At 40.9% G+C, this 59,812-nt stretch overlaps 1 long non-coding RNA gene across 1 annotated transcript; it reads right to left on the bottom strand.

Moving 5' to 3' along the window:
* Positions 1-19,979: 19,979 nt before the first annotated feature.
* LOC122460409 lies at positions 19,980-53,311 on the bottom strand. Its single transcript, XR_006281690.1, has 3 exons — positions 53,218-53,311; positions 50,582-50,652; positions 19,980-21,213 (listed from the first exon to the last, which is right to left on the bottom strand). It is a non-coding gene; the product is annotated as an uncharacterized LOC122460409 (long non-coding RNA).
* Between the last annotated feature and the right edge of the window lie 6,501 nt (positions 53,312-59,812).

Below are 59,812 nucleotides of genomic sequence, written 5' to 3'. Positions count from 1 at the left end.
AGATTTGACTAATTTACAGATGGATTTTAAATCTGCTTCATTCTGGATGTGTTGAATTTTAAGGAAAGTGAATTAATGGGCATATGCAAAGGCTGCTCTACTCTGGGTTTTGCCTAGAATAGTAACTATCTCAGGCGGACTCTTTCTGACTACCTGTGCTCTTTTGTTTCTGTTCTGCCTAGCTGAGTATTGGCTTTGCTATGTTTTTCTACTTATCCACCTGTCTTGCAAGGTTGTTTCATGTATGTATCTAATTTGCTCTCACTTTGCTGGATTAAAAACTGCTCCAATTTTGCTTTTGCCAGCTGGAAGATTGAGGGGAACGTTCAAAGCAGTGCATGGGAGTAGAGCAAACAGATTTTGTGAATAAATAATAGGATTTGTGCTTTTACAGTCAAAGAACAATTCTGAAAATGGATCCCCAACTGCCTGATTAAGTAAAACACACTCTGAAGAATCATGAAAGCCATGCAATATTACAATGTATTATATGCATGCAAGGTCAGGCTGAAACTCAATGGAGGCCTTAACTAGGCAAGCTATAGGCTGTGAAAGCTATCTATAATGTGAAGCAGTGCATGCATGTGTGCATGGATGTTAAGTGCCTTTAGCCTATGAATAAGTCTGTCTTTGGTTCAGGAACTAATACATTCATTTTAAACAACTAGAGAGAGGTTTGCATTGAATTTTACTTAAGAAGTATTATTTTATAGCAGGTTTCAGAGTAGCAGCCGTGTTAGTCTGTATTCGCAAAAAGAAAAGGAGTACTTGTGGCACCTTAGAGACTAAAAAATTTATTTGAGCATAAGCTTTCAGGAGGTCACGAAAACTTATGCTCAAATAAATTTGTTAGTCTCTAAGGTGCCACAAATATTCCTTTTCTTTTATAGCAATTTTTCCCCCTCTCTCAAAAGAAGCTTAGGAGAGAAAGCTATAATAGCTGCAGAGACAGTGAATGGAAAGAGAAAGTGAAGATGACTGGATATAGAAGCTTGCTCAGGCGGAATGTACATTATTCTGGACAAGGTACCTGAAAGGTCCTTTATTTGTAGGAAGTGCCGCCTGATAGAATGGATAAAAGAGAAGATCCAAGGTTTGGAGATGCAGCTAGAAACTAGAGTTGAATTTAGAAGGGGATTTGAACAGATGATGGAGAAAAGGCAAGAGGAGACTGAAGGGAAACCTCAAGACTTGCAGCTGTGTGCTGGACAAGAGAACTGTAAGAGTAGACTGCTGGTTGAAGAAAGTGGCCCATGGCAATATTTGACTAGGAGAACAAGGCAGAAGAAAAAAAGACTGTCTAGCAAAGGAGAAATAGAGCTGAAGAACAGGTTTGCTAAGTTGGAAAATGAAGGGGAGAGTAACGGAAGATTGGGAAGAGATAATGGATATAGCCAGAGATTGCGGCCCCAGGAGGGGAGTGAATAACTCACAGAAGATTGCAAGTAAGAACAGAAGACAAGATGACTTGCATCCAGAAAGAAGAACAGAAGGGCGAAGGCCGGACAATTGCACCAACACCAGGAATAGGCAGGTCTACTCCTTACTAAAAAGGACAGACAGGTCTGTCAACAGAGCTGATCTGGAGAACAGAAAGGTTTGTTGTCTGAGCTAAGATATGGACATGGACAGGAGGCTGAAGAGAATCCTAATGGGAGTGGGAAAGAATCCACTCATTTTCCTTCATATAGGAACAAATGATACTGCAACATATCAAGGAAGACTGTGCCAGGCTGGGAAAGATGCTTAAAGAAATGGAGGCTCAGATGCTCTTCAGTGGGATTCTACCTGTCTCTAGAGGAGGGGAATGAAGGTGAGACAAATTATGATCAGCAGATGGCTCATGTAGTGGTACTGTACAGGAGACTTTGGGGATGTTTGACCACTGGGAGGCATTCACAGACAGAGTACTGTTCTCATGGGATGGACTCCACCTGAGTAAGGTTAGTAATAGACTTATGGAATGGAGGCTGGCACAAGTGATTAAAACAACTTTAACCTAGCAATTCAGGAGAGAAAGTTGGGAGATGCTCATGTAATCTCCACAACTGATTCTAATACTGAGAAGGAGGAAAATCAAGTAAAAGAAGATACAGCAATGGAGAAAGGATCAACAGAGGGTAGGAGAATGGACAAGAGGAAAGGTAATACTAATACCAATGATAGGTGATACTGACTGTACCTAATCTGACAATGAATCTGGGAGAAGCCAAGCAGAAACAAATAAGATGCCTGTATACCAGTGTGAGGTAACAAAATGGAAGAACTAGAGCTATTGGTGGAGGAAGTAAAACCAGATATTATAGGGATAAAAGAAACATGGTGGAATACTAATCATGACAGGAATACAGGTATTGAAGGATATGTGCTATTCAGGAATGAGAGAAATAAAGATAAAAAGTGGTGGAATAGCATTGTATATTAATAAAAGGTAGACCGTGAAGAAATGAGAAGTGGTGGAATGGATAAAATGGAATCTATTTGGGTCAAAATCACTTTGGGGAAGAATGGTAACAAGCTCCACTGGTATAGTGCCTGGGATCTGCTACAGATCCCCAGGATTTGATATGAATATGGATAGAGACATCTAATATTTGTAATGCTACTGGGAATTGTGTGATTATGGGAGACTTTAATTTCCTAGAACTAGATTTGAAGATAAATCCTGCTAATAATGGTAGGATTCCTGGATGTAATAGCTGACAATTTTTTTCACCAAATAGTCTCCTAACCAACAAGAGGTGATACAGGCAAGTAGTGAGGATCTCATAGAGTTGGGGTTCCCAAACTTGGTTCACAGCTTATTCAGGGTAAGTTTCTGGCAGGCTGTGAGACGCTTTCTTTACCTGAGCATCTGCAGGTATGGCCGCTCGCAGCAGCTGCGGTTCACCATTCCCAGCAAATTGGAGCTGCAGGAAGTGGTGCGGGCCGGGCCATCGCTTCCCGCAGCTCACATTGGCTGGGAACAGCGAACTGTGGCCACTGGGAGCTGCGAGCAGCCATACCTGTGGACGCTCAGGTAAATAAAGCATCTTGCAGCCCACCAGAGGCTTACCCTGAACAAGCCATGAACCAAGTTTGGGAACCCCTGTCATAGAACAACTGATTTTAGAAGATAACCTTGGTTTGAGTAATCATGAGTTTATTTGGTTTAACTAACTGTAAGGATAAACAAAAATAGATCTGCAAATATTGTCCTTGATTTCAAAAGGGCAAATTTAAAAAAAAGTAAGGGAATTAGTTAAGGAAGAACTGGACTGAAGAACTCAAGGATCTGAATGTGGAGGAGGCTTGGAATTACTTTAAGTCAAAGTTGCAGAAACTATCTGGAGCCTGCTTCCCAAGAAAGAGAGACAAATATGTAGGAAAGGGTTGAAGACCAACCTGGATAAACAAGCATCTCAAATAGGTTATTAAGAGAAAACAGAAAGCCTACCAGTAATGGAAGAAGGGATCGCTCAGCAAGGAAACCTACCTCTTAGAGGACAGAAAGTGTAGGAATAAAGTGAACTTCCAAAAGCGAAGCAGAGCTGGACCTTGCAAAGGAAATTAAAATCAACAGTAAAGGTTCTTTAGCCATATAAATGAAAAGGAAAGAAGTGGGACAGCTAAACACAGAGGACAGAGTGCAGATTATCTTTAATCTAGGTATGGCCCAACACCTAAACAAGTACTTTGCCTCAGTTTTTAAATAATGGTAATTAGAAAGTTGGGGGGAGTAGCAGGTTAGCTAATGGAAACAAGGATATGAAAGTAGAAATAAGCACATCTGAAGCCAAACACAAACATCTTAATGGCACCAAATTGTGGGGCCCAGATAATCTCCATCCAAGAATATTAAAGGAATGGTCACATTAAATTGCAAAGGATTTTTAGTGAATCCATAAACTTGAGGGGTCATACCCTATAACTGGATAATTGCAAATACAGTATTTATATTTAATAAAGGAGAAAAATTACCTGGGAAACTATGGGCCTGTTAGTTTGATTTTAATTATATGCATGGACCACCGGTATTAGAACAAAATTTGAAAGTCAGAGTAATAAAGACAGAGGTAAACAAACTAGGATAAAATACAACATGGTTTTACGAAAGGGAGATCATGCCACACCAACCTGTTCTTTTGCTTTGAGATGATAACCCATTTTCTAGACAAAGGAAATCTACCTAGATTCCAGTAAAACATTTGATACATTTCCACATAGGAAATTTAGATAAACTGTAGAAGATGGGAATTAATATGAGAATTGAAACCTGGATAAGGAACTGGTTAAAGGGGAGACTACTAAAGGTCATACTGAAAGGTGAACAGTCATGCTGGAGGGATGTTACTAGTGTAGTTCCTCAAGAATCAATCTTGGCACCAATATTATTTAACATTTTCATTAGTGACTTTGGCACAAAAAGTAGGAGTGTGCTAATAAAATTTGTGGCTGACACAAAGTTGGGAGGTATTGCTAATATAAGGAGGACCAGAATATCATACAAGATGACTGGATGACCTTGAAAATTGGAGTAATAGAAATGGTATGCAATTTAACAATGCAAAGTACAAGGTCACGCACTTAGGGACTAACAATAACAATTTTTGCTATATGCTGGGGATTTACCAGTTGGAGGTGACAGAAGAGGAAAAAGACCTGGGTGGTACTGGTCAATCACAGGATGACTATGAGCTGCCAATGTGATGTGGCCATGAAAAAGGCTAATGAAATCCTCAGAGGCATCAGGTGAGATATTTCCAGTAGAGATAGGGAAGTGTTATTACAATTATACAAGGTACTGTGAGACCTCACTGAAATACTGTGTGCAGTTCTGGTCTCCCATGTTTAAGGAAGATGAATCTGGGACAGGTGCAGAGAAGGGCTACTAGGGTGATCCAAGGAATTGAAAACCTACCTTACAAGAGGAGATTTAAGGAGCTTGGCTTGTTTAGCCTGACAAAATGAAGGCTGAAGGGAAATAGGATTGCTCTTTATAAATACATCAGAGGAATAAACACTAGAGAGGGAGAGGAGTTATTTAAGTTAAGGGCCAATGTTCACACTAGAAGGGTTATAAAAGGTCATCAACAAGTTTAGGCTTTAAAATTAGGCAAGGGTTTCTAACCATCAGAGGAGGGAAACTCAAGAACAGCCTTCCAAGGGGAATAGTGGGGTCAAAAAACCTAACTAGTTTCACAACTAAGTTTGATAAGTTTATGAAGAGGATGGTATGATGAGGTTGTCTATAATGTCACATGGAGTACCTGCGACTGCTATTAGCAAATATCTCCAAGAGCTAGACAAGGACACTAGATGGGTCAGGCTCTGAGATAATACAGAGAATTCTTTCCCAGGTGTCCCACTGATCAGTCTTGTCAACATGTTCAGGGCCTAACTGATAGCCATATTTGTGGTTGGAAAGAAGTTTCCCTCCAGGTCAGATTGGCAGAGACCCTGCAGTTTTTGTTTGTTTGGCCTTCCTCTGCAGCAAGGGAGATGGGTGACTTGTTGGTTTGAACTAGAGTAAATGGTAGGTTCTCCAGAACTTGAAGTCTTAAATCAGGTTTGAGGACTTCAGTAACTCAGGCAGAGGTTATGCGTCTATTACAGGCCTGTGATATGCAGGGGGTCAGACTAGATAATCATGATGGTCCCTTCTGACCTTAAAGTCAATGAGAACATTTTAAGACAGTAATACATTCTGATTTTAAGTTCTAAGTATCCAGTACACACACTGTAAGAAAATAGCGTTAACTGCTCAAACAGGGAAAGTAACTGAGAAATCTTAAATGGAATCTGCCATATATTTGATTGCATAAATTACATTTATGCAGTTAGGAGGCTGCTGTGGGTCTTGTTTTAATATTCCAAAACTTCTGAACAGCCTCCTTTCCAAAACAATTCTGAGGTGTGTGTCCAGGTATATTTACCTTAATCCCTTAGAATAAGTGGGAAGGATGACATGCCTCCTGGTGCACCCACTCCTTCCCCAGCTCACCCAGTCCCCATTCTGACCCCTCCCCAGGCATATACCTACAGAAAGAACTACAGTGGGTCCTAGTAAAGGGGATTAGTGTCACATAGGTAGCTGACCTCTTTTTATACATGGGAGAGATGAGATCTGTGCACAGTCTTCTCTGAATGTTTTTCAGAAGTCTCTTAGTAGGCTCATTTTATTTTGTATTACACAAAACACCCAGGAAAGATACTGTTTTAGCTCTAACACTTTAATTACACATTCTGCATAGCAGAGAGAGAGGAGAAACAAAATACAAAGATTACACTGTTGAGTGGAGACTAACAGTGAAATCCTGGCTTTACTGAAGTCAATAATCAAACTCCCATTGAACTTCACTGGGGCCAGGATTTCACCCCAAATTCCTACTATTTGTCCTGATTATTCAGTCCTTGTCAAGGACTGAATAATCAGGACAAATAGTAGGAATTTGGGGTAAAATCCTGGCCATAATCCAATAGAAAGATTTCCATAATCCAATGGAAAGGTTTCCTCAATGATACCTGCAAGAGCAGCCTCCTTACGGTGAACAGGGAGCTGAAGTAACATCAACTGCATCCATCCTCTTCCTACTATTTCCTTCTATATCACCTCATGTCTTGGTACCTCTCTCAATTTATTCTAGCTACAGATTAGAAATTCTAATAGTGTGAAAAATACTCATCATAAATCATGCAGGCTACTTAATTAGTACCCATTGTAGATAAGTCAAAGTGACACAACCTTTCCACAATGTATCATATTAACCTAAGAAAGATGTTTGGCTTTTGATTTAGTGAGCTAGTGGAATGCATTAAATAGTGCAAGGTATCAGTTTGCTTCAGTTAGTAGAAGGTAAACTTGATTGCCATATTTTGCTTACATGGCTTTCCTCTGTCACAAAGAATGGAGAAAAGAAAGAAGTGATACTACATAACAAGGAACAAATCTACGGATTTTGGTGAAGTTATGAACTTAATGATAGTGCCACTGGGTGGAAAGAGTTTGAGCATAACTGGAGAATGTAAAAATAATGAAATAAAGGTCCCAAAATAAGTAAAAGGGTCTTGAGTTTATTATTTCAGGGTAGTGGTAGATTTTAGAGGTAGACATTGACATAAATAGATACCATACCATTTGTCCAACAATGAAAAAATACAAAATTCGGATCCACTCTCTCAAGCACTTACTACTGAGGACAGAAGTTAATATTGCGAGTAGTACCTTTTTAGGATCAGACCCTGAAAAAGTAATTAAATATCTGATGAGAACTTGATTACATGCTCTTGCATCTATGTATGGATAATATTTGGAAAATGTGGTATTTTTTCTTGCTCTATCTAAACTCAATGAGTTCCCACTTCACTTTGCAAATAAAATATTCAAGGGTGAGATAAGCTTATTCAGGTAGAAATAATTGTGGTCTCCTGAGATACATCAGCTACTGAAAGCCATGTGAAACCATGGCTTCATAAAGGCCATAAATAAATAAATAATTTTTTAAAAAGACCTTTCTTTGCTGGGTGATGCAGAGCTGCTCTTAGAAGAGACTTTCTAGAAGAGAGCTGGTGCCTCCTGCGCAAGACATCTAGCCAGCCAATCTGGTTTCTGCCCTCTACCTTCTTGCTGCAGCAGTAAAGCAGCATGATCTCTGTGTAGGAGCTCCACAGCCTACAGAAGTTACCATAGCCCAAAGAAATATTTTTTGAATACATTTTTGAACAGTAACCATACTGTAGATGGCTAAAAATCTTCCTTGAAGTACCAGAGTAAGAAAAATGCAGATTAATCCATCGCACTGTTTCATGACTCATTCTTTGGGTTTTTTTGTACCTCCCATGTAATTTTTTTTCTTTATGTGAATTTCAAGGTACAGCTTAACAACAAGGTAGCTAATTCAGCAAAAGAACTGTCTGTTACTGTATGCTTGATCACCACCTAACACTATAGGGTGTGGATTCTGATAGGACCACTAAGAGCTTCAGCATTCTCTTTCTTTAGTTCTTTGTTTAAGAAGCTGCACACTATGCACAATCCTACACTTGCATTTTTCTTTTCCTGAAATTTAGTGTTTCACGGATGCGAATTATGTAGGTGAATTCATAGTGTTCATACAAATAGCAGTAAAACAGAAAATTAGTGGACTTGGAATACTAAGCTGACATCAGCAAAGCCTTCAGTGACTGTCACACAGTATCCCCACTGACCACTATCATGATTTATTGAGCAATGAAATGGTTTCTCAGTGGCAAATACCATCACTTAACTGCTTACTATGTTAAAAATACAACAGCTGGACTCCAGATTAGATATGATGCAAGTCTGTTTGTCTCAGCTTTTTTTGCCTGCAATGCTGTGTGATTCTTTTTAGTGAAAAGTTTGGGGGGCAGGGGGAAAGAGCACTTTACAAAACTATCAGTCAATTCTTGATAATGAAGTGATTGTGTTGGGTTGTTGGCAAATACAGAAGGGTTTCTATTGAAAACAAAACAAGCCCCAAATATTCACTGATTTCCAAATCAAATTTGCTGAATTTTTAAATAAAAAAGCATTTTTTTCCAGACAGTCCTGGAAACAAACACTAGGGCCTGGTCTACACTTCGAGTTTATGTCGGATTTAGCAGCGTTAAATCCAAATTAACCCTGCACCCATCCACACAACGAAGCCATTTTTTCAACATAAAGGGCTCTTAAAACCGATTTCTATACTCCTCCCCAATGAGGAGATTAGTGCTGAAATCGACATTGCTGTTTCGAATTAGAGTTAGTGTGGACCCTAATTTGAAGGTATTGGCCTCCAGGAGCTATCCCACAGTGCACCAGTGTGACCGCTCTGGACAGCACTCTGAACTCTAATGCACTGGCCAGGTGTACAGGAAAAGCCCCGGGAACTTTTGAACCTTATTTCCTGTTTGGCCAGGCAAGCTCATCAGCAAAGGTGACCATCAGTCCCAGAATCAAAAAAGAGCTCCAGCATGGACTGAACGGGAGGTACTGGATCTGATCACTGTATGGGGAGAGTAATCTGTGCTATCAGAACTACGTTCAATAGAAGAAATGCCAAAATATTTCAAAAAAATCTCTGAGGCTGTGAGGGACAGAGGCTAAATCAGGGACGCAACACAGTGCCACATGAAACTTAAGGAGCTCAGACAAGTATACCAGAAAACCAAAGAATCAAAACAGACGCTCTGAGACAGAGCCCCAGACATGCCGCTTCTACGCTGAGCTGCATGCAATTCTAGGGGGGGCTGCCACCACTACCCCACCCCTGCCCATGGACTCTGAGGATGGGATATTCTCCACCATGGCTGAGGATTTTGCAGATGGGGAAGATGATGAAGATGATAAGAACGAGCTTGGGGAGAGTACACAGCACACCGTTCTTCCCGACAGCGAGGATCTTTTTATCACCCTAACTGAAATACCCTCCCAACCCAACGAAGCCAGAGAAGGGACCTCTGGTGAGTGTACCTTTTTAAATATAATACATGTTATAAAAGCAAGCATTTCTTAATGATTAAGTAGCCCTGAGGACTTGGGATGCATTCGTGGCCAGTACTGCTACTGGAAAACTCTGTTAACGTGTCTCAGGATGGAGCGGAAATCCTCCAGGGACATCTCCATGAAGCTCTCCTGGAGGTACTCTAAAAGCCTTTGCAGAAGGTTTCTGGGGAGAGCAGCCTTATTCCGTCCTCCATGGTAAGACACTTTACCACGCCATGCTAGTAGCAAGTAATCTGGTATCACTGCATGACAAAGCCTGGCAGCGTATAATCCCGGTGTTTGCTGGCATTCAAGCAACATCCGTTCTTTATCTCTCTGTGTTATCCTCAGGAGAGTGATATTGTTCATGGTAACCTGGTTGAAATAGGGGAATTTGATTAAGGGGACATTCAGAAGTGGCCGTTCCTATTGGGTTGTTCGCCTGTGGCTGAAAAAAATCCTCCCCGCAGTTAGCCATGCGGTGGGGGAGGGGGGGCCATAGGTGCTGAGCTGTTCATGTTTGGCTCGCAGGCATCTTCCCTGCCAGGTGGTGGGGGGAGGGGAAAAGCGATCATCCCAGAGAATTGGATGCGGGGAGGGGATTAGTTTGGTTTCTGCTGCTGCACGTTAACAGGAAAACTGCAGCAGCAAATGGCCAACTCAACGGGCTTTGCTTGGTATGGGAAAGGAGGGGACTGCTGTTATGAAGGTTGCAGAAGCTGAAAGACTATGGCTTACCATGGCCGCCTGCAAGTTGAATTCTGTTGCCCAGCCCTGTGTGTGTGATCTCTAACACCAAAGCCTCAGGCACTCAATATAAGATGCAAAATGCGACATTGTACCAAAATCACATGGGCAATGTAATGTGAATAGTGTTGTTCACCGTGAAAGAGTATAGCCATTGTTCTGTAAAATGTATCTTTTTAAATACTTCGCTCCCTTTTTTTCCTCCAGCAGCTGCAAATGTTTCAAGCCTCCCTCCTGCATCCCAGAGGCTATCTCAGATAAGGTGGCGAAAAAAATGCACACATGATGACATTCTCTGAGATCATGCAGTCGTCCGGCACTGACAGAGCTGTGTGGAGGGATACAATAGCAGAGTACAGGACAGTGGCCGATGAGCATGAGGAGAGGTAGCAACGGGAAGATCAGAGGAGACATGAGGAAACTCTGGGGATACTGCAGGATCAAATGGACATGCTCCGGTGTCTTGTGGAGGTTCATGAATGGCAGCAGGATTGCAGACGGCCGCTGCAGCCCCTGCTTAACCGCCCTCCCTCCTCCCTAAGTTCCATAGCGTCCTCACTCAGACACCCAAGAATGCGGGGTGGGAGGCTCTGGGCACCCAACCACTCCACCCCAGTGGACAGCCCAAGCAACAGAAGGCTGGCATTCAACAAGTTTTGAAGTGGCCTTTTCCTTCCCTCCTACCCTCCTCCCACACCCCACCTGGACTACCTTGTGAGTTATCTCCCTATTTTTATAATCAATTAATAAAGAATACATGTTTTTTAAATGATAGTGACTTTATTTCCTTTGCAAGCAAGCTGTGATTGAAGGCGGGAGGCTTACAGGGAATTAGAGTCAACCAAGGGGGTGGGTTTTCATCAAGGAGAAACAAACAGAAGTGTCACACAGTACCCTGGCCAGTCATGAAACTGATTTTCAAAGCTTCTCTGATGTCGCACCACTTCCTGCTGTGCTCTTCTAACTGCCCTGGTGTCTGGATATGTGTATTCAGCAACCTGGCAATTTGCATCAACCTCCCACCCCGCCATAAATGTCTCCCCTTTACTCTCACAGAGATTGTGGAGCACACAACAAGCAGCAATAACAATGGGAATATTGGTTTCACTCATGTCTGAGCGAGTCAGTAAACTGTGCCAGTGACCCTTTAAATATCCAAATGCACACTCTACCACCATTCTGCACTTGCTCAGCCTGTAGTTGAACAGCTCCTGACTACTTGTCCAGGGTGCCTGTGTATGGCTTCATGAGCCAGGGCATTAAGGGGTAGGCTGGGTCCCCAAGAATAACTATAGGCATTTCAACATCCCCAGTAGTTATTTTCTGGTCTGGGAAGTAAATCCCTTCCTGCAGCCATTTAACAGACCAGAGTTCCTGAAGACGCGAGTGTCATGAACCTTTCCTGGCCATCCCACTTTGATTTTGGTGAAACGTCCCTTGTGATCCACCAGTGCTTGCAGCACTATTGAAAAAGTACCCCTTGTGGTTTATGTACTGGCTGCCCTGGTTGTCCGATCCCAAGATAGGGATATGCGTTCCGTCTATAGCCCCACCACAGTTAGAGAATCCCATTGCAGCAAAGCCATCTACTATGACCTGCCCATTTCCCAGAGTCACTACCTTTGATAGCAGCAGCTCAGTGTTGGCGTTGGCTACTTGCATCACAGCAACCCCCACGATAGATTTACCCACTCCAAATTGATTCCCAACTGACCGGTAGCTGTCTGGCGTTGCAAGCTTCCACAGGGCTATTGCCGCGCGCTTCTGAACTGTGAGGGCTGCTCTCATCTTGGTATTCTTGTGCTTCAGTGCAGGGGAAAGCAAGTCAAAGTTCCATGAAAGTGTCCTTATGCATGCGAAAGTTTCGGAGCTCCTGGGAATCATCCCAGACCTGCAACACTGTGTGGTCCCACCAGTCTGTGCTTGTTTCCTGGGCCCAGAATCAGCGTTCCACCGCATGAGCCTGCCCCGTTAACACCATGATCTCCAAATTGTGGGGAACGCGCTTTTAGAGAAAAGTGTGTTCATGTCCTCATCACTGCGCTGCCGTCGCTTCCTAGCCTGGTTTTTCAGGTGCTGGTTCTGCATATACTGCACGATAGTGTGCAAGGTGTTTACAATGGTCATAACTGCTGTGGTGAACTGAACGGGCTCCATGCTTGCTGTGCTATGGCGTGTGCTCCTGCTTGGGCAATCTAGAGAAAAGGGTGTGAAACGAGTGTTTGCCATTGCTCTGGTGGAGGGAAGGGCGACTGACAACATGGCTTACAGGGTTGGCTTACAGAGAATTAAAATCAACAAAGGGGGTGGCTTTGTGAGAAACAGAACGGCCCCCTCAAGGATAGAACTCAAAACTGGGTTTGGCAGGCCGTTGATTTCACTGAGAGAGGGAGGAGAAAAATGAATACAAAACAAATCTGGTCTATTTCTTGTTTTGATCCACTTCATCTATCTTTATACATCTTGCTGGCAGCAGACTGTGCAGTACAACCGCTAGCCATCGTCCTCTCCTGGGTGCTCGGCAGAAGACGGTGTGGTGTGACTGCTGGCCATCATTTTCTGCTGGCTGCAGATTAAAAGACAATGCACTTCCGGTAGGACTCTATCGCCATGAGACAAAACTTAAAAGGGAAATGACCTGGCTGAGTCACTCCCATGTTTGCCCAGGTGCCCCGACCTCATCGAGGTCGGTTAAAAGAGCACCCTGGACTATGTCAACGACGGCTACCAGTCATACTGCACTGTCTGCTGCTAAAAGGCAATAAACTGTTGCTGTGTAGCAATGCAGTACCACGTCTGCCAGCACCCAGGAGACATACGGTGACGGTTAGCTGAGCGGGCTCCATGCTTGCCATGGTATGGCATCTGCACAGGTAGCTCAAGAAAAAAGGTGCAAAACAATTGTCTGCCATTGCTTTCATGGAGGGAGGGAGGGAAGGGGGGCCTGATGATATGTACCCAGAACTACCCACGACAATGTTTTAGCCCCATCAGGCACTGGGATTTCTACCCAGAATTCATATGGGTGGCAGACACTGCAGGATCTGTGGGATAGCTACCCACAGTGCAACACTCCAGAAGTTGACGGTTGCCTCGGTACTGTGGACACACTCCGCCGACTACATGCACTTAGAGCATTTGTGTGGGGACACACACAATCGACAGTATAAAAACGCTTTCTACAAAACCGACTTCTATAAATTTGACCTAATTTCGTAGTGTAGACAAGGCCTAGGCTTTAAGATGCAAGGCTCGCATCTTTCAATCTCATACATCACTCCAAGTAACAGATTCTGCCTACCATGTTCTATGGTATCTCACTGCCTTTCGATCATGCCTGCAGTGATCCCTGTGAAACGTATTAGCTTTAAGGGGTTAAATTTATATTGTGATGTCCAAAGCCTATATTGCCTAGTTTTTAACTTAATTGAAAGCATGAGGCCTGGAGCAGCACACAAGGCAAGTCTGATGTATATGCATCTGTTTGTACACCACCTGGCATAATAAGGACCCACTCTTGACCGGAACTTCTGTACAATAGTACATAACATTTGATTTCCTTATTTGAGTTTTATACCCTTTATAGCCTGGATAGATTTTTGTAATTTTTTTTTAAAATAAAAGCTCATAAAGCTGGGCACTTAAGGAACAGTATCTCCAGCTGCAGCCTGCTATAGGCCGCTAGTATTCCCTAGCTGTTACTGCAGGGTTTGGGTGACAGTGGTGGTCTTTGCATTCCAAATATGTCCTTACACACAAATATCACTTTGTTAACTTTGAGGTAATTTTCCTAGATTGAATATCCGAGCAACAAAAACTAGAAGAGGGAAGTGAACTCTTATGTGATTCTGCATCCCAACTACCTCCCTTCCATCACCCACCGTCTACATGACTCCATTCTTACCCTGAATAACCAACATACAGTCTTCACTCAGACCACAGATAGCAGTCTGGCTCTCCATTGTATCAAGTGATAACATTACAGCATCTCATGTGTTATTTTGTGTCAGTATAGTCCAATCTATGCAGCAAGGTTATGAGTAGATATCACATAGGAATGCATGTGTTCCCACTGAAGACTTGGCTTGACATTTGGCCCTTTTTTCCCCAAATCAGTTTTTCACATCTGTCTTTCTCAAAGTGTTTATAATCATTATTGATAGTTTCTCCCCATTCAGGTCTATCCTTGGCTTTGTCTTCAAAAGTTCCATATTTTGTTTAGTGCATTTTTCCTGAATCTTTCTCACAACAAAAATTATGTTTATGGTATTCTGACTTAATCTAAATCCATACTGGGCCTCTGATAGAAGCTTTTCTGATACTGTTTTAACAAACAGATTGGTAAAATCCTCACTTATATTTTGCTCATCTACAGATAGCAGGGAGATACTGGGTAGCTGCCACAGGCAGATTTGTTGCATAATGTAACTATGGTTGCATCTTTGAAATCCTGAGGAATTCTCTCAATTTCCCAGATACCCTTAATAATTTTGTATACATAGTTCACTGGTTGGAGGACTGCAAGTTTAAAGATTTCATTTGGTATGTTGTCTTTGCCTGGTGATATACCTGATATCATTTTTGATAGTTTTTTTGCACTCTCTCGATGGTAGTTAACTCAGCAATTTCTTCATGTATGAGGTGCTGGGGTTAGTTCCTCAAGCACCTGTCAGATGACAGTAGAAGTATGGCTGAGTAGCTTAATAGAGTGTGCACCCATCTTTCTTTTGTCTTTAATTAAGGCAGATCCACCTGAACTCTATGGCCCATCAAAATTAGGACCACCTCCACTAAATAGTCTTGAGGGAGTCATAAAACAACTTTTTATGTTGTTAGTTTCAGCATAATGCTGTACTTCTTCTGCTTTACTTTTCCACCAGTTATCCTGTAGAACACAAAGCTATCTTTGAGTCATGGCTTGCAGATACCTGAATTTCTCTCTCTCTGGTATTAATTCACTGTCCTTTTTGCCAAGACATAAATACATTGTTCTTTTCCTTTTTGAGGAGCTTTTTTGATTTCATCATTATTTTCAGCAAATCAGTCCTGGTGTCATCCTTGATTTTTGCCTAAAGTTTCTTCTGAGTCTTGAAGGATGGCCAGTTTGAATACATTGTGCTTTTCAAATATATTATTGGTAATGCTATCAAATTTTTCCTCTAAGCCTTAGATATTCCAGTGACTTTCCAGTTGTTGGACCAAGAAGTCTCCTTCATCCAGCCTGCTAAAGCAGCCTTAGTATAGTGGGGATAGACATTTCCCCTCTTGACTATCCTCTACTTGGTTTAGCCCACCAGTCAAAGGGAGAGCTGGATGAGAAATGTGAACTGCCAAAAGAGGATCACTCAAAAATAATAGGACTTTCCTACACCCCCATATAGGTTTCCACACTTCTGCAAAGATAATCTCTTTCTCATCTTGAGTTTTGAATGCTTAAAATAGAAGCCCTTATGTTAGTCAATATACAATGTATATTAATGTAACAGAGGTATATGGTGGAAAACTCTTACTACACATATTGAAAATGTGTGCGGACTTGTATCATTATTGCTTACTGAGCTTCTCAGTCATCCTGATGTATGATCATTCTACTTTTCTTATACATTTTGTGATTTATCAATTCCAAAAAATGAGAAGGCAACAGCTTCTGTCTTTCATCCCATCTCTCTTCCACTTATCCCTCCTCCCTCTAGTACCCAATACTCTATTTAGCTCGTAATGATTCAATATATTCTTCTCAATGCCTATGAAATTCAGACGTACATTTCAATCAATCCTAATAGCTCTATCAGTGTAGTATGCAGAGATTTAAGTAGGCAGCTCCCATTAATAAAGGAAATTTCCTATATACAGTTATAATCTTTGCTTAATTTTCCCTTGAAAAGAAAGACGACTGGTTGTGGGTTTTTAAAATATTTTATATTATTTTAAACCTTGAACATTTTTAATTTAAAATGATTATATATCATTTAAAATGTTCATGCTGACTCATTGTGTTGAGAACAACGCTGACACAACATGTAGAAAATAGCTTGTAAATGTAACAACAAGTGATATAACCTAAGATGAACATCTAAGAACAATGGGATATGCCAGTGGAGAAATATTAACACCAGTAGGAAAAAAATGCTCCTCTTGCTTGCTGGGGCGGGGGAGGTGGACTGGAAGCAACACTGACACTCCTGGGAGCAGCATTCCCTATGACCCTCTTAAAAACACACCACACCATGATTTCTTTCCTCCTCCTTTTCTTTGTCTGCTTTTCCTTGTGGTGGTGTCCTGAGAGGGGGCAAGCAGAAGAAAGAAGGATCCATGCAATATCCAAGTGCTAGGGCTTGTCCCACCTGATGCTGCTGCCGCCGCCACCGCCATTGGATGGTGATGCAAGGCTCTACAATTGGTTCCTGTCTGGTGAAGGAGGTGTATAGGCAGCTTCCTGGGCATGAGGACTTCCTGTTTCAGTCCCACCTTTAAGTAGTCTGCTGGATATCCTGTGATACTAGAGATTCAGATGACTGCCTGTTTGAGGATCCGGAAGGGATTTATTCCCATATACTAAAATTGGGAGACTGCTGGGTGAGTTATTTCTCCTTCCACTTGGCATCCAGGAAGTCTGGAGGGGTCACAATAGGTAAAGCATCCCAACTTTGGCAGGTTATAGTGCAGCTGGTGGGTTAAGAGGGGTCTGATTGAGGGCCCTAGAGCCCAGTGAGCTACGGCACTGTGTGTCTCTATGTCTGGTATAGTTTGTGGCTTCCCTCATCTCCATCCTGTCCCATTTCACCTATATTTGTTGTGGGAGAAGGGAGAGGTCAGGACCCTGACAGGGTCTCTTGGCAGGCCTAGAATTGGCATGGTCTTCAGAGCCGTACTCAAGTTCATAACACTCTATTGCAGTGGTTCTCAACTTTCAGCCCAATCAGCACAGGGCTGTGGCCCATGTGACATCCTCAGGGCCACACAGGTAGTATTGGATGAGGCCCACATAACACATTGTGGGCTGCATATGTGGCCCACAATGGTAAATAGGTTCAGAACTACTGCACTATTGGAACCCACTGGGAACTGCACTGGAACAATCCTGCCAGCTATTTTGGGTGGTACTCTGATTCTGTAATAGTTTTAAATGATGTTGTAGCATCCACATTCTACCGCATTATGGTGTCTGTGTCTCAGTGTTTCTATGTCCACTTCAGCCAGTGTCCTCTCTCTCACCCTATTCTGTTTTAAATCATTTAACTACACAGAGAAGAACAAGTTAGTTTTCTAACCATTGTTTTTATGGGCAGTTAGTGGTCACCAGAAAAATGAAGCTCTAAAAATAATACAGCAACCCTCTAATGTTCAGAGATGCTCTAAAAGGTGAGCAGTTTACTTAAAATTACAAACTTTCAGGACAGGGTGGCAATATTTTGTAACTGTAGGCTATATATGGAAACTCTGCGGAATTTCATCCAATCAGTTAAGAGAAAAAATGGAAAGTTGAAGAGAAAAGTGATAGACAATGCCTGCTGCAATCTTCTCCTTAAATGAAAAATAGTTTGTAAGTGAAGAAAATCATATCACTTTTCAAAATTTTCCAATGCTAATAAGTTATCAAAAGTCACAGCAGCAGCAGACAGATCTTTTGTATACATTTGAAAGCCTGAATAAAGCCCTATCAATCTGCGTGACATATTTTTGAGAATGCTTAGGGGATGTGTCTTGGTTGAGTAGTAGAAAAGGAGTAGAGCTGTGAGATCTGCAGGTTGGGGGAAGAAAGAGACAGACAGACAAACTGCAAAAGAAAAACTGGCTGAATTCCACATAGTTGATGGGATATTTATTAAACACAAGAAAGTTAGTTTCCAGAGAACAAGATAAAATTATATGTTTTAGCAGGACTGAAAGAATTATGGGGGGGGGAGAGAAATGCCAAAATCTTTAGGCATGATGATGACATTATCAAAATCAATTAGAATTAGAATAAAAATGTAAGTAAAAGAATTTCAAATAAATCCCTCAAAAACCCCAACAAGAAACAGACATACAAGCAGCAATACTTAAAATGGTGTGTGCATTTTTCACTGGATTACCATTACCATTGTGTTGATTTTCATTTAAAGGATTATAAACAGAGCATCAAAGCTTACTCACAATCAAGTTCAAAGCAGCCATGCAAAAAAAGAAAATAATTGTTTTCCCCAGCTGAAACTTTTGTTGTTGTTTGAAAATATCTTTTTAAAGACTTTAAAGACAATTGCATTCAATGCAACTGTAAAAACAAAAACAAAACAAAAAAAAACCAACCAAAACCTCTTTAGTTCTTTTCCATATTTAAGGAGATTCAATTTTAAAGGCAAGAAAAGTCCCTCTCAAATACACTTAGATCGTTGGTCCCTGATCCTATTTTCCTTGAACACTAAGCAAATAAAGCCCAGCACACACACCCCTACCTGTCGGCACTGGGGCATTTTTATCTCCAAAAAAATGCCCCAAACTTGGCACTGAATTAAATCAGTGTCTTTTGGAGGTTCAGAAAAGTTTTTAAACAGTAAGACTCCCCTCTCTCTCTCTCTCTCTCTCTCTCTCTCTCTGTGTTGGAGGGAAGGGAGGAGCAGCACACAAGACTAGAAGCCAAAATGCTAAAATATTAAATAAGCATTAAGAAATGCTATACTTGCAATATTTAGCAGAAAGTGGTGAAAAAGTGACATAGGAGATCTCATCTCATGAGATTTCCAGCCTAATATACATATCAGAAAGGTTTTGATGCTTATCCAAAGTGATATCACGGATCCTTTTGATATTTGCCCATCCCAAGTACCAATATTTTCTTTGGGCCAGAGTATAATTATTTAACTGGCTGCTCCCTCCCTGTGCCCCCAGGTTGCTTATGAGCCAACAGGAAGAAGGGAGCAAGCAGGTCATTAGCCTCATGGATCAAATAGATTTTTTGGGGAGAATAAGCTGCATCATCCTTCAGAATTTCTCTGCACAATGTCCCTTCTTCAGCTCCCTATGGGGAACAGCAGTTCTGCATGATCCCTTCCTCAGGCCAGGGGGTAAATGCTACATTTTTGTCCCTGTATTTGTGTCTGTAATAAGAGTATGGATTAAAAAAATTCAAGAAGCCAACAGGATCATGACATCGCTGTTCCTCATTAGCTACTAAATGAAGAAATCAGGTGCAATGTGTTGGCACTTTGGTCCACAAAAATGTAACAGGATTACAGGATTGTATTTATTGGTTCTTCTGTAGTCCAGACAGCAATAAAGCAATTGTTGTGATGTCTGTACCCAAGGACAATTGGCAAAGAAAGCAGAAATTGATTGATTTTTTTCAGATCTTTGGTACAGTAAGAGAGAGGGTGTAATTCTTATGATTTTCAGTAGTCCAGCAGCAAAAGGAGAAGGTAGTCAAAAGTTACTTTTTAGAGAAGAGAAGAGAAGAGAAGAGAAGAGAAGAGAAGAGAAGAGCTCCATCATTTACAAAGCCCAATTAATTTTGCACTACAGATATGCCCCAGTCTAGAGCTGGATAAAATTTTTCAGTCAGAACTTTATTTCGGGGGAGGGTGGAGAAATGTAGCTTTGGCAAAATAATCTACTTTGCTGAATTGTCTGCATTCAAACAAACAATTCCCCCAAAAATGTTTTGTTTCAACGTTTCATTTTGAAAATATTTTTGATTTTTTTTGTTCAAAATGACTTTGGTTTGAAATAAATCCCCCCACAAAAAAAACTTTAAAGATGGCCAAAGTTGAAATGTTTAATTTTTGATTTAATGAAATGTTCCATTCAACACAAAACAAATTTTCTTTTCAACTTTTCACTTTTCCAAAAATCCTGAACATTTTCATGATCCTTTAAAAAAAACAAACTATTTCTTGAAATTGCCAGTGAACTGAAAATTCATTATTGACATAGTACTACTATAGTCAATGGTTCTGGTTTATCAGGTGTTCTCTCTGTGAGAGCTCCATGGACCTCTAGAAACTACACTTATGCCACCTGCGGCTTGGGCAGTCAGGTGCCAGAACTGAGGTGTCAAGATCAGGAGTCAAAACTTGGGTTGGAGACTAAAAGTGGTAACCTGAGTTTGGGACTGGGGTCAGGGTCCTAGTATAAATTCCAAAGGGGAGGAACAGAGCCACCATTCAAGAGTCAAAGCTGGGGTCATAGCCAGAGTCCAAGTACCAAAACCAGAGGTCAAAAGCCAGAGTCTCAATACCAAAACAAAGGTCAAGTACGGAAGCCAGGGGTGAGGATTGGTGTTGGAGTTCAAGGACAGAAGCCAAGGGTCCAAGCCAGAGTCAGGAGTCTGAGAGCAAGCCAATATACAGGTCCATCACTACAGCTGGCTGGGGAATCCACCTTGTTGCACATACATTTCCTGGAACTCTTGCTGAGCTTTAACTGAGCATCTGGATGAGGGAAGCTGTCAGTCCAGCCTTCTGAGGTGGTATATCCTGTGGTGTTCATCTCCACGCGGTCAGCGTGGTAATGTCTGCAGACCTACTGTGACTATGCAGTAGCGGCATGGAGGTATTGGCAGTCCCACACCCTGCAGACTCGGGTTCTGTCAGGAATAGGAGATCCAAGGAGGCACAGCTGCAGGGTCCTGACAGCCTAGGGAGCATAGCTGGGCCGCATCAGCTAGACTGTCTGATGGATCACTGCCTCTGTTTGGTTGGAAGAGTCAGCAGATGGGCTGCTCAAAATATTCACTCCTGGATGCAATAGCTTCTGCACCTACTTGTTCCCAGTCTTGTTCCTGCTTTTTTTCCCAGCCCAACTACTGCCCTGGCCTAAGTTCAGGAAACCCAGTTCTGACCCTTGGTTTCTGTTTCTGGCCTCTGACTCCAGTTCTGATCCTGGGCTCCAGTTCCTGACATTTACTCTGACCATTGGCTCTGGCTCCAGCCACTGCACACAATCTTTTATGTTCCAGTCCCCTGACAGTTTCTAGTTCCATCCCTTCAGAACATCACACATGGTCACTAAAAACTTCACAGTGCCTGTAAGGATCATAGAAATCACAAATGCCAGCTCTAAAAGCTGATACTTGTATTATATGAGATCAAGAAGAATTTCTTAGTTCCACAGGGTCCATGATCAGAGATGACCCATGCCTGCTTATAGTGTGGGGAGAGCAGAGTGAGGATAACTGACTTCAGCAGTGTTATTGAGCATGCTCAGTTTGCGTGAGCATGCTCAGTACAAGTAAAGCAGCAAATGGGGGGGGGGACATGTGACCCTACATACCCTCTCATGCATCACCTCTGTCCAGGATACTCACTGAGCAGCTCTTATTCTCTGCACTATGTCAAAGATATACTCACAATTTAAAACATTTTTGCAGTTTCACTTCATGTGAGTTTGTGCACATTTTGACTCCGCCCCACTCTTATCTTCTTCTCCTCCCACTTCAGCTACACACAATAATTTCAAGTGAATCTCAGATGAAAAGGCCAAAGAATCATCTTTTTTGGGGTGTGAAAAAACTCACTGTCCAGCTTTGATCAAGAGTTGGCCCAGATTTGCAGAAAATTCACAAAATTCAGTGAACCTGGTCTGAGATTCAGGTTTGTAATGAAATTAACTGGATTAATGTCTCATGGTTTCAGGTTTAATTAGGAAACTTTTGGACAACACAAGAGACGACCTTTGTAATCTTGTTTATTCCCAAAGCACAGGAGTATTGTCTTACCATAAAGGGAAAAATGTGGCCCATCTGCAAGAGTTAAGAATAAAGGAGGTAGAGAGCAATATTTTCTTCCCTCTTCCCTACATGGTGACCACAACAATACAATATAGTCTGTAAAGGATTTTTTGGTGCATCTTCTATAGCCAAATCCTTCAGAGTTAAATAGTAGCAGAGGAGAAAAAGAGAACAGTATAGGCAAGAAAGAACAGTTATTTTCAGCTGAAATTTGAAATCAGCTAAATTTTCAAGATGGTCTGAAAAAAAAAAAGGAACAAAAATGTGGGACCCTTTTCATTCATGTGCATGCCATATGAATAAATCAAAACATAAAAAATTGGCTTTTGGCAATTACACTGGTAGGAACAATTAAACTGAAGGTGGAAGATATGTTCCTCTCTATATTTGCAGGGAATTGATCAGGTGGGATGTGACAGATATGGCAATTTCCTGCAATATCCTTGGAAGACCTTCATAGATTCATAGATACTAAGGTCAGAAGGGACCATTCTGATCATCTAGTCTGACCTCCTGCACAGTGCAGGCCACAGAATCTCACCCACCCACTCCTATGAAAAACCTCACCCATGTCTGAGCTATTGAAGTCCTTAAATCATGGTTTAAAGACTTCAAGGAGCAGAGAAGCCTCCCTCAAAGTCAACCATGCCCCATGCTACAGAAGAAGGCGAAAAACCTCCAGGGCCTCTCCAATCTGCCCTGGAGGAAAATTCCTTCCCGACCCCAAATATGGCAATCAGCTAAACCCTGAGCATATGGGCAAGATTCACCAGCCAGATACTACAGAAAATTCTTTCCTGGGTAACTCAGATCCCATCCATCTAATATCCCATCTCAGGGGATTTGGCCTATTTACCCTGAATATTTAAAGATCAATTACTTACCAAAATCCCATTATCCCATCATAACATCTCCTCCATAAACTTATCAAGTAGAATCTTAAAACCAGATAGATCTTTTGCCCCCACTGTTTTCCTTGGAAGGCTATTCCAAAACTTCACTCCTCTGACGGTTAAAAACCTTTGTCTGATTTCAAGTCTAAACTTCCAAGTGGCCAGTTTATACCCATTTGTTCTTGTGTCCACATTGGTGCTGAGCTGAAATAATTCCTCTCCCTCTCCTGTATTTATCCCTCTGATATATTTATAGAGAGCAATCATATCTCCCCTCAACCTTCTTTTAGTTAGGCTAAACAAGCCAAGCTCCTTAAGTCTCCTTTCATAAGACAAGTTTTCCATTCCTCGGATCATCCTAGTAGCCCTTCTCTGTACCTGCTCCAGCTTGAATTCATCCTTTTTAAACATGGGAGACCAGAACTGCACACGGTATTCTAGGTGAGGTCTCACCAGTGCCTTGTATAATGGTACTAAAACCTCCTTATCCCTACTGGAAATGCCTCTCCTGATGCATCCCAAAAACGCATTAGCTTTTTCACAGCCATATCACATTGGCAGCTCATAGTCATCCTATGATCAACCAATACTCCAAGGTCCTTCTCCTCTTCCATTACTTCTAATTGATGTGTCCCCAATTTATAACTAAAATTCTTGTTATTAATCCCTAAATGCATAACCTTACACTTCTCACTATTAAATTTCATCCTATTACTATTACTCCAGTTTACAAGGTCATCCAGATCCTCCTGAAAAATATCCCGATCCTTCTCCGAATTGGCAATACCTCCCAGCTTCGTATCGTCTGCAAACTTTATTAGCACACTCCCACTTTTTGTGCCAAGGTCAGTAATAAAAAGATTAAATAAGATTGGTCCCAAAACAGATCCCTGAGGAACTCCACTGGTAACCTCCCTCCAACCTGACAGTTTGCCTTTCAGTAGGACCCGTTGCAGTCTCCCCTTTAACCAATTCCTTATCCACCTTTTGATGATCATATTGATCCCCATCTTCTCCAATTTAACTAATAATTCCCCATGTGGCATGGAATCAAACGCCTTACTGAAATCTAGGTAAATTAGATCCACTGCATTTCCTTTATCTAAAAAATCTGTTACCTTTTCAAAAAAGGAGATTAGGTTGGTTTGGCACGATCTACCTTTTGTAAAACCATGTTGTATTTTGTCCCATTTACCATTGACTTCAATGTCCTTAACTAATTTCTCCTTCAAAATTTTTTCCAGGACCTTGCATACTACAAATGTCAAACTAACTGGCCTGTAGTTACCCGGCCTGTAGTTACCTGGCCTGTAGTTTTTTCCTTTCTTAAAAAGGGGAACTATATTAGCAATTCTCCAATCATTCGGTACTACTTCTGAGTTTACAGAGATTCATTAAAAATTCTTGCTAATGGGCTTGCAATTTCAGGTGCCAATTCCTTTAATATTCTTGGATGAAGATTATCTGGGCCCCCCGATTTAGTCCCATTAAGCTGTTTCAGTTTCGCTTCTACCTCAGATATGGTAATATCTACCTCCATATCCTCATTCCCATTTGTCATGCTACCATTATCCCTAAGATCCTCTTTAGCCTTATTAAAGACTGAGGCAAAGTATTTGTTTAGATATTGGGCCATGCCTAGATTATCTTTAACCTCCACTCCATCCTCAGTGTTTAGCAGCCCCACTTCTTCATTCTTAGTTTTCTTCTTATTTATATGGCTATAGAACCTTTTACTATTGGTTTTAATTCCCTTTGCAAGGTCCAACTCTACTCGACTTTTAGCCCGTCTCACTTGATCCCTACATGTTCTGACCTCAATTAGGTAGCTTTCCTTGCTGATCCCTCCCATCTTCCACTCCCTGTATGCTTTCTGCTTCTTCTTAATCACCTCTCTAAGATGCTTGCTTATCCAGCTTGGTCTACAACTCCTTCCTATGAATTTTTTCCCCTTTCTTGGGATACAGGCTTCCGATAGCTTCTGCAGTTTTGATTTAAAGTATTCCCAGGCCTCCTCTACCTTTAGATCCATAAATTCTTCAGTCCAATCTACTTCCCTAACTAATTTCCTTAATTTTTGAAAGCCAGCCCTTTTGAAATCAAAAACATTAGTTGCAGATTTATTTTTGTTAATTCTTCCATTTAGTTTGAACTGAATTAGCTCATGATCACTTGAGCCAAGATTATCCCCTACAACCATTTCTTCTATGAGGTCCTCGCTACTCACCAAAATTAAATCTAAAATGGCATCCCCTCTAGTCGGTTCAGCAACTACTTGATGAAGGAATCCATCAGCTATCGCATCTAGGAAAATCTGAGCCCTATTATTATTACTAGCACTGGTCCTCCAGTCTATATCTGGGAAATTAAAGTCTCCCATGATCACGCAGTTTCCATTAGTATTTACTTTATTAAAGAGATTAAAAAGGGCTCTATCCATATCCAAATTAGATCCCGGAGGTCTATAGCACACCCCAAGCACTATCGTAGGAGAGGCTTTACTAGTTTTCTTCCCCAATGTAATTTTTGCCCACACGGACTTGTCTTATCCATTGCATCGCTTCTTATTTCTTTACATTCTACCTCGTCATTGATATACAATGCTACTCCACCACCTTTACCTTTGTTTCTGTCTTTCCTAAACAGCACATACCGTTCAATACCTGTAGTCCAGTCATGACTACTATTCCACCATGTTTCTGTTATCCCTATAATATCTGATTTCACTTCCTGCACCAGTAGCTCTAGTTCCTCCACTTTGTTACCTAGACTCCTCGCATTGGTGTACAAACATCTTAATTTTTGCTGTTTGGCCTCGCTCACATTTTGTACCCTATTAGGCACAGTCATTCTACAGCCAGTATAACCTATTAGACTAGTATCCACACCGCCCTCACTCCTTATATACATTCTCCTAGAAACAGCTGTAACCTTTCTTACTTCATCTTCTTCCCTCTCAATGCTAAAATCTGGCATGGAGATTTCCTGGACATCTCCCATCCATCTCCCCCTAATTCCTAGTTTAAAGCTCTCTTTATCAGTTGTGCCAGCCTTGATCCTAGAAGTCTATTTCCTTCCCTACTCAGATGAAGTCCATCCCGAGAGAACTGTCCTCTGTCCGTGAATGCCTCCCAGTGGCCATACATCCCAAAGCCCTCCTTATAGCACCACTGCCTAAGCCATCTGTTGACTGTCATAATCTTGTCAGACCTTTGTTGCCCTTCTCTAGGAACAGGAAGGATCCCGCTAAAGATCACCTGAGCCTCAATTTCCTTAAGCGTCTTCCCCAGCCTAGCATAGTCTCCCTTAATACTTTCCAGCGAGAATCTAGCCGTATCATTTGTTCCCACATGAAGAATAATTAGGGGATTCTTTCCCGCTCCCTTTAGGATCCTTTTCAACCTCAGGTCTACATCCCGTATCTTAGCACCCGGAAGACAGCACACCCTTCTATTCTCTGGATCAGTTCTAGTTACAGGCCTGTCTTCTCAATAAAGAGTCCCCGATCACATAGACCTGCCTTTTCCTGGTGACGGTGCTATTCTCCAGTCTCTCCCCTGTTCCCTCTGGCTGCAAGTTCTTTCCATTCCTATTTTCCCTTATAATCTTCTTCAACCCATCCTGTATCCTCCTGGGGCTCATATTTGGTCTAGTCTCCCTTGACTCTTCCGCTTTTCCTATAGGACTAGCCTCTCTTCTCTTCTTCCTTACCCTTCCACTTTCAGCGACTACCTGCTGAGCCCCTTCTTCATTTTCCAACTCTGCAATCCTGTTCCTAAGCTCTATTTCTCCTTCACTAGCCCGTCTTTTCCTCTGCCTGGTTCTTTGAGTCACATGTTTCCACTGACCACTTTCCTCACCCAGTCTCCCCTCAAAATTCCCCAGCCCTGCTTCCATCCGTGAGTCTGAGCTTTTCCCTTCAGATACCTCATATCTTTGCTCCATCATCTGCTCAAACCCCCTCCTCAACTCAACCAGACTTTCCACCTGCATCTCCAAACCTCGGATCTTTTCCTCCATCAGCTCTATCAGATGACATTTAATGCAGAAAAAACTCTTACCGGTTCCCCCCTCCAGGATCATGTACATACCACAGCTTCCACATCCAGTCATCCTCAATGTGTCTTCCACTACAGGAGTCACTCCCACAGCTGCCTCCATATCTGTCATCACCTTCCCACCTAAATCCTGTTAATCTGGGAAACACAAGACACGCCAAAAAGACCACACACCCCCCAGCAAAAACAAACCCCAAACAAGCACCACAATACAAACTCCCACTCAAACTCCCCTGTTTAGAGCTCTGTTTGCTAGCTCCTGTGCCGCTGCAGCTGTCTGTGCCGCTGCCTGACTGGCTGGCTACCTTTATAGGACCCCTAGTCAGAAGCCCCACCCCCTAAGCAGGGCTCAGCTGCTCTCCCAGCAATTCACCTTATTGAATGAAGTATCTTTTGGGTGCATTGTATTAAATGAACGGTTTATGTATTATTGTGGACAATGTGAAAAATGTGCTAGACAAAAATAGACTTTGGGAACAGAAAGTGTTAAGTGGTTTTCCTGGGTAACGTCTAGGGTGAGGTGAATGCAAATTCCATACCTCTTGTTATGCCAAAACCCAGCTTTCTGAAGGTATGCCCGGAGGCATGGGCTATCGTCTGATCACTTGTTACCTGAGGCCAAGATCAAAGTCCGAAGCTGTATAAAGGAAAGACTGAATTACTTATGGTTGTTCTGGTTCTGAATCTGAGACAGTTATGAACTTGTAACCACAGAGAAAACCCATTTGTGGGTTTTGAAGAACCGACACCTACCAGAGTCTGAGGTTGAAGTTAGTGTACCTCAGGTAAGCTTTTTAATATATGGGTAGATTCTTTTTTTGTTTTTAATGCTTTTTTCTTTAATGCTGTCACCTTATGAATAAATGTGCTTGCTTATAAAGGGCTGGGTGGAAAATTATAGACCATTATACTGTTCACAACCTCTGGAGAGAAAGCAAAGTTTTAATGCTGGCCTCTTTAGGCAGTCTGGCTTGCTAGGAATATCACAGAGTAGCCAGGGAAGTGGAAAAACTCCGGTCAGGAGGAAGAGAGATGTGGGCCTTTATCAAGAGTGGTAATGGCTGAGGAGCTGGGAACCTAAAGAGGGCACCCTCGAGGGATCACAGAGGGGGAATATTAACCGGGACATGTGATAAATCCACTAACTCCTAATAGATGATCCCCACACAGTGGTCCAGAGAAAGACAAACAGAAGAATTTCACCTAAGTACTTATATGGTCCTAGCACCATAATATCTGAACACCTCCAGGGATTTCAAATAAAACCAACAATAAATCTTTCTTCCTTCCCTGCCTTTGAGAGAAATAGTTCTATTTGTTTATTTGTGTGCAGGTCTGGGGAGATGAAAGCCAAGTCAAAGAGCTGAGATATGCATTACAGTCTGAATTCATGGAGGTGAAACAGCATTCTTATTTTTTTTTTTGCTGAAAGTGAGTATCAGTGTAATTCAGCTCCCATAAAAGCTGAGTCACACTGTGATGATTTGAGAAACTGTCTGTACAACTTATGAATTCTGGTTGAAATTATGAAGATTATGATGAAATTGTTACTATGAAAAGTATTGTACCATGAATGCTCCTCTGTATCCACCATCAGATGGCAGGGTTGTGCCAAGTCTCTGCCAGACTGGGGACAAAAGCCAATTGTTAAAGGACTATCAGCATATCAATAGGTGTTACTGGGGGAGAACAAAGGAGTAACTGCATCCTAAGGGAAACCAGTTCTCTCAATCTTCTCTCTGGTGTGCAGGAACAATGGGAGAGTGGAAAGTTACCAAACACAGAACAAAGAAGCCAAAGTGTTGCTAGACGGATATACAAACAGAATAACAGAGCCACTGAATGCATCCGATGAAGTGAGCTTTAGCTCATGAAAGCTTATGCTCAAATTAATTTGTTAGTCTCTAAGGTGCCACAAATACTCCTTTTCTTTTGTGAATACAGACTAAAATGGCTGCTACTCTGAAAAGAGCCATAGGGGGAACTTGGCTCAAGACATACTGACAGTTTGGGAAGGGGATAAACTTATATCAGTCAGCTCTGTGTTCTTGGAGAACCAGGGCGCAGTATCTAGCCTGTCTGACTCATGAAAGACACCCCCAACAACCAGTCTCTGCTTGAACCAAAACTAATCAGATAAAGACTTGCAGAGAGCAGTGAAGGGCGTTGGGAAACACACCCAGACCTCTCCTGACAATATTAAGACATCTCCATTAGCATACAGAATGGAGAACAGAGGCAACTCCCCTAGCCTGCATGAAAGATGGGACAGGGAGACATCGCCATTAGCATACAGAATGGAGAACAGCACTGAACTCTGAGACCAGAAAAGCAAGGAAGCACTGCATCATGGGGGATCTCTGCTCCAGGTGTTAATGAACCTATGCCTGCACACACCCAGCACAGCAGTTATCAGACCAATTCTAGTAATGAATCCTTGATTGATATCCAAATACTGAAACAGCCTAATTCCATTGCGAGCTCCCTGGAAGAAACCACCACCCATTGCCAAGAGGGATCAGCTCCTATTGTCTAGCCTAAAGAAAACCCTTGAGTCATCAGTTTACCCATAAACAAATCTAGTGTTCTCCCTTGAACCATTGTTGTTTCCCTACAAAAACCCCTACCTTTGTTCAAGTAAGTGTTCTGATGCTTGGATCTAAACTATACATCACTTCCCTGGTACTCCATCTTCTCCGGACTGATCATGCTGGGGGCTCTGCCTGTCTCCAGCACTCAGAACCCTGAGCTACCACCCTCACCTGGGAACCCTGACCAGTTCAAGCCTCATGGCGTGGGTGAGATCCTTCCCTCCCTCTCTCTGTTTTCTTTTCTACCTCAGGTATTAACCTTTAATAATGTAACAGTTATGATGGTTTAGGTTCTCCTTGTGTAATTATTATAATTCAATAAATAACTTTTATGGTTAAGCTGGTTGCTTCTCTCCCTCTCTAAACATTACTCTTCTGTGTTTTTAGCTTCCCCGTTCACTCTGCAGTAACGCTTCTTTTACCTAAGCTAAAGATCCCTGTAGCACCTAAAAATACTGTGGGGTTTGCTCATGAAGTGGGTTACTACCAGTACAATTGTGACATGAAAGTGGGGTTAGGGACGTGCTAAACCTGTGACATATGAGGGTGGCAGCTTGAAAGTGCTGCTTGACCCAGTCCGCTGATTCCAGGAGTACATAAGGGTGGCAGACTGGAAGTGTTGTTCGATCCAGGCTGCTCAGGCTTACTCTATTCCGGTGCGGTATCTTTGGCACTGAGGGTGGCAGCCTGAAAGTGCTGCTTGATCCAGCCCATTGAGTCTAGAGACATACAAGGGGGTCAGCTTGAGAGTGCTGATTGACCCGGTCCACTCAGACTTGCTCTGTTAGTGTGTGTGTGTGCACGTGTGTGTGTTCATTCATCTGGTTCTGGGGCTGGAGGAACCCAGCCCTGGGGAACATACTGCAGGATAGCTCCATTGAGAGGAGACTTGCAGAAGGGAGGAGTAGCGCTCCATATGAAAACACAAGTGGCAAACAGTACATTGATAGAATTACACACACACACACACACATCCCCAAGGTTAACCCTAATAAATGAGCATACCCCAAAGTAATGGGCAAATCTGGTAATAGGACGTGCCAAGGTCAGAGGAAGCAAGGTCATAACAGAAGCCATGCACTGCAGCAGAAGACTCTAGATGGGCCAACAGGACTCTGACTCCAGCCCAAACAATGTTCTGGAGTGGTGAGGAAACTGAGGTAGAGAAGTACATGCAGGGGTTTTTTAAATTTTGTATAGCGCTATGTTTCTATCATGAAATTAAGTAAAGAGCAATAATGTGATGCAATTCTGCACAAAGTATCAGTGGCCCCTTGAAGAGAGAAACCAGAAGGCTCACATGTTTGGTTGAAGTTCTGGGAGAGATTGTGCATAAGCTACAGGAGGATTCGGAGGTGCCAGCTCTGAGCCCAAGGGCTAGGCAGCTGGCCATGTGGCCACATCCCTCGAGGGTGTGTGTGTTTCTATATAGCAATAATGGACTCTTTTCAGACTCTTTTCTCTCCCTGTGTTAGGTAAACAGTGCTCCCCTATACATTCCCTCCCACTTTAGCTGGGGCAGTCAGAGCTCCCCATTCCATTTCTGCCATACAACTGTGGTTGCCTTTGCCAGTAATGCAGCACCTGTCTTTGTTTTTTCACTTTGGTCATCCAAAGCCAATTTTCCTCCTATTCACAGTCTGAAAATATTATTTCAGATAAAATGGCACCCTGCATCATCATATGCAACCATCAAAACAGAGTTATAAATGAATATTTTGAACTTCAATATATTGCTTTTGAGCAAAGGAGCCCAGAGTGTTTACAAACATGCATTACGTATGCCCATATCAGATTACACCTGTTATATTGGCATGGCAGGTACTATACCTATCTGACAGAGGAGGCAACTGAGGTACAATGGAGTCTCACAGAGTCAGCAACAGATCCAGAATGCTTAAATACACCTCATCATGCTAACATGGCAGAGAATGATTTAAATGATAAGATGCTGAAGAGTCCGTGTTAGAATCAGAGCAGAAAGAGACCCATGCATATCCATACAAAAATACCTACCAGACCTAAAAGCTATTATTTAGTTACTTTCAAAGGAGACACTTAATTACATAAATTAATTTGCCTTTGCTGTCATATACTAATTTCAAGAGCCTCCATGGCAAAATGCCTGCTTAAAAGAAGCATGTTATTTTCTTAACCTGTTCTGATAGAATTCCTCATTTCCAGTGACTTAATTTCTCATAAAATTCAACAGGAGAACAATCATTAGAGGATGGTTAGCAGCTTGTCTCTCAAACACAAATCTCTTTTTACATTTCATGAGACATATTTCAAATAATCTAACCGCGCATTAAAAAAGCCATTGACATATTTCAGCAATGCAACAAAGCATGTTCTAAGGTATGTTAGACAATTAACATCACACTCTGACTCAGCTCTTCTGGTAATACAGCTGTGTACCCTCTCCAAATTGGAAAATACAACTGCAGATGCAGCAAAAAATTAAAAAAAAATACGAATAGTATGAGTAGCAAATTACTCCATAAATAGCAAAGGGTGAGGATAGCAGTGAGCAAGTAAATGGACAAATATAATAGTTTGCTTAAAGCTTTTTGTCTACATTCTGATGATCTGATTCTGAAATTAAATGAATTGCAAGAACACAATTGTTTCAAACAACAGTCTAGCAAGTGTGAAAGGGACAAAAATGTAAAAAAAAACAAACAAAGCAAAACAAAAAACCACAAAAGCCTAAATACAGTATGTTGCTGAAATCAATGGATGCCCATGTCAAAAGAATCAAACGCTTGAGCAGAGGGAGACACACAGACACTAAAGCACTCCAGAAATACAAGCAAAGCACAATACCACTCCACCATCCGCACCAAAAAAAAAAAAAAGTTTCATTGTGGAATTCATTAGAATATTATTTTGTACATGAACTACCAAGTTAATTAAAAAAAAAGTGGAATCTCTAATTTCTTTTTCTATGCATGGAGAAACCACCTTAGGTGCCTTAACATATATATATATATATATATATATATATATATATATATATATATATATATATATATATATAAAAATTGAAATAGACCCTACATTTAAAAAAAGAAAAAAATGGCGCTATTGGGAGCAGCAGTCACACACATTTTCCTAGCCTACATTTTATGACTCTTCCCTTCCTCTGCGCCCCCCCACTCCACAAAGACATAGACCAGACCTATATTCGTACTTGTGTAAATCAGATGCAAACTGACAGAAGCCAAACAAAATTCAAAGGTCAGGCTCACTCTATTTATTTATTATTTGGTTGCAGTAATTCCTGGGAGCACAAGTCATGGAGCAGGACCCTATTGTCCGAAGTGCTGCACAAACACAGAAGGCAAAGACAGTCCATGTCCCAAACAGCTTATGATCCAAGATTCTCATATAGAGCAGTGGATCTCAAAGTCAGTCTGCCGCTTGTTCAGGGAAAGCCCCTGGCTCGCCGGACCGGTTTGTTTACCTGCCGTGTCCACAGCGGTTCACCGCTCCAGGCCAACGGGGCTGTGGGAAGGGCTGTCAGCATGTCCTTTGGCCCGCGCCACTTCCCGCAGCCCCCATTGGCCTGGAGTGGTGAACCGCGGCCAGTGGGAGTCACTATTGGCTGAACCTGTGGATGCAGCAGGTAAACAAACCAGTCCGACAAGCCAGGGGCTTTCCCTGAACAAGCAGCAGACCAGCTTTGAGAACCACTGCACTAGAGTAAGCTATTATACCAATTGAAATGGCATTAGCAGTAAATTCCAGTCTCCTCAAGAGTAAAAGGGCTGACAGTAAGGGTGCCATCAATGTATTTATCCCAGCAGCTTGGACGGTTGGATGTGCCAGGTCCAGTGCACTCTTCTTTTCCACAGTCTTATAGTGGCATGCTGTTGGCAGAGCTCCAGAGCACTGGATCTTGGTGGTAACTCCCAACTGAGATGAATAAGGCAGTTCAGCTCCCTGAGAACTATAGTTTCAGAATTTGTCCATATTCAGGCAAGTGTCACTGCATCAGTTATACTTGGATCACATTTTCTAACTTGTCTTCACAATCTAAAAATGTAGGGGTTATTTTGTTTGTTTTTAAAGCTGAAATTCTGCTGTAATCACATGACTCCAGGAGCTAAGGTCTTATGCATAGCCTATATTTCCTATGCCTTAATCTGGTCCTGGAGTCAGGAATTCTGGGTCTGCAAACAGTTATGAAGGAACTGGAAAGTCTGTGCTTAATCATTTTATGAAGCAATTACTTTGTGGGTTCTAGTGCATCTTATTATTGTAAGCTCCAGAACATAAATGCTTTGCAAACTGATGTGTGACTCTTAAATTCAGTAGTGCAATGAGTCAGACCATAATTCTCCAAACTGCATTCACTTATCTAAAATATACTTAAGCAAAAATAAAGAAATGAAATGTAATGACAATAAAAAGGAAAATATTTAAAATGATTGAAGAGGTGTTAATACACCAGGCTTATTCTTGGACTGTATTACGTTTCCTTCATTAACGTAGCTTTCAGCATCAGTGTTTATTGGCAACAGTCTCTGTCCCAGATATTTTCCATCATTTTAGTTGCAGGTATAAAAAAAAAAAGTCTCAGCATGTAATACCACTGACTGTTATCCAATCTGTTATGACAGGAGACAGAATAAACACAGATTGACAGAAATGCCTTAAATGCATGCCTCAACCACCAGCTTATGAAACTGAAGAGAAAGTGTGTAACAGGCTTCTTCTAGGTACCTTTATGAAGTTATCTTGCAAACATATTTTAAAAATCACTAATTTAAGAAGCTTTGTATTTGGGAAGATCTGGTATTGGCTGATTTGATGTGCGATGTGTACTGTTGAAAACCATATAAAATAAGCATCATCATAGTTTGTTTATTTAATCTGGGGCTAAGGTAGACCAGATAGCACGTTTGGGAAAATTGGGATGGGGGTGGAGGGGGTAAGAGGTGCCTATTTAAGAAAAAGCCTTGAATATTGGGACCGTCCCTATAAAAATCGGGACATCGGGTCACCATAGGCGAAGCTAAAATACAAAAGTAAATTGACAGGGTTTTCTAATTGATTTAACAGATTGATTTTTGGTTTGTTTCTTTTTTAAATACCCTTTACTACTACTACATTTAATGCAGCTCTAAAACAATAATAAACCCTCTGACCCGTCTTTCATTTAGCTATTAAATATATAGAGAAAACAGAAAAGAGCTTTTCAGAGCACTTACCCGGTAGATTTTCATTGCTATGGAAACAGATTCTATTACTTATGCATGTTCCTAATAGCAGCAGATGACCTTTTAGTCTGGATAGACTGTTTTGAGTGACACAGAAACCAAACTGGAGGCTGATGATAGAAAGTGCACAAAAACTAGCCATACAGCAATGACACATGGCTGCGTGTCCAGCACAAATAAGACGCAGGGTAACCATGAACCAGGCCCTTCTGCATACTGCTTCTAAACTCCCTAATGTTGTAGGAAAGGAGAGGCCAGGGCCAACACCACATGGCATGATGGCCAGTCCTCAAACTCTTATATTTAAAAATAAAGAACACCCTCCACACACACCCCAAAAAAACCCTGAAAGCTTGAAAATGCCTCTGGGAAATGGGTTTTGTATGGGGGGGATGGGGTATGAGTTTTAAAAACATATTTTAAAGGGTCTGCTTTTCTCTCACACACTAGAGTTCTGTTTCTCTTTGTCATTTATCCATGCTTCTCTCAGGCCCTTGTTCCTCCTCTTCTCTTTCATTTCATCACTTCCTGTCACTCATCTCACACTTTACCTTTTCTTCCCAAATCTCCACCGCTCTCTGATTTGATCCCATCCCCTTTTACATTTTCTTGTCTGATTTTAGAGATGCTTATTTAGGGCCAGTGCTTACTAAGCAAATTGGGAGTTTTTGTCCTGAGAATGAAGGGCAGTATCAAGCCCAAATACAATAAGAACTAGAGTATATCAAAAAGCTACAGAAAAGGGGTTTGAGGGAAAGGAGAGTAAAGAAAAAGCAGAACCAACAAAAGGAGCAGCCAAGTGCTAATATATTCCTTGGCTATTCATGAGTGATTCTGTTTATCAAGCTTGACCTTGAATTCCAACAGCATCTCAAAATAAAAAAAATCAAGCACACACACACCTACCTACTGGCTTTAGGTATATTGCTGAAGATATTTCCTTGTCTAGTCTCTAGTGGGATTTACATGCATAATTCCACAGGGTGGGAAGGAAATTGGTCCCACTGTGACCATGGAAAGTTTCTGAGGAATGACACTCATTAGTGATAGGCTGCTTGTCGGTTACCTCACTTTAACAGGGGAAAGTCTAAGTAAACTGTAATGCTTGGATGACAGAAATGCATTTAAAACGTCAGCTTTTGCCTTTCAAAGCACCTGCATCTACCTGCCAGGAAATCCTTTCAATCACAGTTTAGTTGTTACACCTCTGAGATAATAGCCCTGTCAATATTCCTGCCACGCTTCATCTATGAATACCTAAGTTGTAGATAGTTCATCTGAAACAAGTGCATTGGACATAAAGGAAGACAAGCATTAATTGGTTATATACTGATCATCATCAACATTCACAACTTTTATTTAAAGCATAAAGCTTTTGGAAATATGTTTGCATGTGAGTGCATTTTAAATGAAAGGAGATAGATGTATACAATACTTTGGAGAGGAACTATATTCTGGATTTCAAAAATCAAAACAAAGCACTGACTTATATTTCCCAGCAAGCCAAAAAGAATTCAGGCACAATTATCTAACTTTTATCTGTATTTACGAGTCCCTGAAAGATGTCAGAACTAGACATTATTTGATTTTTTTAAAATGGAAATAAATAATTTGCAAGCTGCTTTAGATTCATTCACTCTGGCCATACATTTCTCTAATTATGTAAGATCAGGTAGTGAATAAGTGTCCACTTAGTTCTGATTTCTGTGATATTTCCCATTCCTGACACTTTATCAAAATCACAAAAAGTTATGCTCTCCTGGAGGAAGAATGGACCTTTTGAAGTTCAGGTGTGGGATGTAAAGAGAGTTTGACAAACATAAACCCACATTCAAATTCCTCTCAGTGTTTTAGGAATGGGGTCTGAATTAGGGCTGTCTCTGACTGTTATCACAGGTTGATACTATAATTTTGGGCCAGATTCACAATGGGCCAGAGTCACAAAAAGATATGAACATTCTGCTACAACTCCCATTTATAAGTATTATGTGGAGGTGAATATGGAGGTATTTTCATCCTTCCAAATTTGAAGACCATACCTACTTGTATGATTGTCTGTGCTAACTGCTGTACAGACACCTCATCCGATGAAGTGAGCTGTAGCTCACAAAAGCTTATGCTCAAATAAATTTGTTAGTCTCTAAGGTGCCACAAGTACTCCTTTTCTTCTTACTACTAAAATACAAGTAAAAAATATTTTTTTCTTTGTCCCTCACCTGAAGTGGAAAGATAATAGATTCAGAAAGCACGTGAATCTACCAGATGGTTCCAATCAGATATTAGGTTATATCTAGCCCTGTTGTCACTTTTAGGATCACAGATGCTGTAATTTCCAGTCAGCTGAAACTTGAGTCAGCATGTAATGTCTATTGTAATGTCTAATGTAATGTCAAAGCCCTGTGGTAGAATCTAGGAAAAGGGATTGACAATATAGATAGTAAACAAGGAGGAGGAGGAGAGTACTGAGTTCTAGGGGAAAAATATATCATATCAACTAGCTATAAAGAAATCAATCATTTTAAGATAATGGAGGGAAATGTTTTCCAATGTTATAGTTCTACATCAGGTTGCTTAGGTGTGTGCTGATGTATTTGTAGGGCTGACTTTCAAATCAGACCTCCAGTTTCGTAGGTGTGATTTTGAATTCCCAAGTACTGGCACACACAATGAATGATCAGGAGAAAGCATGAATAAGTCAGAAGGACATGATTGTGAGGGCACAACTGCACCTAAACAGGAGGCCTACTTTGAAAATCAGACACAGCATTTCTTCTCTTTTTGTTTTGAAGCATCATTTACAAACTCATCTGGTTGCTTAGCCTGTGACTTTCCATAGGAACTGTTCACATTATTTTTCTCTATTAGGCTGCCATTTGATCAATTACCAAATACAGAAACTGAATGTTATTTGAGTTGTGTCATCATCAATGCCCTGACACTTACCCCTTATCTTTTGAAGAAGGATAATAAGACATTCTGTTCTAGAAACAGGACTTATGGACACTTCATGTTTTCAAGCTTTTAAGAAGTATTATATTTGAGAAACTACTTCTCCAAATTCCACAAAAGGCAACAAAAATTAAACAATAAAAAATAGAAATACTACTGCAACATTAAAGTTGGACAAGCAAATGAGTCCATCAGCAAAGCGTAAATGAAACAGGTCAGAGATGGGTGGATCATCAGTGTGGCTCTAGGTTACGTTGAATATAAAGAAAAGGAGTACTTGTGGCACCTTAGAGACTAACAAATTTATTAGAGCATAAGCTTTCGTGAGCTACAGCTCACTTCATCGGATGCATTTGGTGGAAAAAAAAGAGGAGAGATTTATACACACACACACACACACACACACACACACACAAAGAACATGAAACAATGGGTTTATCATACACACTGTAAGGAGAGTGATCACTTAAGATAAGCCATCACCAGCAGCAGGGGGGGGGGAAAGGAGGAAAACCTTTCATGGTGACAAGCAAGGTAGGCTAATTGCAGCAGTTAACAAGAATATCAGAGGAACAGTGGGGGGTGGGGTGGGAGGGAGAAATACCCTAGGGAAATAGTTTTACTTTGTGTAATGACTCATCCATTCCCAGTCTCTATTCAAGCCTAAGTTAATTGTATCCAGTTTGCAAATTAATTCCAATTCAGCAGTCTCTCCTTGGAGTCTGTTTTTGAAGCTTTTTTGTTGAAGGATAGCCACTCTTAGGTCTGTGATCGAGTGACCAGAGAGATTGAAGTGTTCTCCAATTGGTTTTTGAATGTTATAATTCTTGACGTCTGATTTGTGTCCATTCATTCTTTTACGTAGAGACTGTCCAGTTTGACCAATGTACATGGCAGAGGGGCATTGCTGGCACATGATGGCATATATCACATTGGTAGATGCGCAGGTGAATGAGCCTCTGATAGTGTGGCTGATGTGATTAGGCCCTATGATGGTATCCCCTGAATAGATATGTGGACAGAGTTGGCAACGGGCTTTGTTGCAAGGATAGGTTCCTGGGTTAGTGGTTCTGTTGTGTGGTGTGTGGTTGCTGGTGAGTATTTGCTTCAGACTGGGGGGCTGTCTGTAAGCAAGGACTGGTCTGTCTCCCAAGATCTGTGAGAGTGATGGGTCGTCCTTCAGGATAGGTTGTAGATCCTTGATGATGCGTTGGAGAGGTTTTAGATGGGGGCTGAAGGTGATGGCTAGTGGAGTTCTGTTGTTTTCTTTGTTGGGCCTGTCCTGTAGTAGGTGACTTCGGGGTATTCTTCTGGCTCTGTCAATCTGTTTCTTCACTTCAGCAGGTGGGTATTGTAATTGTAGGAATGCAAGATAGAGATCTTGTAGGTGTTTGTCTCTGTCTGAGGGGTTGGAGCAAATGCGGTTATATCGTAGCGCTTGGCTGTAAACAATGGATCGAGTGGTATGATCTGGATGAAAGCTAGAGGCATGTAGGTAGGAATAGCGGTCAGTAGGTTTCCGATATAGGGTGGTGTTTATGTGACCATCGCTTATTAGCACCATAGTGTCCAGGAAGTGGATCTCTTGTGTGGACTGGTCCAGGCTGAGGTTGATGGTGGGATGGAAATTGTTATAATCATGGTGGAATTCCTCAAGGGCTTCTTTTCCATGGGTCCAGATGATGAAGATGTCATCAATGTAGCGCAAGTGGAGTAGGGGCATTAGGGGACGAGAGCTGAGGAAGCGTTGTTGTAAGTCAGCCATAAAAATGTTGGCATACTGTGGGGCCATGTGGGTACCCATCGCAGTGCCGCTGATTTGAAGGTATACATTGTCACAAAATGTGAAATAGTTATGGGTGAGGACACAAAGTCACAAAGTTCAGCCACCAGGTTAGCGGTGATAGTATCGGGGATAGTGTTCCTGACGGCTTGTAGTCCATCTTTGTGTGGAATGTTGGTGTAGAGGGCTTCTACATCCATAGTGGCTAGGATGGTGTTTTTAGGAAGATCACCAATGGACTGTAGTTTCCTCAGGAAGTCAGTGGTGTCTCAAAGATAGCTGGGAGTGCTGGTAACGAAGAGCCTGAGGAGGGAGTCTACATAGCCAGACAATCCTGCTGTCAGGGTGCCAATGCCTGAGATGATGGGGCGTCCAGGATTTCCAGGTTTATGGATCTTGGGTAGCAGATAGAATACCCCAGGTCGGGGTTCTAAGGGTGTGTCTGTGCAGATTTGCTCTTGTGCTTTTTCAGGGAGTTTCTTGAGCAAATGCTGTAGTTTCTTTTGGTAACCGTCAGTGAGATCAGAGGGTAATGGCTTGTAGAAAGTGGTGTTGGAGAGCTGCCTAGTAGCCTCTTGTTCATACTCCGACCTATTCATGATGACGACAGCACGTCCTTTGTCAGCCTTTTTGATTATGATGTCAGAGTTGTTTCTGAGGCTGTGGATGGCACTGTGTTCTGCATGGCTGAGGTTATGGGGTAAGCGATGCTGCTTTTCCACAATTTCAGCTCGTGCACGTCGGCGGAAGCATTCTATGTAGAAATCCAGGCTGCTGTTTCGACCTTCAGGAGGAGTCCACCCAGAATCCTTCTTTTTGTAGTGTTGGCAGGAAGGACTCTGTGGGTTAATATGTTGGTCAGAGGTGTGTTGGAAATATTCCTTGAGTCTGAGACGTCGAAAATAGGATTCTAGGTCACCACAGAACTGTATCATGTTCGTGGGGGTGGAGGGGCAAAATGAGAGGCCCCGAGAGAGGACAGATTCTTCTGCTGGGCTAAGAGTATAGTTGGATAGATTAACAATATTGCTGGGTGGGTTACGGGAACCATTGTTGTGGCCCCTTGTGGCATATAGTAGTTTAGATAGCTTAGTGTCCTTTTTCTTTTGTAGAGAAGCAAAGTGTGTTTTGTAAATGGCTTGTCTAGTTTTTGTAAAGTCCAGCCACGAGGAAGTTTGTGTGGAAGGTTGGTTCTTTATGAGAGTATCCAGTTTTGAGAGCTCATTCTTAATCTTTCCCTGTTTGCTGTAGAGGAAGTTGATCAGGTGGTTCCGCAGTTTCTTTGAGAGTGTGTGGCACAAGCTGTTCAGCATAGTCTGTGTGGTATGTAGATTGTAATGGATTTTTTACCTTCAGTCCTTTCGGTATGATGTCCATCTGTTTGCATTTGGAGAGGAAGATGATGTCTGTCTGTATCTGTGCGAGTTTTTTCATGAAGTTGACAGATTTCCACTCTATACGGCTAAATTCAGTGCCTTGCATAATGACAGGTTTCAGAGTAGCAGCCGTGTTAGTCTGTATTCGCAAAAAGAAAAGGAGTACTTGTGGCACCTTAGAGACTAACAAATTTATTAGAGCATAAGCTTTCGTGAGCTACAGCTCCCTTCATCGGATGCATTTGGTGGAAAAAACAGAGGAGAGATTTATATACACACACACAGAGAACATGAAACAATGGGTTTATCATGCACACTGTAAGGAGAGTGATCACTTAAGATAAGCCATCACCAGCAGCAGGGGGGGGGGAAAAGGAGGAAAACCTTTCATGGTGACAAACAAGGTAGGCTAATTCCAGCAGTTAACAGGAATATCAGAGGAACAGTGGGGGGTGGGGTGGGAGGGAGAAATACCATGGGGAAATAGTTTTACTTTGTGTAATGACTCATCCATTCCCAGTCTCTATTCAAGCCTAAAGTTAATTGTATCCAGTTTGCAAATTAATTCCAATTCAGCAGTCTCTCCTTGGAGTCTGTTTTTGAAGCTTTTTTGTTGAAGTATAGCCACTCTTAGGTCTGTGATCGAGTGACCAGAGAGATTGAAGTGTTCTCCAACTGGTTTTTGAATGTTATAATTCTACCAAAAGAAACTACAGCATTTGCTCAATAAACTCCCTGAAAAAGCACAAGAACAAATCCGCACAGACACACCCCTAGAACCCCGACCTGGGGTATTCTATCTGCTACCCAAGATCCATAAACCTGGAAATCCTGGACGCCCCATCATCTCAGGCATTGGCACCCTGACAGCAGGATTGTCTGGCTATGTAGACTCCCTCCTCAGGCCCTTCGTTACAGGAACTCCCAGCTATCTTCGAGACACCACTGACTTCCTGAGGAAACTACAGTCCATTAGTGATCTTCCTAAAAAAACCATCCTAGCCACTATGGATGTAGAAGCCCTCTACACCAACATTCCACACAAAGATGGACTACAAGTCGTCAGGAACAGTATCCCCGATACTGTCACGGCTAACCTGGTGGCTGAACTTTGTCCTCACCCATAATTATTTCACATTTTGTGACAATGTATACCTTCAAATCAGCGGCACTGCGACGGGTACCCGCATGGCCCCACAGTATGCCAACATTTTTATGGCTGACTTACAACAACGCTTCCTCAGCTCTCGTCCCCTAATGCCCCTACTCTACCTGCGCTACATTGATGACATCTTCATCATCTGGACCCATGGAAAAGCAGCTCTTGAGGAATTCCACCATGATTTCAACAATTTCCGTCCCACCATCAACCTCAGCCTGGACCAGTCCACACAAGAGATCCACTTCCTGGACACTACGGTGCTAATAAGCGATGGTCACATAAACACCACCCTATATCGGAAACCTACTGACCGCTATTCCTACCTACATGCCTCTAGCTTTCATCCAGATCATACCACTCGATCCATTGTCTACAGCCAAGCGCTACGATATAACCGCATTTGCTCCAACCCCTCAGACAGAGACAAACACCTACAAGATCTCTATCATGCATTCCTACAATTACAATACCCACCTGCTGAAGTGAAGAAACAGATTGACAGAGCCAGAAGAGTACCCCGAAGTCACCTACTACAGAACAGGCCCAACAAAGAAAATAACAGAACTCCACTAGCCATCATCTTCAGCCCCCAACTAAAACCTCTCCAACGCATCATCAAGGATCTACAACCTATCCTGAAGGACGACCCATCACTCTCACAGATCTTGGGAGACAGACCAGTCCTTGCTTACAGACAGCCCCCCAGTCTGAAGCAAATACTCACCAGCAACCACACACCACACAACAGAATCACTAACCCAGGAACCTATCCTTGCAACAAAGCCCGTTGCCAACTCTGTCCACATATCTATTCAGGGGACACCATCATAGGGCCTAATCACATCAGCCACACTATCAGAGGCTCATTCACCTGCGCATCTACCAATGTGATACATGCCATCATGTGCCAGCAATGCCCCTCTGCCATGTACATTGGTCAAACTGGAAAGTCTTTACGTAAAAGAATGAATGGACACAAATCAGACGTCAAGAATTATAACATTCAAAAACCAATTGGAGAACACTTCAATCTCTCTGGTCACTCGATCACAGACCTAAGAGTGGCTATCCTTCAGCAAAAAAAGCTTCAAAAACAAACTCCAAGGAGAGACTGCTGAATTGGAATTAATTTGCAAACTGGATACAATTAACTTAGGCTTGAATAGAGACTGGGAATGGATGAGTCATTACACAAAGTAAAACTATTTCCCCATGGTATTTCTCCCTCCCACCCCACCCCCCACTGTTCCTCTGATATTCTTGTTAACTGCTGGAATTAGCCTACCTTGCTTGTCACCATGAAAGGTTTTCCTCCTTTCCCCCCCCCCTGCTGCTGGTGATGGCTTATCTTAAGTGATCACTCTCCTTACAGTGTGTATGATAAACCCATTGTTTCATGTTCTCTGTGTGTGTGTATATAAATCTCTCCTCTGTTTTTTCCACCAAATGCATCCGATGAAGTGAGCTGTAGCTCACGAAAGCTTATGCTCTAATGAATTTGTTAGTCTCTAAGGTGCCACAAGTACTCCTTTTCTTTTTGCGAATACAGACTAACACAGCTGCTACTCTGAAACCATTGAATATAAAGGTTTCCATTTTTCAAACACTATCAAACACAGTAGAAAATGGTGCTGTATTCATAAAACTGCATACAGTTTCAGAGGATTGTTTTCCTTGTGTGAGCTTATTATTATTATTATAAATATTTTAAAGAAGATGAAATTAGAATAGATTGTCTCCTTGGCAGCAAAGAACAAAGCATCCTCTCCTTAGGAGACAATATGTATTTTTATTTCCCAGTTAAAAGGTAAGTAGTACAGATAAAATGGCAGAAGTATTTGGATTAAAAAAAAACAAAAACAAAAACAAAAAAAGCATGCCAGTGGATCTACTGGAATGCTAATTAAAACCAAAAGCTACTGTAATGATGACAGAACTAAGTTTCTGTAGTGATAGTTAACTCTTCCTGTTAAACTTCAATATCTGCTTTCATAATTTTTTTTCCTAGTCACATTAACAGCATATAATAGCAGAGAACAGCCAACCCAAAAACCTTGATGTGAAACTTTGCATTCACATTTGATCTGTGCAGCTCAGACACATCTCTGACTAGAATGTGATTTTTCTCCAAGTCCATATGATAAAATCTGTAATGAACACCAAGGAAGTTATACAGTCCCTTATATTACTTATATATCTCTTATATTGTCCAAGTACTGTAATATCTGAGCACCTGTGAAAATAAATTAAGTAATGTATGTCAACACTCTAGTGAGATAGGGAATTGTTATTATCCCAGTTTTACAGAGGGGGAATGGAGGCACAGAGGGCAAGTGACTTACCCAAATTCAGAAATGAAGTTGTGCAGGGCTGGGAATTGAACCAAGACCTTTCATCAAAAGACCATTATTCTTTCCAATTCCCATAGCTAATGTATTTATTAAGATGCCACAAAACATTGTTCAAGGCCTCTCAGCACTAGCAGGTCCATTTATACTGTCAGTCAGCACAGGATGCCTTTTGTGGGCCAGACCTTTCATGGTTTAAGCTGTGTGATGTAGATTTAAGAGAACTTCCTCCATAATCTCAGTAAAAATCAGGTAATTTACACTGGTTTATGAACCTTTGTCCCCTCTCTGATTTTTGGTTTGTTTCTTTTTTAAATACCCTTTACTACTACTACATTTAATGCAGCTCTAAAACAAACTCTCTGACCCGTCTTTCATTTAGCTATTAAATATATAGAGAAAACAGAAAAGAGCTTTTCAGAGCACTTACCCGGTAGATTTTCATTGCTATGGAAACAGATTCTATTACTTATGCATGTTCCTAATAGCAGCAGATGACCTTTTAGTCTGGATAGACTGTTTTGAGTGACACAGAAACCAAACTGGAGGCTGATGATAGAAAGTGCACAAAAACTAGCCATACAGCAATGACACATGGCTGCGTGTCCAGCACAAATAAGACGCAGGGTAACCATGAACCAGGCCCTTCTGCATACTGCTTCTAACTCCCTAATGTTATAGGAAAGGAGAGGCCAGGGCCAACACCACATGGCATGATGGCCAGTCCTCAAACTCTTATATTAAAAAATAAAGAACACCCTCCTCACACACCCCAAAAAAACCCTGAAAGCTTGAAAATGCCTCTGGGAAATGGGTTTTGTATGAGGGGGATGGGGTATGAGTTTTAAAAACATATTTTAAAAGGGTCTGTTTTTCTCTCACACACTAGAGTTCTGTTTCTCTTTGTCATTTATCCATGCTTCTCTCAGGCCCTTGTTCCTCCTCTTCTCTTTCATTTCCTCACTTTCTGTCACTCATCTCACACCTTACCTTTTCTTCCCAAAACTCCACCGCTCTCTGATTTGATCCCATCCCCTTTTACGTTTTCTTGTCTGATTTTAGAGATGCTTATTTAGGGCCAGTGCTTACTAAGCAAATTGGGAGTTTTTGTCCTGAGAATGAAGGGCAGTATCAAGCCCAAACACAATAAGAACTAGAGTATATCAAAAAGCTACCGAAAAGGGGTTTCCTGGCTTCCTGCTGGAAGAACGAGCCAGAATCTGTTAAAGATGTTGAACAGTAGATGTGCTTATGTAATGAAAGGTATTGAAAAAGGCTCCAAGGAAACAATGTGCTATTCTCTCTGAACCCAAAGTAATCTGCAGATTAAAATAACAAAACTAATAATGTAATTCACCTCTAGGCTGGATTAGTGTCAGGGGCTGTAAGTTATGTCAGCAACACACTGCCAAGGCTTTTACTGTTCAGAGATATTTTCAAGCCGTGGTGAGATGAATGCTGATTCTATTGTAGATATCACTTTTATGGTTTTAAAATACAAAAAGAAATTTTCCTGGCTGAACTGTATATGTTGCAAACTGAAGTCTGGAATTATCCATACAAATATGGTCACTGAAGGGTGGTCACTGACTGTTGGCAAAGTTTAAATTATTCTGTTAAACACACACATTACTGAAAACAGCATTTCACCTACTCCCAAACAAGCAGCAGTAGGACTGATCACATTTGTCTTTCATGACATGAACCAAACCATCCTATTTCCGCTTTGCCAACTAGCATTATGACCAGGGTCAATCTGTGTGCCATGTCAAAAGAGTAACACAATGCAAGAGCATGTACAAACTTGCCAAGATTGGGCTACTGAGATGAATTAGTGCCACTGCCTTTGTGGCCATCTGACCTGCCTTACCGAATATGCTAAGATGTAAGTTCCGGTTACAACTCTAAATTCAGTGGAGCATGGCCAGAATAACACAACAAAAATAACAAACCATGCAGACCATCTCCCTGTAGAACAACAAATATGTTACCCAAGTGGAACTTATTTATGGAACTGAGTCCCTAATGTTTGAAAATACTTTAGGAAATTACAGGTAAACACTAGAACAGCTCAGATATTTTCTTTCTATGATATGAGCTAGCCCTGCATTAGTACTTCCATTATCACTGGGTCAAAGGGTTAATTGTTGTTGGGTGTAAGTAATATTTATTTTTATCATCTCTTATCTGCTTTGAAGTTGGTTGCTACTAAAATCAGTTTGCTGCTGGTTCTCTGGTGTGTTGAAATCATTTAGTGAAGTCTGGAAAGAGTTAACACAGTCAGAAAGGCAATGTTCCACAATAATGTGTCTAAATCCCTTCAGATTAAGGCCACCTTATTTTGTATGCAGGCATGTGATTTCAATGCATCAAACCTAACACTTTTTCAGTAATGAAGAGGAAACTTTGTACTTTCTTTAGAGGTATTGTTATTACAGGAATGCAGAGCTTCATAATCATTACTGCAATTATAAAACAGAGCTGTCCTAGTGTATTTAGCGGTTATCAGGTAAAGCAACATGTGGAGTATTGTATTTGAGAACCAGTATTGGAGTATTGTATTTATAATCAGTCAGAAATTATAGAACATAGAATGACATAATGACTCCTACTTCTCTGGAGTTCAATTTCTGGCATCATCAGTTGAATTATGGTCCTGAGCCACATTAATTAGCAACGAGTGTCAATATCTTGATGTGTCAGAAAAGGTATTATCCTAAAGAGCAGTAAACTAAATCTATTCCCAACAGTGACACTGGAAAAGTTCTGTAGAACTAGCTTTCAAAGCCGTATTTCCTTACTCTGAACTAATGCTTCCCACTTTGGGCATGGGGGGAAAGCAGAACCAAACAAAAAGGAAACTGAAAATAAAAAAAAAAGAGTGATGCAACTCAATTATTAACCCAACAAAAATATGCAATTGTTTTTAGGATAGAAAATGAAAGCGTTTCTTCCAATAAAATATATTTTAGCAATCTACTTTACCCACCTGAACAGAAGGATATGCATGTTCCTCCTAATTTTATTCTAGAGCATCACTTTCTAGAATTTTGAACAAAAAAGTCATTTCAATATGATGACGTTTAAAGTCAATATAATGACAACATGGTATTTGAGTTTTAAAAAGACTTAGATTTAAGAAACTTTGAGATATTTTCCCTGTGCCTCAAGGAGAAGAAGTTATAGGTTATACTTTTAATTGAATAATACAACTAGCTATAAATTTGTATTCATATTTTATTATTAGCACATTCAATTACATCTTTCTTTTATAGATAACAAATGTGAGTTAAGTATGTTGTTTCTTAATTTTGGGGGGAGTTGGTGTGGGTGACTGAATAGAGGAATACTTAAATGTGAAAGGCCTAATTTCATAAACACCAGGTGTACAGTTGTATGTACACATATGTGCATTTTGCTTAATTTGTACACAATTCCTGTGCTTCCACCGACCAGTTGAATATTTGTACATCCAAACTGCCTGCTGTGTGTCCAGTTGGTTATTTGTGTTTGAAGATATCTGATGTATGTGCAGCTAGTGTGATTGCATATACAATTTAGGCATGAAGCTGTGCTTGTATTTTACATGCACAGTTGGGTTCCTAACTTTTTGAAAATAGTCTCCATATTATTTATACACACAAGAACATATACATAATTAAATAGAATTTTATGTATCTATTTAAATGTATAATTCTAGGTGAAAGTATATACATTCCATTGTTTAAAATTAATTTTAATATTTAGAAAAAAGTGAGTTAACATATATCAATATAATATAGGCTCAATAATTATACTGTGTTACTGAAAAACCCTGCGGGATCTCATAAGTAAGAAAATCACAATATGGTCCAAAGAAAAGATTTGCAAAATTTTCCTCGTAAAATACAAAACTGCCAGGAGGCTAAGGGCCAAAGACAGTTTGTTGCTCTGCCCTGCCCAGAGCCCACAGACTATTTAACTGTTGTCTGCCCCACCCAGGAGACGGTGGGCTATAGACTGCTTTGATTTCTCTGTTCGCCAAAGGGCCAGACCACAAATCGTGATTACTGCTCCACCCAGGGGGCTGAGAGCCACAGACCACATTTGTTTGCTCTGTCCAGCCGAGGGGCCAGAGCACAGACTATTGGTAGCAGCTGTAGCTCCAGACCCCAAAGGGAGGGATCACGACAGAAACTCTCAAGTGTACCCTTTACCTGACAGCGCTGGCTTACTGCATCTCACTTAGAGCAGAACTGCATGATGCAACCACGCTCAGACTGGATTTCTGGGCTGCAGCTCCCAGATTCCCAACTGTGTTAATGATACATGCCCAACTCAGTTTTGGCACATGTAAGGGTTTCCCTTTGAGAGCCCATCATAATATAACTTTGCAATGACATAGAAGCAGCATCTTTGGCAGGGAAAAACAGACTGCTCCTGCTGAACTTTCTACCTTCCCTCCCTCCCAGTGTGTGTATTTGTCAGCCTGTCAGCTTTTCACTGACACAAATTGAGCAGTCCCTCCTAGCTCACCCAAACTCCCTCCATTTTCCAGAGTCTCTGAAGCTTTAAATACCCTTTGATTCCTTAGCCTTAGGAAGAATAAACAGTTCTAGCCTGGACCGAATGAGACAGGTAGTTTCTTCCCATTGAATGCCCAGCCATTGTTTTCTCAAGGAGCTCTTATCTGAGTCATTATTTTACCTTTCCTACTTTAACAACTTCATTTGATCTGATGCCATACAAAGTAACCTGTCATAACCAAACACACAAAGACCTACACCATATTAATAAAAAACAATACAGATATTTCCCAGGTCATCACACATGGATATACTGCAGCAATTACCACAATCTAAATGCATAAACATACATTAAAATATATAGAACTAAAATGATTTCAAGAAGAGATGGGGGATGCAAATGAGGTTAGCTTAATCTTTATTGAAGATGACTTTGTTTCAATCAACAAATATTTAAGCGGCATTCTTTTCACTGCTAGACAGCATAGGATGGAGACTTCTTGGAAAGAACTTTGCCCAAAATGAAATATGCAATTCCCTTCCACTTATGATTAAAAACAAATGTGGTGACCTGAAAAAGAAAATGCATTAAATAGCCTGATTCTATGAAACATTCTTCATATTTTGAACCACACTGTTGAAAACCAAAGCAAATGTCATTAGTCTCCAATACTCCCTACAGAATAGACTAAATGCTCAGAAACCTATTCAGGTTGAGACATTGGCAGACATACTTTCTTTGATTAATTAAGCCTGTTACCAAAGGAAATTGCTCAGTTGTTAATTCAATTGAGTGTGAAAGAAATTTCAAGTAGTTCTTATAGGAAAAATAAAGGTTTTTAATTTGTGCTGTAAATACAAGTGGTTTGACTACATTCATTATAATCTGGGGATTGGTTCATATAGAATATGCCAGAATTAAAATATTACTTTGTAAAAGAAAAAATATTCTGATAATAAGACTGTAAATCACTGATTTTGGGAAACAGTGAGAACATGGTGAATATCCAGGTGATCATCAGTATTCTAGTCACATTTGAAATTTAGCAGAAATCAAATATGAATAATTTCTACTGGGAGTACTAAACTAGAGAATTGGTGTTAACATTTTAAATACAGATGCACTGAAGCAGTTCAGAAGGGCCCAGGCTCCTCCAGAAAGTGCTAGACTCAGCTGTAGGCAAAGAGCAAGTCTGATTGCTTGTTCTTGATCCAAAGTTCCACTAAACAATGAGCTGTGCAATGGAAAAGTCTATTATTTGACTCTTGAAGAGTAGGTGGATCAGTGTAACATACATATCCTGTTCTGCTGTTATAACATATTGGGGAAAATTTTTAAAAGATGGCTTCTAAATTTATACCGACCCTTTCTGGAAAGGTGTGTTTACATGGCTCATGAAGCAGACCATACCTGCAAACCAGTTGCCTCAAAACACACACAAAGTAATTTTCATTTAAAACCATTGTATCAATTCTGTGGCTACTTAGGAACCTACAGTTTACACAATGAGGCATAATAGGTCCACTTGGAACTTGATGGTTACAGAAGCAATAGAACCCAGATTCTCCTGCTTTAAAACCACAGATCTTTATCATTTGCAGTAAAGAGGAATCACCACTAGTTAATAATAGTACAGGATTTATGAAGCGAAGCTGAGCAGTTTTTATTCTCTCCTAATGGGAAGTGGTACCCATACACACTGACTAGCTCATTACACTATTAACAAATCATAACATGCATACCCTTTTATCAAAGGGATCAAAACAGAAGTACCTCACTTGATTTTTTCCTCTATTACATGGTAACTACTTTAGTTGTTACAAAAGCTGCTGTGTGACTGTTGCCTGTGGAAGGAAACACAACAGTCTTAGTGGGGTTTGGTTTTAGCTACCACTATAAGAAATATTCTTCTGTGGTTTAACGGTCCCTGGTTAGGGTTTGTTTTAAAACAGATTAATCCCATGCCTGTGTAGTCAGAGCAATGTCATCAGCGTAGACAAATATCCATGATGATGTTCAGGGAAGGTCGCTGGTATAAATATAACAGAAGATTGGTGCTACAATTGAGCCTGTTGCATACCATTGCTGGAAGTGTTTTGGCCCGCTCACCAGATCACCAAGGAAAATGCAAAACCAACAATTGTCAGAATTTCTTGAAAGAATTCCACTGCTGCATTGCATGGGATAATTTCACTATCTTTCAGGAGAAGGCCATTCCTCCATATGGTATCATAGGTGGCAGATAAGTCTAGGAAAGCTGCCCCAGTCTTGAGTTTTTGGTGGCATCCTGTCTCAATGTGTGGTATTAAGGCAAATATTTGGTTGGTGCAGCTGCTGCTGCTTAGTCAAAAACCCATTTGTTCATTCAATAACATTGCTTCCACAAGTAGCATAATCCTTGCCAGTAACATTCTCTCCATGAGTTTGTACAATGTGCAGAGGAGTGATATGGGCCACTATGATGGGAGATTACTGGTTGGCCTCCCTGACTTGGCAATGGCTATACCACAGCTTTGCACCAAATCCTTGGGACAAGCCCTGAGGAATGGATATTAGAGAACAGCCATGTACATAGAGCTACCAGACAGTTCCCTCCTTTACCTCTGAGATATTAAAGAAATTTTGGAAAGATGACATCAGGTCCTGTGGGTTTCCTAGCTTTTTGGAGAGAGAGGGAATAGTTTGTCCTGGACTATGATGGGGTAATGATGGGGTGATGAGGCAAGTAGTAAGCTGACTATTTGTCAGAGCTCTCTTTACACTTTGTGCTTAGTAGACTTGTCCCCTAGTGCTTTTGAATGTATAAGCTGCATCCTTGCAATCACATCTGCTGAGACTTCAGGATTTTGATGTTTCTCTGGTTTTGCAACCCCAAACTCATGCAATCATAGTCAAGTTTTGCATCTGGACTAAGTAAAGCCAAGAGCTTTATTCATCTTTGACAGCATACGAAATTCAGTGACTCTAGCAGGGATGTTACAGAGTTAGGGTCACAATATGTTTAGTACTCCTTAATAGTTTATCAGTTTCTGATTTCCGGCATGGAGTGTACCTTTTCTGTAGACACTGATGATTGTTCTAAGATACGAACATCTATTTAAAGAGGACCTAGAGTGAAATGACCGGCTCATTTCACTTACACCAGTGGTTTTCAATGTTTTCCATACCAGGACCCTCCTCCCATCTAGCTGAAACTCTCTTCTCATTTAATAATATAGGGAGTGCAGTGTGGTCATGACCCCCTTACATGGTTAGGCCACTGATTAGACATCAAATTGTTTAAAATTTCTCTATTGATATATATTGGCAAAGAATTGAACCAGTGATCTCCCTTGGGCCATCCAGTACCTTGATATATTATTTTATAATTGATTTTTTTTAAAAGTTCTCTTTTGTTTGCCCTTGGCAAAATGAAAGTGTTCTGCACACATAGCAGGGACAGACTGATTATCTCCTTCAAACAGAATGACTTATACATATATAATTAACAAGAACATCTGTGTGTATTTCAAACAACAGGCTTGAATTTCTCTTTTATTAAACTACAACTATCACACAATGAATTGAGTTAAAAATTATGCATCTTTCTTATCATTTGGGAGCTGCTTTGGGGTTCCTGCAAAGTTCAGTTGTTCCCTATTGACATATTGATCAAGTTAATGTGGTTACTTTGTTCCATATTGGCTAGCAGGAAATAATCAGATACAAATTGTGCAGGTATTTGGCAAAAACCCAGAAAGGTAATTTTCAATGTGATAAAACAACTGGTAAAAGTTTAATCAACATCAGTTAGAACAATTCCTCATAGTCATTAGTTAAAATACCACTAATGCTGTATTGGTAAATGTTCTAGAAATACAGGGAAAGAAATATTGTATCATTTGTTCAGGTAAATACATTCACAAATTTAAATATGTACAGTTCTGCCAACAAAGGAGTATCAGCTAGAACATCATCTTAATTAGGAAACTGCTAGTTACAAATTACAGCCTGCTACTGCTGAAAGATGTGTTCTGTGCACTCTGTATTTTGTTGTGGGAAGGGAAAGGTGTGAACTAGGCAAAACATTTCTTACGGGGAAATAGGAGTGGCTTAGGTGTTTTGTTTCGGGGAGTGAGAAAGGACATCCAATTAAATACATGACACAATAAAAAAAATCCTTTTGGCTGCCACTAGCCCATCAACTACTTATGTCCAAAGGCAGCTCCCTCTCATTAGTCATTTAGGTAAAGCCCTGCCACTGGCAACGTTCATCTGGGACTGTGGAAATGCTACCTAAGACAGTCACTCATGCCATTTACTGCAAGAGAAACATTATTGTGTGCTCATACTTAGAGCATACAGATTTCACCCAACATAGAAATTAAAAAGTCACTGAAACCATGATTGTACCATGAAAGTATCCCTACCTTCTGCTGTTGCTGTATTTCTATTCATGCTCAGGGAACAGGCTCAGCAAATAACATAGACCCTAGTAACAAGCATGGCTCCCATGCTTCAAATTAGATCTACCTACTATGCATATGAGACCACTTGATACTTTGTTTCCTCATTAATGCACTTAGGGTCAGCTGCTAAGTGGTGACTCAGACAATTCGGCAGTAAAGCACAGTCAAGCAGGGTATTTGCTAACAAAATTAAAACACTATTATTTGTATTCTGCAGCCAGGGTTAGGCAAAGACTTTTCTTTTGCCCCTTTCCCTCAATAATCCAACAAAAGTCCTATGAAACTACTCAGACCCTTTACAGGCAACTGTACTTTGCAGGCCAGATCCTCAGCTGTTGTAAATCAGCATAATTCCATTGAAGTCAATGGAGCTACACTGATTTACATCTGCTGAGGTTCTGCCCCTGCATCTTTACTATCACGCTAGGTGCTGATTATCCAGCTGGCTACTTTTCCATTAGTCCTCACTCTGTATTTCCTTATTTCAGACACATCCAACAGTAGAAATAACTAAATACCACAAGACAGATTATTTTTACAATAGTTCTTGTCCACTCTGAAATGGGAAGCAGTAGAAATCTCATGCATGCTAGAATGAGATTTCAAACCCAATTTGTGCAAATTTGGATTATATTTGGCTCTCCAAATGTTTGAGTGCTTAACCAGGCACCAAACTAAACCTCCAAGGCTCTTGAAATTATCTATCACTGAATACATAATTTATTTTGATTTTATTAGCATATATAGCCATGTTTCTGATTTTTCTATGTTCAAAAATACTAAATATCTTCTTTATGTTTCTTAATAGATCTAACTCACAGCGGAAGAGTTTTTGAGAAATGCAAAAAAAGATGCAACAGCTGTCAGTATTCGGGACAGAAAATGAAAATATAGATTCATTTTGGATCTGATACAAACTCCATTAAAGTCAAGGGAAAGACTTCAACGTTCTTTGGATAAGGCCCTTTAGAACTAAGAGTTCTAATCAGTTTTAGATCACCATATATTTTTTAATATATCAAGGCAGGTAATATACAATGTAGAATAAGGAACCCGCTATAGTCATTTTTTTTATTTACACAGATACAAAACTTATTTTTAGAGAAATGCTGCCCCAAGCCACTCCTGAATGAAAATATGATTGATTTATTGATTTGTTTGTTTATTTGGTGTGGTGGTGGTAATGAAAACTGCAGTTCTGTTAAAGCAAGATTCTTACAAACAAATAGTAAGTACATATATCCCTTAAAATTAGTCCGTCACCTTCTTGAGTCTCACAAAGCTGTCTCGTATTTTGGCAGTCTCATACCTATGCTGAGTTCTGCCTTTGCCTGTAAAAATGATACCTGGCTTCCCGGCCCAAGGGAAAGTAAAACTGGTAACTGTTGATCATGCTTTGAGAATTAATAGGTATATGAATGTCTAAAATACTATTTATGTTACAGTATCACCTAGAGGCGCCAGCTAAAACTGGGCACTGTTGTGCTAGGCATATAGATGCATAGTAAGAAATGTTGCCTACCCCGAAACTCTTACAATCTAACTAAACAAGACCAAAAATGGATGAGAGAGCAGGTACTCACACAAGCTCACACAACTAGTCAATGAAAGAGCCAGGAACAGAACGTTGGCCTCCTTAGTCCTAATCTAGTGCCCTGGCTGCTGGACTACACAGCTTCTCCTGTACCCTCTGAACAAATGTTCGCTCTCTTCTTTCCTAATGTCCAGTAAGTGAGCCTAGTAATTATCTCCACAATTACCCTTTCATGCTCTAAGTACATACTGTTTTTACCTTAAATAAGATAGGACAATAGAAATTATTACAAATAAGAAATTACTTGTCTTTATAAACTTACAAAATATATCAGAACTTGTAGTTCCTCAGTTGTCACATGGAGCCCATCTGCCAGGTGGTGCCAGCAGCACTAAAAGCCAGATTCAATATCTAGGGGTTCCTCTCAACATTACAAACAGAACCAACTTGAGCCCCCCACCCAGAAATCTGGGAAAACTAAATACTTTCCCATTCGCATGCCCTGAGTCTGTGTGTAACAAAAGAAAATATTCATTGAAATGGAGAGGGAAGTCAACATTAATTTGGGAAAAGAACACCACAATGATTCAGAAGTATGGAAACCATAAATAAACACCTGCCCCACAGTATCTTGGGCAGTGCCTTTGCCTCAGTTTCCCATCTTGCAATATGACAGGCCCATGAAAAGTCCCTTTAACACACCACTCCCCTTTCCCTCTGCTCATCCCACTCACAGTTGGTTGTCCAAAGTCAGTGAAGTCCAGGGATGCTTTCACGTGGGTTCACCTCCCACCCGTGATGGTGTGTGTGGCGGGCGTGGGGAGAAATTGAGCAAACTCCTCTGCTGCTGGTCACCACGGCTACTGTTCTTTCTGGTGCAGCTTAGCCACTCTCTATGCCACTTTTGCTGTTGCAACTTGCTTCACTGATGCTTTTGATGTTCAACATTGTCCCTTCTGCTGCTTGGTACCACCTTTGCTTTTAGTTATGATGCTGTGTTCTGAGGTCATACTAGTTAGCACAGGTCTTAATGATTTCATCCAGGAACCTTACTGCTGCTGCACCCTCTGCATTGTCTTTCACTGCATCACTGTCCTCACACCAGTCTAAGGTTCAGCTCCATAGACCTGCTCATCAGTCATTTCAGCTCTAGTGACCACTGATCAGAAAAAAAGATGCTCAGTTCAGTCTGATGAGCTCTGTCTTTAAACACTGGAGGGGGAAGGTCAATTAGTATCTAGAACTTTTTAAACAAAATACACGCATGCATGTACAAACACCTGTCCCCACCCCCCTCTGACTTTCACTTGGATTTGGCATCACTACACGGACCCTTCAGATAAAATCTAACAATTTCTCAGCAGAGCCTAAGGATGGAAGGAGCTAAGTGATGCTTGCTATGGGGCTTCTTCATCTTAAGTAGTTTTTCCAGGAGGTGATGTGAGTGCATGTGACCAGCTACAGCACCACATTCCAAATTCTTGCTCTTGTCAATTTTCTAGCTGAGGGGGAAGTACCACCCCTAGATAACTTGCTTCCATAAAGCAACACATTTTGATACAGAAATAGATGAACAACTTTCTATGTCAACATCTTGAGAAAATTAAGACCCCGATTCTGCACTCCATAACATACAGATGGCCTGCTCTGCCTGCAACAAACACTGTTTACTTAATTGGGCTCTTCACAAGTGAAGCAGTCCTTCTGCAAGATGTCAGTTGCACTATTAGGATCTAAATATGAATTAAAAAAATCTTGACATTATAATAAGAATCAAACAAACCCTTACAAAAGCACTGCCATGTACCATTGTAGGGCATCCCAGATACACATCATTTTAAAAATCATAATACTATTCAATCATCCAAAATGTATTAATATTAAGTAAGAACAGGAACATTTGCCAATAAAATAAAAGTGAACATGCATGGGGAGAAAAATACATCCAAAGATTAATTATAGTTATCAGAAAGTGTTGGTATGTTTAGCCTCCCTTCATTGCAGAGAGCTAAGAAAACACAAGCATTTTACAAATGGAATTGATTGTATAAGTGAAAATGTACATATGTATTGAATAAAACATTCAGAAGCATGTAAAATAAAACATGTTGCTAGACACTATTTACTTTCAACAATCTTATGCCTTAAATTGCTAGGTATTATAGCTTTAGACTACCTCATGCACAATCAATCCACCTAAAGACCAGAGAAGAATGACCATTAAACAGTTTCCCATTCTTCTTCACTAATGATACTTAAACATTTTCAATAAGGTTTGCTAATTGTGCATTGTCAAGCCTCCAACAACCATATATTGGTAGGCTGTCTTTCTCCTTTGTTCTTTTTGTTTCTAGACAGCAACTAATGAACTGGAATGATCAAAACTGACAGTGTACAATTCATTGGAAAATACATTGCTTGAGGAATTCTTTAAGTGTCAGTGTGAAAAGCACATGAAAAATCTAGCAAAATTGAAAACAATATGGATTTGAATTCTGTCCAAATTTGATAGAGTCACATACTATTAATGTGACAACAGGGACTGAACAGCAGACATCCAGAGCTTGAGCAAAAAGAGAATTTCTGCAGCTTAAAGCTATAACAAACCCAATCCATGAATCCTTAGTCCTCTGTGGATTGGACACAGAGTAACACACACACACACACACACACACACACACATATATAACACCTGATGGTCATGGGTTGCACTAATGCAAATAGATTTATATGAAGTTAAGACTACATAGCCTTATGAAATTGGGGAAACATTTTAATAATCACTTCTGCTTCAGGTTTGCCATCGTGGGGAAAAAAATCAGGGACAGTATGATTTTCCCAATTGTCTGTATTTTTATGTGTGTCTGTGACGCACGCTGCAGTGGCAGCTCCACCCCAGGGGGCTGGCTCCAGATCCCCACTCCAGGTGTTGTGTGATCAGGCATGTGGGGTCACAGTGCCTCTCAGATTTGGCCCAACTGCCTCTCCGTCATGACAGGGGGAAGACAAACCTGTTTGTTGCTGTGACCTAGCATGCCAGGTTGCAAAGCCCAGCCTGGGAAGCTGGGCCTGGCCCCATTGGACACAGGAGCTGCTGCTTCATGATGTGAGCTCATTGTCCACTCTCATGCCCTCCCCCGTCCGACCTCTCTTCTGCACCCAGATTTGGGTTACAGTTGTGGTGCCGGTGCAGAAAGTGCTGCAGCAGCTGATTGGTGTCCCCTCATTTGTCAGGGAATTTTTTAACCAAAGAATCACAGAGCAGTCACTAAACCCATGAATTTTACTAAATTCACCATGGGTGTGTGCAATATCATATTCACATTGGATTATTGCTGGAATCTCTGGGTATGGTTCTGGGGCTGATACAGAGGCAGATTGCATTAGGAGTGTCACAAATGGAAAACGGTGATACATTGGAGTCCAGAGTAATATAAATCATGACTTGGCTTAAACTGGCAATGCTGTAAATATTGTTATGGAGTTGACCCTTTTAGACTCTTTGAATAATACATGAACAACAAAACAAAAATGAAGAAAATGTAAGGCAGGTGTTTCCAGGAGATACATATTTTGCTTAGAACAGTGCATTCCGTTTCAGGTTGTGAGGATAGTTACAGATGAGTAAAAAGATTATAATGTCTATCTATAATCAGAGAAGTGTGCTCTTTCATAGATGCCTGAAACAAAGAAATCATTATTTTTGTTTTAATATTATCTTCAACAAACACTACACACTAAAGTCCAAAACCTTCCACTGCCCCTTAACCTTAGCCTCGGTAATCTGGCTTGATGCAGAAGCTTCCTCCAGGCCTGGAGCAGAGGAATGCTCCCACCACAGACTATACAGCAGCAAGAGAGACGTTCTACTGCATGTACAGCAACACTGATACTACAGAAGCCCTTGGTGTTCTGTAGGGAGCAGTGGTTAGTGAATCCATTGGCCTGGCCCCCAGTTCCTTCTACAAGCTCCACAAATCCTGCCCAATCCTAGCCAGGAGACCCACATTGCTTCTGGAAGCAAATTAGTAGAATTTAATAGGGATGCAACAAGAGCTCATAAAAAATAGGGGTTTTCCCCCTATGGAATAATTTGATGAAAATGAAAAAAAATTAATATAAGATTTTCATGGAATATTCTGATTTTTGGCAAAAATTTGAATACCAAAATATTCTGGGAAAAAAATGAAATATTTTGACTCAGAAATGTTGCCACAGTGCCTTATGATATCTGCAATTTGAATAATTAATACTTCCATTCTCTACACAATGGGCTTTCTGGTCAAACTACATCATGGTCTCATCTCTTGTAAAAGGAAGGTAGTGCATTATGGGAGTTAATCCAGCCTGACAACCCAATAAATAATGTGTAATATAACCAATTCCATCCAATGTATTGTACGGTGGTCTTTAGGAATCTAAAAACCTCATGGGCCAGATCCTCATTTGCTATATATTGGTGGAGATATGCTAGTTTACACCTGCTGAGTATCTGGACTAATATTCTTCAACAATTGCTGCCTGCATGCATAGACTGAAGATTTGTGATTATCACAGTCTATTGCATGTAGGTGTTATCTAAATGCTCCCCCCCCCAAAAAAAAAGTGGAATTCAACTCTCTTTGGTTGAAAAGAAAACCCTGAATGCAAATATAATATTTTAGTTTTTGAGTATCCTTTGGGAAATGTTGGTTGAAAGGGGAAAGAAGCACAGAACAGAAGAACAAATACAATTTATCCTGGTTCACACAGTTACTTTAAAAATCTAACACCTACAAATAATTTTAAAATTTAATAATTTTAGTTTGAAAATGTAATTTTCTCTAGTGGTCCCAAAGAACTCTTCTATATACATAGACAAATTCCACAGTTGTCCAAGTTTTTAACCTTTAACCTTCAGGACAGCAGAAGAGAATCATCATAGGTTTTGCAATTAGCTGTGGTTTTGTAATGTTACAAAGGGAAGAATGTTACTGTAAAACTGAACAGCCGATCAAAGTAAAAATGTATTTATAGAAATAA

The sequence above is a fragment of the Dermochelys coriacea genome, chromosome 5, assembly GCF_009764565.3.
Source record: "Dermochelys coriacea isolate rDerCor1 chromosome 5, rDerCor1.pri.v4, whole genome shotgun sequence".
Classification (NCBI taxonomy): domain Eukaryota; kingdom Metazoa; phylum Chordata; order Testudines; family Dermochelyidae; genus Dermochelys; species Dermochelys coriacea.
This window is presented reverse-complemented; position numbering and strand designations above follow the sequence as displayed.